A 72,089-nucleotide genomic window follows, 5' to 3' on the forward strand; every position below is an offset into this window, starting at 1 on the left:
GCCAGATGCGGTGGCAACGTCTGACCAGGGCATGTGCAGAAGGGACCAAGACCTCCTTTTCAGTCTCAGCAAACACGGGTGGTTGGTAGCCAAAGACGCACTGGAAGGGAGACCTGTGGCAGAGGTGGGAAGAGAATTGTGGGCGTACTCCACCCAGGTTAGATGCTTGCTCCACGATGAGGGATTCTGAGCCACCAAGCACCTCAGACATGTCTCCAACACTTGATTTAATCTCTCCGTTTGTCCGTTGGACTGGGGGTGATACCCAGAGGAGAGGCTAGCGGTGGCTCCAATGAGACTGCAGAACTCCTTCCAGAACTTGGAAACAAACTGTGGGCCCCGGTCTGACACAATATCCCTGGGAAATCCATGTATCCGGAACACATTGACCATCATAATTTCCGCCGTTTCCTTGGCCGAGGGTAGCTTGGTCAATGGAATAAAATGAGTCATTTTAGAAAAAGGATCTACCACTGTTAGTACAGTGGTCTTACCTTGAGACACCGGGAGTCCAGTAACAAAGTCCATGGATATGTCAGACCAGGGCCGTTGGGGAATGGGCAACAGCTGCAGCAACCCGGCCCGAGACCTGGAAGAAGTTTTGCTGCGAGCACAAACAGGACAGGCATTCACATATTCACCAACATCTTTGGCCATGGACGGCCACCAGAAATGCTGCTTAAGTGAGAACATGGTTCCTCTAACCCCAGGATGACAAGTGAGCAAGGACGTGTGAGCCCAGTGAGTGATCTTGGAGCGTAAGGGCACCGTAACAAACAGCCTATTAGGCGAACACTCACTAGGTGCTGGGCTCTCAACATTTTCTTGCTGCACCTCTTTTTCTATATAAGTTACCGCTCCTACCACACGGTTCAGTGGTAGGATGGGTTCTGGTTCCTTGGCAGCAGGCTCAGGGTCAACCAGACGGGACAAGGCATCTGGCTTGGTGTTCTGTTAGCCAGGTCTAAATGACAAGGTAAAATCAAAACGACTGAAAAAAAGTGTCCATCTAGCCTGGCGTGAATTCAGTCTCTTAGCCTTTTTTATGTATTTGAGGTTCTTATGGTCTGTCCATACCAGGAACGGCTGAGCGGCCCCCTCCAGCCAATGTCTCCACTCCTCCAAGGCTTGTTTCACTGCCAGTAGTTCACGATTGCCCACGTCGTAGTTCCTTTCCGCTGGGGACAACTTACGGGAGAGATAAGCGCAGGGATGGAGCTTATTATCCTTTGCAGCACGCTGAGAGAGAGAACTGCCCCCACACCGAGGTTAGAGGCTTCCACCTCTACCACGAACTGTCGAAGTGGATCTGGGATGGTGAGGATGGGAGCAGAGGTGAACATCTCCTTTAGAGCTTGAAAAGCGTGAACAGCTTTGGAGTTCCATTCAAAAGGGACATGAGGAGAGGGAAGTACCAGGGTTCCCGCTAGGATTTTTTCTCGCCGTCCAAATGTCCGAACAGAATTTATTTTACCGGACAAATTTGAAACTTACCGGTCATGTTTCAATAATAAGAATTGTGTAGCGGAGTTCCCTTTAGCAGGTAATTACCGGACTATGAGCGGATATGCTGATGTTTAAAACGCAGTTAGTGGGGCTCATTTTTATATTGCTTCAGTTTATAATCATAACAGATCGAAAAATTCAGATTCATTTTCAATAAATGACTCCACAAACAACAACATAATTATTACATTCAAATAAACTACTTGCAATAGATGAAGTACGTTATTCAAAAGTTTACATTAACTTTGAATAACAACACGGGAGAAACGGATCCTCTCTTTTCCCCTCTCCCTCCCTCTCTCTCCTGACAGCCCGTCAGTTTCTCATGCAGCGCTAAACAGTGGGCGGGGCTTCAGGTGATTATGCAGCAGCTGATCTGATCTCTCTCGCGTGTTCGGTTACACTTCACTCGCCGTTTATGTCCATATCGATCAGATCCAGCTCTCCTGAGTCCTGATCAGCCTTTATAGAGAGCACAGATCAAACTATTAAGATTGAATATCGGCCGATAATGATCGACGGCCAACCGATCGGAGCATCGGATATTTTGACCGGCAGGTTTTGAATTTACCGGTTTTTATTCAATTTTACCAGGTAAAAACCGGTAATTACCGGCTAACGGCAACCCTGGTAAGTACATGTAGCGGGGAAGCAATAGAACTGACATTTCTGATGAAACATCTATAAAAATGTGCAAACCCCAGGAACTGCTGTAGTTTTTTCCTGTTTTTCATGTCACTATAATGTATATGTATGTATATATATATTAGGGCTGTCAAGTTAACGCGTTAATAAAATAAAAAATAATAAAAAATTACGCCACTAATTATTTTAACGCGATTAACGCATGTGTATTTTTGTCCTCGGCCGCCCCGTAGTTTCAGAGCGCATCGAGTTTAAAATACCATCTACAAGCTGACGCTGACAGCCCCGCTCCTGCCGCCCGCTTGTGGCAGACCACACTTCCGCGCTCACCGGCAGGCACCGACTGGCCATCGGGAGGACCGGGAGGGTGTGTGTATGTGTGGCCCGAGCGAGCGAGAGAGAGACCTTACGTGCATTGTTGTTGTTAGCATCTGTTGCTAGCTAGCTGCGCTAACGGATATAAGGAGCTGTTTAAATGAAAACAGAGGAGCGACATTTCGCCACAACTGCGCCGAGCACTTGACTTGATGCAGGAAGCAGACAGCGGGACATTGTAGGAGAAGTCAGCACACTCAGCACGGATAGTGCGCAACATGATTGCAGCGTCCAGGCAGCTCCCGTTCGAGCATATGCCTTGAGTTGCACATAGCTCCAACGATCCATCACACACACACACTGATAGAAATTTGTAGGGATTACTAGTCCGCATTCCAAATCTCTGCGCGTCGCTAACAAGCTGGTTATCATACAGGAAGGAATCCAGAGCATACAATTAACCGTTTAACAATAATCTATTTAATGGTAATATAACAATGCAATACAATCAATACATTACCATACAAAACCATATCATATCATATGCATAATGTCAGGAGTAGGCCTACTCCTGGCCCTTGTTCACAGGCCACCACGACCTTCCGGTCCGAGCGGCGCGAGAAGAGAGAGAGAGAGCAAAAGGCTGAATAGCCTTTCATCCCAACAGAAACAGGAAGGGGTGGAGTTTAACTGGTCATCTTTTCCGGTCATCTCAAACAAACACCTCTGACATTCACTGTCTCCTATTTCTGCAGCCTCCACACATGCACACATCCCCCCACATTCCAGAGACCACAGTGGGGTCTTGCTCCACCTCCCCCACAGAGTAATAAAACCCTGTTTACTCTAAACAGTTCTTGTTTATAGCCATTGTAGTCCTCACATTTATGAAAGGATAAAACAGATAAATCAATATAAAACACAAACACAGGTATTGTTTGAACAGTATTCACTTAACTGCTACTATTTGATCATTACCAGAGGAACTCAAAGGACCTCTTTTAATATCTGGAAATTGCAACAAGACTTTCTGACATTTAAAATGTAACACACTTCTTAAATATCAGATGCTGTAATCCCCCTTTTGCACTCTTCTAAAAGAGTGCAACTTACACAAGGCACTTGAAACATAACTATTGTCATTCCTCTCCAATATCATCAGAAACTGAGATCCAAAGTATTTGAAATCGTGAAGGAACAGAACATCACTTCCCATGGCAGTGAAGGAACCATGAGGGGGCAGCTGAGTGCTAAGAAGTAGTCTCCTGGTGGTGAATCATCAGCCCGCCTGCCCGCCCCCCCCCAAAGGAATAGCCCACACGACAGCTGATAGGGAGGGGGAGATGCGGCTTTCCCTTCACGGGTGGAACTGATCAGAGAGAAGTAGACTCCTCTGCTGTCTCGACAAGTCCCCCAGCCCACTGCCAGCCGCTTCCAAGTCGTCTGCTGCCTGGATGTCCTCGAGGTCCTTCTCCTCCAGTCCGCTGATGACAGCATCCGTGTCGACCTCCATGACGAGACCCAGATCCGTCTTGATGTCGTCCCCTGGTCCTAGCAGGTGGTTTCCCCGCCGCACACTGGCTCCAGTGGTACCAGTTGTCCCCCTTTCCTTGTAGGCGGACGGCATGGGATGTCCTCTGGGTCACTCGGTCGGGGCCGGAGAGCCTGGGGTTGACAGTCTGCCTCCTGCGTCTCGGGTCCCCCTTTTGGCGTCAACAACCTGTGTGGAGAAATCTGATACAAATCCCTCAAGCCTACGCTCCGGGCTCTGGGGCCCTCGGCTGTTTGACCCACCAGTGCGTGGCCACTTGGAGCCTGTTGGTGGGGTGTCTTAAAACAACAGACGTCTGTGCACAGGTTTTCTAAATTAATTGTGCAGCTTCAGAATCTTAATACTTGGACTGTGCCAACTAAATAAGAACCCCAACATCTTTAGGTAAACTAAATAACATATTTCAATAGCTCTGAATTTCTGACAAGCATCTGTGTTTATTTTTAAATTAAATCCCTGAGATCCCATTAAAAATCTAAATATGATTTGAACTGCTAATGTTTCTGGTAAAGAAACACACTAATGTAAGGCAAATGTCAGCCTTATGAACGGAGGTACCGTGGGACTTGCCCTTCACATGTACGGGAGTCCGCTCAATGGAAATGCGATGTCAAGTTCCGATGTCAAGTTTCTGTCAGCGGCTAGACAGATGTTACCAGTGTTTACCAGTGTTGCCAGGGGCATGATAACATCCTCCACTGGAGGTTGGGTGGTGCTGCTGTGAATAAGGCCGACTATGGGTGCCGATGGGCGGACGGTAAAGCACCGCAAAGTAGACCCCCTTTAAGTGTAGCCAGGGGCACGAGAAAAATCCTCCATGGAGGTTGGGTGGTGCTGCTGTGAATATAACCCAACGACCTAATGACATGCTTGACTTCGACCACCACTCGCATCCCTCAGCTCCTGGATGTGATGGCCAGCAATCCGACTACCGCGACCCGGACACTGCTCTATGGGTATATGACTCTTCATTGGAGCTGCATTTACGGCCACCGTCCGGGGGTCTACTCCAACATGACCAACGCCGAGGTCCGAAAGGCGGATACAACTGGCACTGCCTTCGGCTACCTGGTTCATGTGAGTGCTATTAATCAATGCATTTATTCCGGCAGTTATATGCATGATTGACATTGTATTGACACTCTCTAACTCTGTCATAACAGGTAAGCAACCACAAGACGGCCAACTCGTTCGGGGAAGCGCAGCTGTACCTCACCGCAGAATAATTTGGATGGATGAAGAGGTGGCTGGAAATTAAGGGTACGCTGACCTGCACCCAGAGCCGTTACTTTCTATACACAGAGGGGAAGAACCCGTTCAGGAAGCTTGCCTACTCCCTGAGGATGGCATGGGCTGATGTAGGGCTCCACGGTCCCATTAACTTCACCGACCTCCGCACAGTCCACGCCGATAATGCGAAGAGGTTTCAAGACAAAGGCAACCGCCAAAGAGTGAGTGATTTCATGTGTCACAACACTGCAACTGCGGACAAATTTTACGCGAATAATCCTTCTTTGAAGGAGGCTGCGGACATTCGGTTGCTCTTCACAGAGTCACTGCAAGCAGCGGCGGCGGCATCGACAGCAGCAGCAGCAGCAGCAGCGGGAAATGAAGACACTTTTGCGGGTATTGACATCGACAGTGACAGCTCTGGAGAGGAGCACAGCCCGGCTCCCTACCAAGACTCCCTACCAAGACATGTCCCGAAGAGGGACCAGTCACTGGCCGAACACAGCCCCTCAGACATGGGTGAAGAGAGGGTGCCATACTCTGCCCCAACTTCACCCACTGTTGCCAGTGATCAACTTGTAAATATGCAGTGTGTTGTTGTAATCAGTCCCCTTGTAAATACGTTATATCCTGTGTGAATGTATTTATTACTGTCAATATTACTGTAAATAAAGTTTGTTAAAATTACTAAGTGTTCTGTTTTTAAAGCCCACTATGGGTTTTTTTCCTTTAAGATCCCCAGGGGCACGATATTCTGGTTCTGGTGGTAGCATGGAGGTGTTTAGTCCAAGTGAGGAGTGCTCAAGTGTGGGATGATTTGTAAGGTAGAAGAGGGTAAAAAAAGTTAAAGTGTGAACCTCCAGCAGGGCAGGTGGTGCTGTGAAGAGGGCCGACTATGGGTGCCGATGGGCGGACGGTAAAGCACCGCAAAGTAGACCCCCTTTAAGTGTAGCCAGGGGCACGATAAACATCCTCCATGGAGGTTGGGTGCTGCTGCTGTGAAGAAGGCCGACTATGGGTGCCTATGGGCGGACGGTAAAGCACCGCAAAGTAGACCCCCTTTAAGTGTAGCCAGGGGCACGATAAACATCCTCCATGGAGGTTGGGTGCTGCTGCTGTGAAGAAGGCCGACTATGGGTGCCTATGGGCGGACGGTAAAGCACCGCAAAGTAGACCCCCTTTAAGTGTAGCCAGGGGCACGAGAAACATCCTCCATGGAGGTTGGGTGCTGCTGCTGTGAAGAAGGCCGACTATGGGTGCCTATGGGCGGACGGTAAAGCACCGCAAAGTAGACCCCCTTTAAGTGTAGCCAGGGGCACGATAAACATCCTCCATGGAGGTTGGGTGCTGCTGCTGTGAAGAAGGCCGACTATGGGTGCCTATGGGCGGACGGTAAAGCACCGCAAAGTAGACCCCCTTTAAGTGTAGCCAGGGGCACGAGAAACATCCTCCATGGAGGTTGGGTGCTGCTGCTGTGAAGAAGGCCGACTATGGGTGCCTATGGGCGGACGGTAAAGCACCGCAAAGTAGACCCCCTTTAAGTGTAGCCAGGGGCACGAGAAACATCCTCCATGGAGGTTGGGTGCTGCTGCTGTGAAGAAGGCCGACTATGGGTGCCTATGGGCGGACGGTAAAGCACCGCAAAATACACCCCCCTTTAAGTGTAGCCAGGGGCACGAGATTCTTGAGGGTGTGATCATCTTGGTTTAGTCCGTGGGGGAGTGCTTAAGTTCGGGGGCCCGGGGACCCAAGGTGCTCGAGGTTCTGGAGGTACATGGGAGGGATCCTGGAGTTCCTCAGTCCGTGTTTTGGGGGTCTTGGAGCGGCCCCGAAGAGGTGCCTTTGTCGGTGTACCTAATGGGTAAGAAAGCCAGTCTACACAGGTCGTGAAATGTGATTGAAATGTACAGAGTGCTGTACATTTCAATCACTTTGAATGGGAGTCGTGAGGTGTAAATGAAATGGCCATATCTCCCTTAAATTCACAGCAAAGTTACCCATCTTTCACACACTATTTCATGGGTAATAAAGCCATGTGCACACTGTATTTAAAGTAATCTTAGCCAGCTTTCAGACACTAATTCGTGGGTAATAAAGGCCTGTACATCTCCCTGTTTGAAAGGGCCATATCTCCCTTAAATTCACAGCAAAGTTACCCATCTTTCACACACTAATTCATGGGTAACAGAGCCATGTGCACCATGCATTTAAAGTAATGTTAGCCAGCTTTCAGACACTAATTCGTGGGGAAGAAAGTCACCCTGGTCGGGTCGTGAAATGTGATTGAAATGTACAGAGTGCTGTACATTTCAATCACTTTGAATGGGAGTCGTGAGGTGTGGATGAAATGGCCATATCTCCCTTAAATTCACAGCAAAGTTACCCATCTTTCACACACTATTTCATGGGTAATAAAGCCATGTGCACACTGTATTTAAAGTAATCTTAGCCAGCTTTCAGACACTAATTCGTGGGTAATAAAGGCCTGTACATCTCCCTGTTTGAAAGGGCCATATCTTCCTTAAATTCACATCAAACTCACCCAGCTTTCACACACTATTTCATGGGTAATAAAGCCATGTGCACACTGTATTTAAAGTAATCTTAGCCAGCTTTCAGACACTAATTCCTGGGGAAGAAAGTCACCCTGGACGGGTCATCAAATGTGATTGAAATGGACAGATTCCTGTACATTTCAATCACTTTTAATGGGAGTCGTGAGGTGTGGATGGCCTGTTGAATCCGATTTTGAGCACTCTTTTCCCCGCATAAACTAGTTTAAATCACCGTTAAACACTTATTCTGTTGATGTCTATATAACCGACTTCCCGCTATGCATTAAGTCGGTTATATGGACCCTGTACACTAGGCATACCGCGGCCGGTAGTAAATGTCCAACCATTGTACCCTCTGGTCCCTAGAGTATGTTATGGATTCAAAAACAACCAACATCACAATACTAACAAAGTGAATGGCTTCCTGGTGATACTGCTTCTACCCGTCAGTGCTTAGATATTATCCCGCTGAAAAAATGAATACAGAATTCCAACAAACTGTCATCAAATGTCTTTCTATTATGAATTTAGATGAAATGTATATCCCCATAATGACCTAAACAATAAAGTCTATGGCTTTTACTTCTTTACCAGACTAGTTACATGATGTTGTCTGTTGAAACATTACTCACAGGTCAGCTTCTTCAGTATTCCATTCTGGACTTACATCTCTCCCAGCAGCCCCTTGGCCACTGATTCTTTATCTGTGTTACCTGCTATAACTCAATCAATATTAGAGACATGTCAACATTCATCAAACAGTATGTTATCCCCAAATATGGAGCAGGTCAATTCTAAAACTGTCAATCAATGGTCAGATTGAACAATGGAGTTGGAGCAGCCGGTTCCTTTCAGTCCCTAAAAAAAAAATGTACATTGTGAAGTTTACACTCCACCTTTTTTACACATTATCTCATGTGTAAACAAAATCCTGTATGGGAAGAAAACCTTCAGGTCATAATGGATTATAAGACAATACCAAACATTTTTCCCAAATGTACATCCATCATTTCCCACAGTAAACACCTCAGTGAAATGAAGTGTTTCTCTCCATCTTTCAGTCCTAAAAGAAACAGAATCCTCAAATGTCATAGTTTGAGCTTCACATTCTGCAAACGGCCACCTCCTGTGGGAGTGAAATATCATCAAGCAGATTAGATACGGTTTCCCCTTTTGTGCAATGTTAGGAAACCTCTCATTTCACACATTATTATCACACAAAAATAATGTGTTAGTCCAAAAACATGCTTGATTAGTCATTGTTTTAAATCATGCACTTGCACTGATCAGGTGCAGACATACACTCACTCACACTCACACTGTCAGGTTGTAAAGTCAGGTTTGGTCAGGTACACTTCAGAGTCAGTCATTGACAGTGCCTTCCCAAGTTACCCTGTCGGTCAGGGTCAAAGGTCAGTTGGTCTCAGTCTTTTTGGCCATGTGTCGTGCTCTGCAGAGACTCCGATCTTCCAGCACAGGCCAGCATCCTCCGTCTATAAAAATCTGTATATATGGAGCGCCATCATTTACTAATTCACAATTCCAACTATAATGTTCAAGATATCTCTGTTTTCCCAAATTCCCTGAAAAGTGTTAGCCAAAAAATGTCACTTCCTTATTGTACTACTACTGCAGTTCATTAACACCTAATCAATATCAACACGTCTAATAGATGTAATTCAGAAACTTGTGTACATCACTATTATCTTGTGTCAAAACATTACTAGGATCTGTAAAGCTCTGCTATGTATTCCATAACTCATTCTATTAATTTATCTTCAATTCTGGTGCACTTAAAGAACAATGTTACCCTCTTTAACAGTGCGTGGAACCCTGGGTGTCCTGAACATGTAACAATCACTCCTTCCTTTATCAAGGACCTAAAAACAGAAGTAATTTCATCAATGGTTTGTAGCTGAACTTAGGAATTATCCCTCATGGTAGGTATGTTTTTACTTTTTAACATCTCTAAATGTCAGTTAATTACTAACTAAATGAATGTACATTAGGAGGTGGTGCCGCTAGTCCTCTAAACTCATAATCTGGTGCTGTGCGCTTCCTGTGAAGCTGCAAGTACGATTTAAAAAAAAACACTGCAGGGTGGGTCGAGTGACCCCTCCTCCCTATTGGTCGTCAATAATATGCACCCTTACTGGGTGATTGAAGGCCCCACATTATTTCCCATTTCAGCATCAGCCCTCTTTACTCTAAAGTTACTTTCTAAATAGGAATATGTAGAAATGGAACAAATATTCAATCTTCAGAAAAGTTCTTAACCAATGTCTATCTGGTGACTAGCCAACATATTTTAAAATGTCAGATGTATAAAAATAAGCCTAAATACTCCCTTACCATCAAAGTCCAAATCTAGACACAAGGTGAACAGTTTTGGTAACGGACAATTCAATCTAAAAACAAAACAAAATTGGACTTGTGTCCTTGTTTTTTTGTTCTTCAAAATACATTAGCAAATACCCTGCGAAGTATTCGCAACCTAACTAACCCTCCCTAGGATATGAACTCCATTAATCCCTTTACTCATAGTTAGTTTATATGTCTAAATTATTATGTGTGACCTAATAATCAGATGTCTTGTTTGTCAACCAAGAATATTAAACTTTAATCTTTTCAGTATTCCAGACCATCGCTTAAACAATCAGCCTCCCCTCTCAAACACTAATGTTATTGTTGTACACCACCCTCTGGAAAACTCTTGCACAGTTATGCTGTCAAATCATCGCATAATTTCCTCAGAGTCTGAACCGTCTGAGACCAGCCTGTCTCAAGATCTTGTCACAATGTGAACAGTCAGTAATGCGTTGTCCTCTGCAGCTGTTTCCAATTGGATCAATGAAACTCTTGCACTGGGATGTCCTGAGGGGGAAGGCACCTCTGGATCAATGTGCTACAATCCGCAGACACACATTGTCCTCTGCACAGCAGGAATCCCCCAAAACTGTTGTTCCTCTTCCCACCACTGTTGCCTTGGCAACGAGGTACACGCAAAATGTCAAACCCTCCTCAGATGCGTTCTTTGCACAGTTCTTCTGTTTCTGTAGTGAGCAACTCTTCACCAACACACTGATTCAGAGTACAACCCAAAGGTGGCGCACAACTTTCCAGTGCCGCTGTAATCACAATAAATCAGCAACTGGAGATAAACTCAATTTAAATCTATCCCCCAAAGGGTTACAAAATAAAACGGCTGAGTGCCTATATGGTCAGGAATGCTGAAACATGTGAATGTTAAAACAAATCAATGGCAGTAGTCTACCCAGATTCTTTACTCCATTAAAAGTAGTAAAATCTCTTTTTGAAATTGTTTATCTAAGTTGTGTTACAAGCAGGTTAGATCTGTAACAAAATACAAAACTAACTGTATTTAGCGCTATACTTGAAAAACAAGTAATCTGATCATATTTAATGAATATATATGTTTGAACACTTATTATTGCCGGAAAGGTTTCCTCACAAAATGTAATCTCCATTACTAAAGCTCAAACCTAAAGAAATCATCACGGAACAGTTTTCTGTCCTTATCACTTAATTGTCTCAATACAAACTAAAACGCGTTGTGAAAACTCCCACTCTTGAGAACATCTCAACACTTTATTCCATCTGAGCACGAGTGTCTGACAGACATGCCCTATTAATCCAAAACGGTCTTTACTGGTATCAATTGTGAACTTCCTTAATATGAATTGTAAATGCAACATATGTTCTCTTTAGAACACAGATATGACAGTAGCTGCTGCAACTGGTTAATAGCAGTGTTCTGTCAACCTAGTTAAGCATGTTGTTGTTATATCTAGTAAATATATTTTTATTTCATGTTTACTCACAAAACAATATGGCATTATTTAGAATCAAGTTTTACTCTCCCTGAACTCTTCAAAACATCTACTTCTCTCGTCTCTCTCAGTTTTGCAGCTGCCGGCTTAAGTTTCCCCTCATCAATCACCTCTTTGTGTTTGTGCAACACCTCTGTCATGCGTAACCATTTAGCAGATTCATTCTGACTGACAAGCGTTCAAAAACCCTTCTGCTTATCACTTAGGCTACTACTTTTTGTTTTATTCATAACCTAAAAATACAATTGTGATGAATAGCTTGCTCTTGTACCATTACATTTACCAACATAAAACAAGGTCTTTACTAATCAACAATGACAACCTACAGACAGAACAATCAAGAAACAGATCAATACAACTCCTAAATAACATTACAATATATATTTCTCACAGTGAGTTCGTTATCTAATGTTTAACAAATTCTCATCTTTCTATGTGTAGTAAAATGATCAGTTAATGACGAATAGTATGAACTCTTAATCTGTTCCCATTGCTCCCGGTAACTCCCTGGAATTTCAGAATTTTCTTAACCATTCTGACGTTCCATATTCACTTCGCCTTTATTTATCTGACTTAATTAATATGTGTTCACTTGTATTAATCAATTGTCATCGTTAACGTGCTTCCCCCCCCTTTCAGCCACTAGATGGCAGCAGCAGAGCACAAATGAGCTTCACTCTTCTGAGTGCATTGTCTGAGTCCCACAGACAATCGCTCACACAGGTTTTTTAGGTAAAAATCACACAGATGTATTCCCCGTACAGTTTGTCCAGCTTGATAATGTGATGTGTATTTCAACAGACAAGCAAGACCGCAAATGATGAACCCAGGTCTTAGCGAGCCCTTTATCACACGTTAGCTTTTCAAATGAATTTTTACAGACAAGGGAAACGAGAGCCGGTCCCGTCACAATTTCGGTGACGTTTGCGTTCTCTCCCAGGAATTGAACATATAGCAGACCGCTGGCTCTTAGCTATTAGCCTTAGTCTGCTATTTAACCCCAGTTTTAAACGGTGACCCGATCTAAAATATCGAGTTTCCAGGTTTTGTCGTGCAGGAATATCACCTCGCAACCCACAAACTGCACCGTTTCCACGCCACTCAGGAATAAACTACCTGAGGTCCACGCCAAACTGCTCTACTTTTCGTTACGCAGGACTTTCTGTCTACCTTGCGATCAACGTTCACGTGTTTTATATAACTTTCCTAACATAGTAAAATATGCATTGTATATTCCATTTAAACTTCAAAAACACTGTGAAACGCCTACAGACAATCCCAAAGTTTGACCTTATTTGTAGTGGCAGGGCCCTGCTGATTGTCTGAGATGTCTAAAAGTGTTTGTTCCCGACCCATTCCGGTCGTCCGGATTCTTCCACAGCTCTGTTTATCAGGCACGTCGGATCACCATTTGATAGAGATTTGTAGGGATTACTAGTCCGCATTCCAAATCTCTGCGCGTCGCTAGCAAGCTGGTTATCATACAGGAAGGAATCCAGAGCATACAATTAACCGTTTAACAATAATCTATTTAATGGTAATATAACAATGCAATACATTACCATACAAAACCATATCATATCATATGCATAATGTCAGGAGTAGGCCTACTCCTGGCCCTTGTTAACAGGCCACCACGACCTTCCGGTCCGAACGGCGCGAGAAGAGAGAGAGAGAGCAAAAGGCTGAATAGCCTTTCATCCCAACAGAAACAGGAAGGGGTGGAGTTTAACTGGTCATCTTTTCCGGTCATCTCAAACAAACACCTCTGACATTCACTGTCTCCTATTTCTGCAGCCTCCACACATGCACACATCCCCCCACATTCCAGAGACCACAGTGGGGTCTTGCTCCACCTCCCCCACAGAGTAATAAAACCCTGTTTACTCTAAACAGTTCTTGTTTATAGCCATTTTAGTCCTCACATTTATGAAAGGATAAAACAGATAAATCAATATAAAACACAAATACAGGTATTGTTTGAACAGTATTCACTTAACTGCTACTATTTGATAATTACCAGAGGAACTCAAAGGACCTCTTTTAATATCTGGAAATTGCAACAAGACTTTCTGCCATTTCAAATGTAACACACTTCTTAAATATCAGATGCTGCAACACACACACACACACACACACACACACACACACACACACACACACACACACACACACACACACACACACACACACACACACACACACACACACACACCCACACACACACACACACACACACACACACACACACACACACACACACACACACACACACACACACACACACACACACACACCATTTGTATTGTATTATTGTATGAGAGAGGTTCCAGGTTGTTGTGTTTAATATGCATGAGAATATTTGTCATTGTTCAAATGATAATAAACATTAGCATAAAGCATATTTGTCCGCTCATATGTTGATAACAGTATTAAAAACTTGAAAAATATTCCTCTAAGGTACATTTAGAACAGATACAAAATGTGCGATTAATTTGCGATTAATCGCGATTAACTATTTTAATCGACTGACAGCCCTAATATATATATATATATTTATATATATATATTAGTGCTGTCAAAATGATCGCGTTAACGGCGGTAATTACTTTTTTGAATTAATTGCGTTAAAATATTTAACGCATTTAACGCATGTGCAGAATGTCCCGCCCTGGCTGGGGTAGGCTACACCCATACCAAGAAATGGCTTAGCCCCACCATGAAAAATGATGTTAAAGTAAGCAAAATAAAGTCCTGCCCAGGTGCCCAGTTTTGGCACAGTTCCGTTGTACAGACCGACGTTAACAGCAGCCCTGTATGTGCACACGGAGACCGACTCTGTCGTCCGGTGATCTAACCGCCTTCTGGAAAAGCTTCACAAGTACGTCGGTACGCAAATGCGCTTTGTGACACAAGTGACGGTACGCATTTCAGATTACGCACATAACCTGCGTACCAGTTATGTGCACCCCTGTACCAGAGCCATATTATTACTATTATATGGCTCTGCCCTGAACTACAGCAAAAGTATTCTCCGTCGGGACTTCCTGCAACAACACCACGCCTGTCCTCCCAAAGCGAGAGCTGTGTCCGGGTCCTCGGCAGGAAGTCGGACCCATTTCCGGTGAGGGTTGGCCTCCGCCAGGGCTGCGCTTTGTCACCAATCCTGTTTGTAATATACATGGATCGGATCTCGAGGCGTAGTCGTGGGGGAAGGGGGTCTGCAGTTCGGTGGACTAAGGATTGCACCACTGCTTTTTGCAGATGATGTGGTTCTAATGGCTTCATCGGTCTGCGACCTTCAGCACTCACTGGATCGGTTTGCAACCGAGTGTGAAGCGGCTGGGATGAGGATCAGCACCTCCAAATCTGAGGCCATGGTTCTCAGCAGGAAACCGATGGACTGTCCACTCCAAGTAAGGAATGAGTCCTTACCCGAAGGAGTTCAAGTATCTCGGGGTCTTGTTCTCGAGTGAGGGACAATGGAGCGTGAGATGGGCCGGAGAACCGGAGCAGCGGGAGCGGTACTGCAGTCGCTTTACCGCACCGTTGTGACGAAAAGGGAGCTGAGCCAGAAGGCAAAGCTCTCTGTCTACCTTCGCGACCCGACCACGGATAAGCGGGAGAAGATGGATGGATATATATATATATAGAACATTTTAACATTATTATATGCTTACCTTTAACCTTTGTGTGCTGTTTGGGTCTGTGGGATCCGTTTTCAGTGTTTACTAAAAGAAAATGTTGCAATTTAATTATTTTAACCTGCTTTATTTAGGAATGGATCTCAAATCCTCTAGGGGGGACCTCACCTCCTATAGGGGGGTCCGTGGGTATGCACCCCCGGGAAGATTTTTGAGTGAAATGCATCAATCTGGTGAACTTTGAGAGCAACATTAATTTATGGATACAGCTCTCAACACTCAGATGAAAGGGAGCTGTATACTTTTCAATGATCCAAACATCTTTAGAATATGATCACAACCAATAACAAATCATTTAAACTGGTGTATTCTTATCTTATGTTACCTAGTTAGCATTCTTTCTTTTTATTTATGCATATTTTACTAATCACTCTTTTTAACTGTTTTGATTTTTTACTGTCCTATAATACACATTGGAATGACTTCTTACTTTATTTTTTACAAATATATTTAATAGATAAAGGTGTTCTCTCTCTCTCTCTCTCTCTCTCTCTCTCTCTCTCTCTCTCTCTCTCTCTCTCTCTCTCTCTCTCTCTCTCTCTCTCTCTCTCTCTCTCTCTCTCTCTCTCTCTCGCTCACAGAGGCTGTGTGCTCCTCCGTGTCGATGACGGCTTGCGTTAAAAAATAATAATAAACATATTTGTAAAGAGGGGGGACACAAACGCGATTTTGAAAAGTGGGGGGTGACATGTAATATGGACAGAATCTCCTCAGGGTTAGGGACGAAACACAAAACTAGAGTAAAACATAACTAAACCTAACATATCTGTCGAGTCACAACATAAAGAAGTTATTGCAGAGTTCTGGAGAGGCAGCTGGGGGGCCTGTGTTGGTGGAGTTGAGAAGGCGGTTGATAGTGGAGAATAAGGTTCTAGAATTGTTTTTGCTGTTGTCTATTATTGACGAGTAGTATGCAGAGCGGGCGTTTTTTAGAGCAGTAGCATAGGCACTTTGGTGTTCTCTGAAGGCCAGTAGGTGGACGGCGAGAGCCTGCTTCTACCATAGTCTCTCCAACTGACGACTGCAGGTTGTCATGCGTCGGAGGTCATCCGTGAACCAGGGGGAGGACCGTTGGAAAGTAGCTTTCCTCCTTTTTTCCGGAGCAAGGATGTTGAGCGTGGTGGTCATGGTGTCGTTGTAGAGCTCAATCATGTCGTCGGGGGAAAACGAACGGAGATCAGTTGAGAGGTTTGGTGTTATGGATTTGAGAAAAAGTGGAGTGTCCAGATTATGGATGTTTCGGTACTTCATGACTCTCTCAGTGGGGGGTGGCTGGTTGGAGGATTGGATTGTCAGCGTTAGGGAGGTAGCCTTATGGTCAGTCACTCCAAGATCAGAGATGTTTAGGTCTGATGCAGGTATGTTTCTGTTGATGATGAGGTCAAGTGTGTGACCATGATTGTGGGTGGACCCATGTACATGTTGTGCCAGATCCAGGGCAAAAAAGTGATGTGCACCCCTGGTTATAACATTAACATAGATTATAATGAAGCACGTACAGACAGAGACAGCCTCTCAGTGAACATGAAGCTGTGATGCTGCTTTTATCACCAACTTTCGTCCTCCATGGAGCTCATTATACACCAACTTTACTGTGTCACATGTCAGAGCACAAATACATTCATACATTTGAATAATGTAAGAAACCTATCTTTAATTTTTTGTTCTGTTAACCCATTTTTAAAAATGTAAAGTATTTTTTATGGATTGCTGTCAGAATCCAACCAGTTTAGCTCCAACTTCACATTGGATGGCTTATCAGCTCTTAGAGGGGAATACAGCGGGACTGAGGCGCTGTTGTGTTCAAAATTCCAGGAAAGAACAACTTCTAAGTTTAACTATTTATTATAAGAGAGCAACATATATATTTTCACTTGGCCAAGGACTCCGTCCGGTCACAGAAATCACAGGCAGCAAAGGCTGTAATCTGTCTGTCTATTTCCGGAAAGAGTCCCTGAAAGTCGTGCGTCAATACATTTGATCACACAGGGCGTTGCCCGTACATTTATGATTGGTCAAGACTAGCTGAAGAGATACCGTGGTTTAGACTTGGTTCTCTTTGGTTGGTGCACAGACTTAGAAAAAAGTCTCTTGGCAACACGATCCTCCAATCAGCATTCAGCCGGCCTGTGGAAGTCCCTCCCTACTCTGTCGCCATCATACGTCATTTGTTTTCGCTAAAGCTGCTTTGCAGACAGATAGTGGAATCCTCCATTTACGCTGCTTCCTAGCTGTGCGTGGGAGTGGAGCTCACCCGAAGCTTAAGGCCGGAGCGATGTCCTGTTCTGACTGCCTCTTTCTATTCTTCCAGTGTCTCACCTGACCTTGCTACTTTAGCAGGGACGTGCACAGGTACGGGCTAATGTTGCCCGGGCAACGGCCCGTTTGCCATTTTTGTCTGACCTGCCCCTCTGGAGAGAGTGAGAGGGTTTTTTTTTCTTTTCTGTTGTGGCCCTATGGTTGTGGCCGAATAAACATGATAGGCCTATGCCCACAATTAGTATTGTAGCGTCTCGCTGAGGGAAACACACCGGAAGTCAGCGCTGTCATCTGCCCCCAGTAACGTGACTTTGTTTACAATCTAACGGCTGGAAGCAAAGGCCTCATGGTGATCAGACCAAATGCCCGCCTGGCTTTGGTGGCCAATCCCCGGGTCAATCTGTCCCCGTTTTTAAATATGATTTTAAGACCACCTCTAGTGTCGGATTTTGGAAAATTGATTTTGAGTTTTCTCATGGCAGTTAGAGTATAGGGGACCAACCAGGGGACTTTACTTCCTCTTGACACCGTCGGTTATTTACAAAAAAACACCTAAATATACTTGTTGTTGTGCTTCTGTCTTTCTGTGTCGTTTCATCTGTAAACTCCCTCACCGCTCGCTCTCTTTTCTTGATCGCCCTCTCACGGAGAACACTTCACTTTCCCGCTTCATTGTAGGATTTCTGCAATGTCTCTACTTCAGTTTGACCATCTCTGTTATTAAGTGATGGAATACTAGATAAATAAGTAATTAGATACCTTACCGTTACTGCGCACATAAAGAATGATAAGAATAATAATAATGCGTGTTGAACTGGTTTCATTAATGAAAGTAAGTGAGTTTATTTAAGGTAATTAGTTAGAAGCCCTATTTTATCAGCATGTCTGCCCAGCAGTTACAATGGTCAAACTACATTAAAACAGAATTGTCCACATTATTTCTTTAATAGTTACTAACATTAGATAATTTTAATGAGATATGGACCGCAAAACAAAAGATATCCCTGGTTTTCATTTAAAGGAGACCTATCATGCTATATTTAAATGATATAGTGTATGACCATACCTATATATGAAATATACCTATATAAGGTATATTTATACATTTTATTTTTCAAAATACCAAACAGATCATTTTTTAGACATGCCTCGTTTCGCTCATTTTCACTCTATTCCAAGCCCGTCTTTGAAAATTCTGAGCAGCAGCTGACCACGCCCCCCTGCAGCTGACCACGCCCCCCTGCAGAAGAGCAGGCATGAGCCGGCGAGAGTCACGTTACCATGCTTGCTGTGATTACGAGTGTGGAATAAACATGTCATCTCAGAGCAATGCATGTGTTCAAGCATACTATTAATTTGATCCAGAAACTGACCCTGAAGCAGCGGAGGTTTTGGTGGAGGTTCAAAAATCTCGGTTGCAGCAGGACGTTTCTGAATGGTTAGCTGACAAGCTGTTGTCCCTATTTATTTTACTCTGTTACGATGCTTGCTCCTTATTCCGTTCATATTTTGGCTAATTAGCAAGAATGCAATGTGTACAGTTTGTAACGCAAACACAGCGATATATATATTTATAAAGGGAGACATTCATATTTTCAGCATATATACAATGGCCTCATTGCGTTTATTAATAGTTTACAGTCCTTTTCTTCCAACATCCTGCAACAACCGTTGGAAAGTTCAATAACTTAGGGTGATAAAAAGTATAACTCCAACAACACCTCAGTTGTCAGCAATGTGTGTAGTTTCATGTGTTTTTAAAAGCTCAGTTATTGACTTCTTTGTGCAAATTGCGCCACGATGCCTTCTGAACGGAGAATGTGTGCTGCATGGAGATACCACAGGTAACATTTTTGATAGCTTCACTAAGTTGTCTGTTTAGAGAATACATTTTTCACATGTCATTCAATATATGTTTATCACAATGTGTCAAGACGGATGCAGTAACTTGAGGACTCTGTAACCTGTATGGTGGACCATCCTGGATTGGAGCCTGTGTGCCTAAATATGTTCTCCATCCAGAATGCGTTGAATATTTACAGAGCTGAACATGGTGGCCTACAGTTGAGGCAAATAGAGCAGTGAGTGGTTTGTTTGTTTGTTTGTTTTGACTGAAATTGTAAAACGAATGCTAATATTGTACATGGAAATAAATACTGGTGTATGGCTTTATGCAATATTTCATTCTGTCATTGTACATGTACTATTATATTATATACTACACAGCAATGGCATAACACACCCATGTGTACGACAAAAAAAGTCCACACACAACCTTATGCCTTTTGAAATCAGAATATTCTTTACCAATCCAAACATGAATAATCACGACACATTTGATATCAACTCGGAACTTTATTGTCAAAATCAACGGTTCTTTGAACCCATAAAAAAAAACTAAATGTAGCCTACTTGTATTTTGTATAAATGACACTAAATATTTTTACAGAAGCTTTGTGAGCTGGTGCTGGGGCTTCCTTGGACGCAGGATCAGAGTGGTGTTTCCGGCCTGCGTTGTCCTCAGGATACGCAGGGAGTTTCCTGATCCGTGAAATGTCGATGTTGGGTTCAGACAGCAGCCAAATTGAACCGTGTAGCATACCCGGCGATGACCTCCTCCCTGTCAGGTCGCTCATAATGGTGCAGGGTCCACAAAGACTTGGTCGAAGATGAGGTCCATCAAGTTGGCCACGTAGGGCTGTGCAATGTTAAAAAAAGCACAACAAAAAAATGTGGTTTAGATTAGTATATGCATGTAAAAAACTGAAAGTTTTTTCTAATTTTTTTATTTTATATTTGTAAATAGTTGTATAATAAATATTTTAAACACTTACGGAATGTGGGGTCAGTCTTTACTGGGTTTGCTCTGCATTCTCCCTTCCTGGCCTTTGGGAACTGCAGTTTATACAGAGGGTTTCCAGTGGATGATAGTGGCTTGTGCACGCTCAGCGTTTTCATTGTAGTGCAGGGCTGCCAGGTACAGTCTTTCATTTCCGCCATGATAAAAAAAAATGTAAATAATAGCAAAGGATGTACAAATTGTCAGTAATTAGTAAGTATGTGAGGTGCTGGCCTGTAAAGAAGAACACATAGTTAGAACAAAATCATCTCAACTTAGTATTCAGGATGAGAAAATACTATTTGGATAAATATAGTCTGAAATCCCAAAAGATGGGGCTAAAACTCTCTATTTAGCAAAGCTCTTTGCTTAGCCTTTTCCAATCTGAGTTAGTTTTGAACCGTAACGTGCATGCTGTGTTTCTGACTCAATACAGGTGATGTGTTGGAGAGGGGCTGAGCTCAGTAGACTGACTGTAATGAGTGCTAGCCACTTTTACAATTAGCCTGTTGCTAGAGGTAAGGCCTTGTCAACAACAACAGACCAACGGGGCTTTAGCTCAGTTTTACACGTGATGTGTGTGTCCCCTCGCATACATACAGTGTTGTATCCTAACACACCCCCATTTATATTCATGTGCGCAAACAAGTAAACACACAAAAGCTTTTACATATAACGCTGCAAAAAATAGCATGTCTCATTAGCGTAGCGTAGCTTAGCTTACAGATCGATGATATCTGATCGTTCTTACAGACTCCAATCACAAACGCTTTTACATATAACTCTGGAAAAAGGCACTTACATACAGAAGATTACGTTTGTTATTATAACTTACTCAATATGATTTTAGAGGATACAAAATACTAATAAATAGGAGAATAAATACTTGTGTTATCGACTAGGGCGTGGCTTTACAGCCTTCACACGGATCGCCTTTACGGCAGTATGTCTGAACATGTTAGCAAATGTCTGATAATTAAAAAAGACAAAGCAAAGACTGCGGAGCGTAAAAAATGAAATAAAATGTTACAAAAACATATAAACACCTAACAGATTACTATTTGGGTTTGAGGTGACATTGATACGGCGAAGCTACATGCTACATGCTACATATACAAGCTAGAGATAGCTTTATCAGGAAAAACACCGCTAAATAAAAACTTACAGCTTCAAAATTGGATGTGTCCTCACTGGCCTGGTCCCGGGTGGTTGGTATTGATCCCGGGTTTAGCATTACTTTGGAGGCATATCCGTGTTGGACTTGAGAGAAGTTCATAAACATGTCCGTGGTAAAATGTTTGGAACACACAAACAGAAATCTGCCCTGGTCTTCTGGCACATGTCCCTTGTAAATGAAGTCTAGCCACAGATTCATTTATTTTTCCACTGATGGCATTGCATGCAGTCCCCTGTCCCGAGTCTTGCAGCCAACAACAGCACAACGTTTAACTGGCTTAGACATCCTGGCAAGAGCAGGCAAAAATACAGATGTGACTGGGGTTGATTATTTAGCCTGCCGATAGCCTATATGCGAATGAGAGGTTTGGCAATGCACGTGGCCGTGGCTCATTCCCCTGATAGGTGGAGAGTTGACCAATAAGCGGAGCACCTCTTTGTGATGTAGAAAAGTGTTGAAATCTGGATCCGTTTTTTTCAGATCCGTTGCAGCCCCCTTTTTTAGAGATTTGGCGAAGGAGGAAAATAGAGAGGGTTGTGTTTTCTGACACTTGGTGAGTTCCCTGGAACACCGGGGACACATATTCATGTATAAAGGACGTACAAAGGTGCATTTTGCATGATAGGTCCCCTTTAATTCAAGTCACTGAATGCAAGTACTTGCCTTAGCTTATTTTGTTATGAGATGATGATGTGAATTACTGTTCAAATTAGTTAATGTAATAATCGTTTGGTTATTTTATGCATAGCCTAATGTTACATTTCTGTGCTTAAGAATGCCTTCAAGAGGAGACTGAAGCAGAGAGAGAGAGAGATCTGAAGGAGGCAGCTAAAAGGACTGCAACTTTGCAGAGCTGGATAAAAGATGCCAGCAGGGCAGCTTCAGGTGAAGCCCTGTGATTATGTCAAGCAACTACATACATTGGAGTACACTAATACAACCAATCAGTGATAAATGCAAAGCCTGTGTCTGTGCTGAGAGAAGTTCATGTTCTGTTGGGGGCTAACCCCAAGCCTCCAGTTCAGAGCACATTTGAGAGGCTGAACTGAACACAGGCTGAATAACGAATATAGCAGTTGGACATAAAAGTCAACTGAGTGTCACTTGCAATGAGTGATGTGTTCTTATTTCATTAACCTTTTACATTAACAACAAGTTCGAATTTTCAAAAGGTCTTGTGTTTTTTTTCGGGAGGGGAGGCCCTTTTTCAGTTTAGAGCAATAGCCCCTCCAAATGTCTGTGCACGTCCCTGTACTTTCGTATTGCAAGCTAAAAATGTCTATTTATCCCAAAGTCACAGCAACATAAAATGAGCACAATAAGTGTATAAGGTAATAATAAGAATCTGTCTTTCTAATGTTATATAAGAATAGCCTCCACAGCAATCAAACAGTGTTGGGGTCAGCTGTCTCTGCGACACCTCAGCAGCCTCTTCACATGCGTGAACACCTCCTTTAACTTCAGTCCGTACACCACGGGGTTCAGTACAGTGGGTACTAGCATCATCAGGATGGAGGTGATGAGGGTGGAGTCAGATTCTCTGTTACTCTGCAGGCGGCGGAGCAGCAGATCTAAGCAGACGCTGATGGAATAGTTAAAGAAGACGAGCAGGTGAGGAAGACAGGTTTGTAGAGCTTTGCTGCTGAAGCTACGTGAGCGCCGCAGACAGATGAAGAGTATCCTAGCGTAGGAGAAGAGCACGAAGGCGGCAGGCAGGAATATGATAACTGCTGTGAACAGCAGACCAAATATTCCACTCAGCTGCGCTTCAGCACCACCGCAGCTCAGGCTCACAATGCTGTAGATAATGCAGTAGACCCTGTTGATCTGCGCCCTGCAGAGCGGTAAGCGGCTCGCCAGCAGCGTTGTGACTCCCCCTCCAATGAAGGGCAGCAACCAGCAGAGAAGCAGCATCAGCACCACCTTGGCAGGAGTTACCAGCACAGCGTAGTGCATCGGGTGGCAGATAGACAGGTAGCGGTCAAAGGCCATGGCTGACAACAGCATGAAGCTAGCTCCACCAAGAGAGGAAACAAAGAAACCCTGGCACAGACACAAAGTCCGGGACACCTGCACCAAGCCGGCGCCGGACAGCAACAGGTCTGACAGAAGTTTGGGATAAGTCAGTGTGCTGACTATGAGAGAGTTCAGCAGAACTGATGCCACGAAGGCAAACATGGGCCGGTGAAGAGCTCGCTGCGAACAGATGATATAAATCACCAGAGAGTCACTGAACAACACGAAGAGGTACAGAAACAAAAACACGAAGAATAAGAGCGAGCTGTGGCCAGACAGCGAGGAGAAACCGACCAGCGTCAGGGACGAGGTCACGTTAAACCCTGCTGACGTCATGAGGAGACCCCAATAAACAACACGCTGTGACCTCAGGTCAACAACAACAACAACAACAACAACAGCAATAAGTCAGAGCTAACCAACCTGTTGATATTATTTATGAAAACATTTAAATAAAGGATATAACATTAGTTTATATCACATTGACATATACAGTAGGAAAAATGAAACTGGAATATTTAGAACACACATTTATTTAACATTCATATTTAAAATGTGTATTCATAGAATATGAATTCACAGTTAATTAATCAGATACTAAAATATCTGCTTTAACATTAATGTATAAGTAAATGATAAATATCTATCATGAATCAGAAACAGGCGAAAGCATCATCGCAATGAACACGAAACATGAGGAGAAGCAGACCTGAATCCACCTGTGTTTAACAGGTGGATTCAGGTCTGCTTCGGTCGTTATTATCGACAATTTAAAGGATATTTATATATAATTAATCATGAACACACAGAAACATCCTCACAGGGAACTTAAAGAGAAACTGACCAGAATCCACCTATTCATCAAGAAGCAGACACATCACAGCGTAAAGAACATTAATACATATGACTTCAAAATAACATTTATAAGTGAACTATTGAACTAACATCATCACAAAGAACACGAAGGAAGAAGAGAAGCTGACCTGAATGCAGCTGGTGAAACATTAATAACATTATGCATCGACACAGTGAACCATCGAATGTATGTGAACACGAAACACGAGAAACATGAGAAGAAACAGACATGAATCCACCTGTTAAAACAAAAGCATGAGCAAATAACAATTATTAAAGAGTGGTTATATGACATATATGTGAAATGAGTCATAAACCTGCAGACAATCATCACAATGAACACGAAACAAGAGGAGAAGCAGACCTGAATCCACCTGTTTAAACAATTAAGTGAATATATACACAACATTAATATTTATAACATTAATTTAAAGAATATTAAAATATAATTCATCATGAAAACAGAGAAATATCATATGAGAAGAAAAATACCAGAATCCACCTATTCATCAAGAAGCAGACACATAACAGCGTACAGAACATTAATACATATGACTTCAAATTAACATTTATAAGTGAAATATTGAACTAACATCATCACAAGGAACACGAAGGAAGAAGAGAAGCTGACCAGAATGCAGCTGGTGAAACATTAATATAACATTAATGTAGATATGATGAAGCATGTACAGACAGAGACAGCATCTCAGTGAACATGAGGAGAAGCTGACCTGCATCCAGCTGGTGAAACATTAATACAACATTAATGTAGATATGATGAAGCACGTACAGACAGAGACAGCATCTCAGTGAACAAGAGGAGAAACTGACCTGAGTCCAGCTGGTGAAACATTAATACAACATTAATGTAGATATGATGAAGCACGTACAGACAGAGACAGCATCTCAGTGAACAAGAGGAGAAACTGACCTGAATCCAGCTGGTGAAACATTAATACAACATTAATGTAGATATGATGAAGCACGTACAGACAGAGACAGCATCTCAGTGAACAAGAGGAGAAGCTGACCTGAATCCAGCTGGTGAAACATTAATATAACATTAATGTAGATATGATGAAGCACGTACAGACAGAGACAGCATCTCAGTGAACATGAAGCTGTGAAGCTGCTTTTATCACCGTCCTTCTTCCTCCGTGGAGCTCATTGTAAATTCATTAAAGGTAATCTGCCAATCACAAATATCTTGTTGTTTGGAATGGGAGTTTCTGAGAAGGCAATGTCAAGTTAATGTAAAACAGACATAATTATCTTAAAATAGTAAATATTGAAAGCGTCCCTTTGATTAATTCAGTACTTTGTTTGATGTTAGTAATATGTTCAGGTGTCAGATACACGCAGGGGTTACATTGGCCCCGGCTCATAGGACGATGCTCTGACTTCATCACCCTCACATATTTGTCATATGTTTACAAAAAACTACATATATGTTCATTTTTTTGCTGCTCCGTGCAAAGAGTCTGCAAACCACCCGTCCTGTAACACGGAGCTGTTTCTTAAACCGTGTTTGTGTGTGTGTGCGTGCGTGCGTGCGTGTGTGTGTGTGTGTGTGTGTGTGTGTGTGTGTGTGTGTTTGTGTGTGTGTGTGTGTGTGTTTGTGTGTGTGAAGAGTGAGAACCCCCCGATCCGTCCTGTAACACGGAGGCCGTTTCTTAAACCATGCTAAATGTGTGTGTGTGTGTGTGTGTGTGTGTGTGTGTGTGTTTGTGTGTGTGTGTGTGTGTGTGTTTGTGTGTGTGAAGAGTGAGAACCCCCCGATCCGTCCTGTAACACGGAGGCCGTTTCTTAAACCATGCTAAATGTGTGTGTGTGTGTGTGTGGGGGGGGGGGGCTGTGGTCTCAAGGTCTTAGGTGCCTCAAGGGGCGGTAACCCTCGAACCTCCTGGTGGACACCGGTGGTCAGGGAAGCCGTCCGACTGAAGAAGGAGTTCTTCAGGGATTTGTTATCCCGGGGGACTCCCGAGGCAGTTGTACGGTACCGACAGGCCCGAAGGGCAGCAGCCTTAGCCGTGGCAGAGGCAAAGCAGCGGGTGTGGGAAAAGTTCGGAGACGGGCGTTGAAAGGAACACTTGAGGAACTCCTGAACCCGACAACTCCGCCCTCTATTTTAGAGGCAGAGCTGGAGTATGACGGGGGATCAACACCATTCTCCCGGAGGTCACTGAGGTCGTCAAACAACTCCACAGTGGCAAAGCCCCGGGGGTGGATGAGATCCGCCCAGAAATGCTGAAGGCTCTGGGTGTTGAGGGATACGTCAACGTTGCGTGGAATTCGGAAACAGTACCGAAGGAGTGGCAGACCGGGGTGGTGGTTCCCCTTTTCAAAAAGGGGGATCAGAGGGTGTGTCCTAATCTCACTCTTCGGAGGTATCTGACGGCGGTAGAACTCCTTCCGATGATGCTGCTGCAGCTGCTGCCGCCCTGAACATGGAGCGGATCTTCAATCCCTCCTTTATTCCAGGCGTATTCGCGTAGAATCAGTCATCCTCAGTGTTGGACATGTTTGCGTACACACCCGGACGGTGTTCATAGAGGAGGCTCAAATGGAGGGTTAGATAGCCATATAGCAGGTACTCGGTGATTGAGGTCGGATTGCAAGCCATCAGGTCAAGGAGATCAGGGATGCGCTTCTCAGCGGCCGGCATGGCGGCGAGAAGCTCCGCCTGGCTCTGCAGATGATCCAGCTTGTTCCTCTTCACCTTAAACTGGTGGACAGTGACAGACTTTTTCAAGTCGTTCATGTTAGCTTTCACCTCTCTGATGATGTGGGTCATATCAGACTGGGTGAGCCTGCACCCCCGGAGCTTTGACTCAGACAAGTACTCATTCCCTACTTGGAGTGGACAGTCCATCGGTTTCCTGCTGAGAACCATGGCCTCAGATTTGGAGGTGCTGATCCTCATCCCAGCCGCTTCACACTCGGTTGCAAACCGATCCAGTGAGTGCTGAAGGTCGCAGACCGATGAAGCCATTAGAACCACATCATCTGCAAAAAGCAGTGGTGCAATCCTTAGTCCACCGAACTGCAGACCCCCTTCCCCCACGACTACGCCTCGAGATCCGATCCATGTATATTACAAACAGGATTGGTGACAAAGCGCAGCCCTGGCGGAGGCCAACCCTCACCGGAAATGGGTCCGACTTCCTGCCGAGGACCCGGACACAGCTCTCGCTTTGGGAGGACAGAGATTGGATGGCCCTGAGTAGAGACCCCCTCACCCCATACTCCCGCAGCACCTCCCACAGTAACTCCCCGGGAACCCGGTCATACGCCTTCTCCAAGTCTACAAAACACATGTAGACCGGATAAGCGTACTCCCAGGCCCCCTCCAGGATCCTTGCGAGAGTAAAAAGCTGATCCGTCGTTCCACGACCAGGACGGAATCCGCATTGTTCCTCCTCAATCTGAGGTTCGACAATCGGCCTGAGCCTCCTTTCGAGTACCTTGGAGTAAACTTTCCCGGGGAGGCTGAGTAGTGTGATGCCTGTGTAATTGGCACAAACCCTCTGATCCCCCTTTTTGAAAAGGGGAACCACCACCCCGGTCTGCCACTCCTTCGGTACTGTTTCCGACTTCCACGCAACATTGATGAGACGTGTCAACCATGACAGTCCCTCAACACCCAGAGCCTTCTGCACTTCTGGGTGGATCTCATCCACCCCCGGGGCTTTGCCACTGTGGAGTTGTTTGACGACCTCAGTGACCTCCCCCCGGGAGATTGGTGTTGATCCCCCGTCATACTCCAGCTCTGCCTCTAACATAGAGGGCGGAGTTGTTGGGTTCTGGAGTTCCTGAGGCACCTAAGACCTTGAGACCACAGCTCCCCACCGCGGCTTCGGCAATAGAGGCTTTGAACACCGACCACTCTGGTTCAATGTCCCCAACCTCCACAGGAATGCCCGAAAAGCTCCGCCGGAGGTGCGAGTTGAAGGCCTCCTGAACTTGGGCCTCCTCCAGACGTTCCCAGTTCACCCAAACTACACGTTTGGGCTTACCAGGTCTATCCAGAGGCTTCCCCTGCCACTCGACCCATCTCACCACCAGATGCTGATCAGTTGACAACTCCGCTCCTCTCTTTACCCGAGTGTCCAAAACATACGGCCTCAGGTCCAATGATACGATAACGAAATCGATCATGGACCTTCTGTTAGGATTTGTCTGTGTTAGTATTTTTCGTGTCCTTTTCTATCTTTGGGTTTCCTATTTTATTTTGTAAAGTGTTCACCCCCGTTTCCTGCCTGTTTGCTTTCTGTCGGTTTCCCTCTCTGATTACCCAATTGTGTTCACCTGGTACCTATGTGTTTTCTCCTCCCTCCTCACCTGTCTCGTGTTTATGTGATTAGTCCTGGGTGAATTTAAGTTCTGTGTTTTCTGTCTCTCTTTGTCGGGTTGTCTTGTGATTTGGCTTGTCCTCGGTGAGTGTTCTGTTCTGCCTGTATATATATATATATATATAATCTTGAAATAAAGGAATTATTTTGACTTTAATCTGCATTTGGGTCCTACCTGCTTCCTTCGCTCTACCGTAACACCTTCTGCCTAGGGTGCTCTGGTACCACGTACACTTATGAGCATCCTTTTGTTCGAACATGGTGTTTGTTATGGCCAATGCATGACTAGAACAGAAGTCCAGTAACAAACCACCACTCCGGTTCAGATCAGGGGGCCGTTCCTCCCAATCACGCCCCTCCAAGTGTCTCATCATTGCCCACATGTGCGGTGAAGTCTCCCAACAAGATTAAAGAGTCTCCTTCAGGAGCCCCATACAGGACTCTTTCCAGGGTCTCCATGAAGGCTGTATACTCTGAACTGCTGTTGGGTGCATAAGCACACACAACAGTAGGAGTTTTCCCCCCCATAACCCGCAGGCGTAGGGAGGCGACCCTCTCGTCCACTGGGGTAAACTCCAACAAAGAAGCACCCAACCGGGAGCTTGTGAGTATCCCCACACCCGCCCGGCGCCTCACACCTTGAGCAACTCCGGAGAAGAATAGAGTCCAACCCCTATCCAGAAGTAAGGTTCCAGAGCCGACGCTGTGCGTAGAGGTGAGTTCAACCAGATCCAACTGGTACCGCTCCACCTCCCGCACAAGCTCTGGCTCCTTCCCCCCCAGAGAGGTGACGTTCCACGTCCCCAAAGCCAGCTTCTGTCGCCCGGGTCTGGTCCGTCGAGACCCTCTGCTTTCACTGCCACCCTTCTGGCAGCTGTGACGACCCCTCCACACCACGTGGGGTGCCGTCTGTTTGTGTGTGGGAAGCGGGATAAAGGAGGACCCCAGCTGGTTGCGTCGCTCTCACTCCTCTGGGCACTCTCTCCGTGCCAGTCTCGGGGACCTGTGGCTGGTCCGGTTATTTAATTGTTTATAAGAAAATAAACAGTTGTTATTTTCTTACCCTTCGTCTCGCCTTCCTGTTTTTTTGTTGCAGCCCAGGAGCCGGGTTGTAACACAGCGCACCCGACCCCATCGCTGTTTCCCGTAGGTGGTGGCCCCGTAGGATGGAGAAGCGGAGGTGTTGCCCACGTTGCCTTTCTCGGGCTTCTCGATTCCTCCGGGCTGGGTATCCTCACTTCGTGTGTCGTCTTCCATGAGGTCTTTTGAACCAATCTTAGTCTGGCCCCTTGCCTGAGACCAAATTGCCATGGGAGACCCTACCAGGAACACAAGGTTCCAGACAACACAGGCCCCAGATTCACCAGGGCACACAAACCTCTCTACCACGGTAAGGTGCTGGTTCAGAGAGAGAGAGAGAGAGAGAGATATACAGTATATATATATATATATATATTAGGGCAGTCAAACGATTACAAATTTTAATCAGATTAATCACAGCTTAAAAATTAATTAATCATAATTAATCACCATTCGAAATTCAAAATATGCCATTTATTTATGTATATTGTTGTGGGAATGGAAAGATAAATGAAAGAAGGCGGATATATCCATTTAACATACAGTATCTATATTTATTATAAAAAATGTCTGCATGTCAAAATGAAAGACAACCCACACACCTATCAATCATCAAACCGTGGGGTCTTAATTCATTACGTGTTGATTTCTATCAACGGGGGAGTACTTCAGGAAAGTCGACAGAGGGGGGGGGGGCGCGCTAGTGGAGTACTTCGTTCTCCAGTGAAGGGGGGAGTCTCCCTCCGCAGCCGGTTGGCGTAGTTTTGGCACAGTTCCGTTGTACAGACCGACGTTAACAGCAGCCCTGTATGTGCACACGGAGACCGACTCTGTCGTCCGGTGATCTAACCGCCTTCTGGAAAAGCTTCACAAGTACGTCGGTACGCAAATGCGCTTTGTGACACAAGTGACGGTACGCATTTCAGATTACGCACATAACCTGCGTACCAGTTATGTGCACCCCTGTACCAGAGCCATATTATTACTATTATATGGCTCTGCCCTGAACTACAGCAAAAGTATTCTCCGTCGGGACTTCCTGCAACAACACCACGCCGTTATCAAAGATGTTCTATTGAGAAGACGATCACTACGTGACAAAAGTTTTCAAAACCGTGGCTACTGAAATCAATCTTACTAACTGCTGTCTGTCCAATTTACTCCGCGCGAGTTGGCAGACTTTATTTTGCTTACTTTAACATCATTTTTCATGGTGGGGCTAAGCCATTTCTTGGTATGGGTGTAGCCTACCCCAGCCATACCCTGGCGCTGCCACTGGGGGCACGTATGGGGCGGGACATTCTGCACATGCGTTAAATGCGTTAAATATTTTAACGCAATTAATTCAAAAAATTAATTACCGCCGTTAACGCGATCATTTTGACAGCACTAATATATATATATAAATATATATATATATATTAGGGCTGTCAGTCGATTAAAATAGTTAATCGCGATTAATCGCAAATTAATCGCACATTTTGTATCTGTTCTAAATGTACCTTAGAGGAATATTTTTCAAGTTTTTAATACTGTTATCAACATATGAGCGGACAAATATGCTTTATGCTAATGTTTATTATCATTTGAACAATGACAAATATTCTCATGCATATTAAACACAACAACCTGGAACCTCTCTCATACAATAATACAATACAAATGGTGTGTGTGTGTGTGTGTGTGTGTGTGTGTGTGTGTGTGTGTGTGTGTGTGTGTGTGTGTGTGTGTGTGTGTGTGTGTGTGTGTGTGTGTGTGTGTGTGTGTGTGTGTGTGTGTGTGTGTGTGTGTGTGTGTGTGTGTGTGTGTGTGTGTGTGTGTGTGTGTGTGTGGGGCAGCATCTGATATTTAAGAAGTGTGTTACATTTGAAATGGCAGAAAGTCTTGTTGCAATTTCCAGATATTAAAAGAGGTCCTTTGAGTTCCTCTGGTAATTATCAAATAGTAGCAGTTAAGTGAATACTGTTCAAACAATACCTGTATTTGTGTTTTATATTGATTTATCTGTTTTATCCTTTCATAAATGTGAGGACTAAAATGGCTATAAACAAGAACTGTTTAGAGTAAACAGGGTTTTATTACTCTGTGGGGGAGGTGGAGCAAGACCCCACTGTGGTCTCTGGAATGTGGGGGGATGTGTGCATGTGTGGAGGCTGCAGAAATAGGAGACAGTGAATGTCAGAGGTGTTTGTTTGAGATGACCGGAAAAGATGACCAGTTAAACTCCACCCCTTCCTGTTTCTGTTGGGATGAAAGGCTATTCAGCCTTTTGCTCTCTCTCTCTCTTCTCGCGCCGTTCGGACCGGAAGGTCGTGGTGGCCTGTGAACAAGGGCCAGGAGTAGGCCTACTCCTGACATTATGCATATGATATGATATGGTTTTGTATGGTAATGTATTGCATTGTTATATTACCATTAAATAGATTATTGTTAAACGGTTAATTGTATGCTCTGGATTCCTTCCTGTATGATAACCAGCTTGCTAGCGACGCGCAGAGATTTGGAATGCGGACTAGTAATCCCTACAAATCTCTATCAAATGGTGATCCGACGTGCCTGATAAACAGAGCTGTGGAAGAATCCGGACGACCGGAATGGGTCGGGAACAAACACTTTTAGACATCTCAGACAATCAGCAGGGCCCTGCCACTACAAATAAGGTAAAACTTTGGGATTGTCTGTAGGCGTTTCACAGTGTTTTTGAAGTTTAAATGGAATATAAGATGCATATTTTACTATGTTAGGAAAGTTATATAAAACACGTGAACGTTGATCGCAAGGTAGACAGAAAGTGCTGCGTAACGAAAAGTAGAGCAGTTTGGCGTGGACCTCAGGTAGTTTATTCCTGAGTGGCGTGGAAACGGTGCAGTTTGTGGGTTGCGAGGTGATATTCCTGCACGACAAAACCTGGAAACTCGATATTTTAGATCGGGTCACCGTTTAAAACTGGGGTTAAATAGCAGACTAAGGCTAATAGCTAAGAGCCAGCGGTCTGCTATATGTTCAATTCCTGGGAGAGAACGCAAACGTCACCGAAATTGTGACGGGACCGGCTCTCGTTTCCCTTGTCTGTAAAAATTCATTTGAAAAGCTAACGTGTGATAAAGGGCTCGCTAAGACCTGGGTTCATCATTCGCGGTCTTGCTTGTCTGTTGAAATACACATCACATTATCAAGCTGGACAAACTGTACGGGGAATACATCTGTGTGATTTTTACCTAAAAAACCTGTGTGAGCGATTGTCTGTGGGACTCAGACAATGCACTCAGAAGAGTGAAGCTCATTTGTGCTCTGCTGCTGCCATCTAGTGGCTGAAAGGGGGGGGAAGCACGTTAACGATGACAATTGATTAATACAAGTGAACACATATTAATTAAGTCAGATAAATAAAGGCGAAGTGAATATGGAACGTCAGAATGGTTAAGAAAATTCTGAAATTCCAGGGAGTTACCGGGAGCAATGGGAACAGATTAAGAGTTCATACTATTCGTCATTAACTGATCATTTTACTACACATAGAAAGATGAGAATTTGTTAAACATTAGATAACGAACTCACTGTGAGAAATATATATTGTAATGTTATTTAGGAGTTGTATTGATCTGTTTCTTGATTGTTCTGTCTGTAGGTTGTCATTGTTGATTAGTAAAGACCTTGTTTTATGTTGGTAAATGTAATGGTACAAGAGCAAGCTATTCATCACAATTGTATTTTTAGGTTATGAATAAAACAAAAAGTAGTAGCCTAAGTGATAAGCAGAAGGGTTTTTGAACGCTTGTCAGTCAGAATGAATCTGCTAAATGGTTACGCATGACAGAGGTGTTGCACAAACACAAAGAGGTGATTGATGAGGGGAAACTTAAGCCGGCAGCTGCAAAACTGAGAGAGACAAGAGAAGTAGATGTTTTGAAGAGTTCAGGGAGAGTAAAACTTGATTCTAAATAATGCCATATTGTTTTGTGAGTAAACATGAAATAAAAATATATTTACTAGATATAACAACAACATGCTTAACTAGGTTGACAGAACACTGCTATTAACCAGTTGCAGCAGCTACTGTCATATCTGTGTTCTAAAGAGAACATATGTTGCATTTACAATTCATATTAAGGAAGTTCACAATTGATACCAGTAAAGACCGTTTTGGATTAATAGGGCATGTCTGTCAGACACTCGTGCTCAGATGGAATAAAGTGTTGAGATGTTCTCAAGAGTGGGAGTTTTCACAACGCGTTTTAGTTTGTATTGAGACAATTAAGTGATAAGGACAGAAAACTGTTCCGTGATGATTTCTTTAGGTTTGAGCTTTAGTAATGGAGATTACATTTTGTGAGGAAACCTTTCCGGCAATAATAAGTGTTCAAACATATATATTCATTAAATATGATCAGATTACTTGTTTTTCAAGTATAGCGCTAAATACAGTTAGTTTTGTATTTTGTTACAGATCTAACCTGCTTGTAACACAACTTAGATAAACAATTTCAAAAAGAGATTTTACTACTTTTAATGGAGTAAAGAATCTGGGTAGACTACTGCCATTGATTTGTTTTAACATTCACATGTTTCAGCATTCCTGACCATATAGACACTCAGCCGTTTTATTTTGTAACCCTTTGGGGGATAGATTTAAATTGAGTTTATCTCCAGTTGCTGATTTATTGTGATTACAGCGGCACTGGAAAGTTGTGCGCCACCTTTGGGTTGTACTCTGAATCAGTGTGTTGGTGAAGAGTTGCTCACTACAGAAACAGAAGAACTGTGCAAAGAACGCATCTGAGGAGGGTTTGACATTTTGCGTGTACCTCGTTGCCAAGGCAACAGTGGTGGGAAGAGGAACAACAGTTTTGGGGGATTCCTGCTGTGCAGAGGACAATGTGTGTCTGCGGATTGTAGCACATTGATCCAGAGGTGCCTTCTCCCTCAGGACATCCCAGTGCAAGAGTTTCATTCATCCAATTGGAAACAGCTGCAGAGGACAACGCATTACTGACTGTTCACATTGTGACAAGATCTTGAGACAGGCTGGTCTCAGACGGTTCAGACTCTGAGGAAATTATGCGATGATTTGACAGCATAACTGTGCAAGAGTTTTCCAGAGGGTGGTGTACAACAATAACATTAGTGTTTGAGAGGGGAGGCTGATTGTTTAAGCGATGGTCTGGAATACTGAAAAGATTAAAGTTTAATATTCTTGGTTGACAAACAAGACATCTGATTATTAGGTCACACATAATAATTTAGACATATAAACTAACTATGAGTAAAGGGATTAATGGATTTCATATCCTAGGGAGGGTTAGTTAGGTTGCGAATACTTCGCAGGGTATTTGCTAATGTATTTTGAAGAACAAAAAATCAAGGACACAAGTCCAATTTTGTTTTGTTTTTAGATTGAATTGTCCGTTACCAAAACTGTTCACCTTGTGTCTAGATTTGGACTTTGATGGTAAGGGAGTATTTAGGCTTATTTTTATACATCTGACATTTTAAAATATGTTGGCTAGTCACCAGATAGACATTGGTTAAGAACTTTTCTGAAGATTGAATATTTGTTCCATTTCTACATATTCCTATTTAGAAAGTAACTTTAGAGTAAAGAGGGCTGATGCTGAAATGGGAAATAATGTGGGGCCTTCAATCACCCAGTAAGGGTGCATATTATTGACGACCAATAGGGAGGAGGGGTCACTCGACCCACCCTGCAGTGGTTTTTTTTTAAATCGTACTTGCAGCTTCACAGGAAGCGCACAGCACCAGATTATGAGTTTAGAGGACTAGCGGCACCACCTCCTAATGTACATTCATTTAGTTAGTAATTAACTGACATTTAGAGATGTTAAAAAGTAAAAACATAGCTACCATGAGGGATAATTCCTAAGTTCAGCTACAAACCATTGATGAAATTACTTCTGTTTTTAGGTCCTTGATAAAGGAAGGAGTGATTGTTACATGTTCAGGACACCCAGGGTTCCACGCACTGTTAAAGAGGGTAACATTGTTCTTTAAGTGCACCAGAATTGAAGATAAATTAATAGAATGAGTTATGGAATACATAGCAGAGCTTTACAGATCCTAGTAATGTTTTGACACAAGATAATAGTATTGTACACAAGTTTCTGAATTACATCTATTAGATGTGTTGATATTGATTAGGTGTTAATGAACTACAGTAGTAGTACAATAAGGAAGTGACATTTTTTGGCTAACACTTTTCAGGGAATTTGGGAAAACAGAGATATCTTGAACATTATAGTTAGAATTGTGAATTAGTAAATGATGGCGCTCCATATATACAGATTTTTATAGACGGAGGATGCTGGCCTGTGCTGGAAGATCGGAGTCTCTGCAGAGCACGACACATGGCCAAAAAGACTGTGACCAACTGACCTTTGACCCTGACCGACAGGGTAACTTGGGAAGGCACTGTCAATGACTGACTCTGAGGTGTACCTGACCAAACCTGACTTTACAACCTGACAGTGTGAGTGTGAGTGAGTGTATGTCTGCACCTGATCAGTGCAAGTGCATGATTTAAAACAATGACTAATCAAGCATGTTTTTGGACTAACACATTATTTTTGTGTGATAATAATGTGTGAAATGAGAGGTTTCCTAACATTGCACAAAAGGGGAAACCGTATCTAATCTGCTTGATGATATTTCACTCCCACAGGAGGTGGCCGTTTGCAGAATGTGAAGCTCAAACTATGACATTTGAGGATTCTGTTTCTTTTAGGACTGAAAGATGGAGAGAAACACTTAATTTCACTGAGGTGTTTACTGTGGGAAATGATGGATGTACATTTGGGAAAAATGTTTGGTATTGTCTTATAATCCATTATGACCTGAAGGTTTTCTTCCCATACAGGATTTTGTTTACACATGAGATAATGTGTAAAAAAGGTGGAGTGTAAACTTCACAATGTACATTTTTTTTTTAGGGACTGAAAGGAACCGGCTGCTCCAACTCCATTGTTCAATCTGACCATTGATTGACAGTTTTAGAATTGACCTGCTCCATATTTGGGGATAACATACTGTTTGATGAATGTTGACATGTCTCTAATATTGATTGAGTTATAGCAGGTAACACAGATAAAGAATCAGTGGCCAAGGGGCTGCTGGGAGAGATGTAAGTCCAGAATGGAATACTGAAGAAGCTGACCTGTGAGTAATGTTTCAACAGACAACATCATGTAACTAGTCTGGTAAAGAAGTAAAAGCCATAGACTTTATTGTTTAGGTCATTATGGGGATATACATTTAATCTAAATTCATAATAGAAAGACATTTGATGACAGTTTGTTGGAATTCTGTATTCATTTTTTCAGCGGGATAATATCTAAGCACTGACGGGTAGAAGCAGTATCACCAGGAAGCCATTCACTTTGTTAGTATTGTGATGTTGGTTGTTTTTGAATCCATAACATTAGTGTGTTTCTTTACCAGAAACATTAGCAGTTCAAATCATATTTAGATTTTTAATGGGATCTCAGGGATTTAATTTAAAAATAAACACAGATGCTTGTCAGAAATTCAGAGCTATTGAAATATGTTATTTAGTTTACCTAAAGATGTTGGGGTTCTTATTTAGTTGGCACAGTCCAAGTATTAAGATTCTGAAGCTGCACAATTAATTTAGAAAACCTGTGCACAGACGTCTGTTGTTTTAAGACACCCCACCAACAGGCTCCAAGTGGCCACGCACTGGTGGGTCAAACAGCCGAGGGCTCCAGAGCCCGGAGCGTAGGCTTGAGGGATTTGTATCAGATTTCTCCACACAGGTTGTTGACGCCAAAAGGGGGACCCGAGACGCAGGAGGCAGACTGTCAACCCCAGGCTCTCCGGCCCCGACCGAGTGACCCAGAGGACATCCCATGCCGTCCGCCTACAAGGAAAGGGGGACAACTGGTACCACTGGAGCCAGTGTGCGGCGGGGAAACCACCTGCTAGGACCAGGGGACGACATCAAGACGGATCTGGGTCTCGTCATGGAGGTCGACACGGATGCTGTCATCAGCGGACTGGAGAAGAAGGACCTCGAGGACATCCAGGCAGCAGACAACTTGGAAGCGGCTGGCAGTGGGCTGGGGGACTTGTCGAGACAGCAGAGGAGTCTACTTCTCTCTGATCAGTTCCACCCGTGAAGGGAAAGCCGCATCTCCCCCTCCCTATCAGCTGTCGTGTGGGCTATTCCTTTGGGGGGGGGCGGGCAGGCGGGCTGATGATTCACCACCAGGAGACTACTTCTTAGCACTCAGCTGCCCCCTCATGGTTCCTTCACTGCCATGGGAAGTGATGTTCTGTTCCTTCACGATTTCAAATACTTTGGATCTCAGTTTCTGATGATATTGGAGAGGAATGACAATAGTTATGTTTCAAGTGCCTTGTGTAAGTTGCACTCTTTTAGAAGAGTGCAAAAGGGGGATTACAGCATCTGATATTTAAGAAGTGTGTTACATTTTAAATGTCAGAAAGTCTTGTTGCAATTTCCAGATATTAAAAGAGGTCCTTTGAGTTCCTCTGGTAATTATCAAATAGTAGCAGTTAAGTGAATACTGTTCAAACAATACCTGTGTTTGTGTTTTATATTGATTTATCTGTTTTATCCTTTCATAAATGTGAGGACTACAATGGCTATAAACAAGAACTGTTTAGAGTAAACAGGGTTTTATTACTCTGTGGGGGAGGTGGAGCAAGACCCCACTGTGGTCTCTGGAATGTGGGGGGATGTGTGCATGTGTGGAGGCTGCAGAAATAGGAGACAGTGAATGTCAGAGGTGTTTGTTTGAGATGACCGGAAAAGATGACCAGTTAAACTCCACCCCTTCCTGTTTCTGTTGGGATGAAAGGCTATTCAGCCTTTTGCTCTCTCTCTCTCTTCTCGCGCCGCTCGGACCGGAAGGTCGTGGTGGCCTGTGAACAAGGGCCAGGAGTAGGCCTACTCCTGACATTATGCATATGATATGATATGGTTTTGTATGGTAATGTATTGATTGTATTGCATTGTTATATTACCATTAAATAGATTATTGTTAAACGGTTAATTGTATGCTCTGGATTCCTTCCTGTATGATAACCAGCTTGTTAGCGACGCGCAGAGATTTGGAATGCGGACTAGTAATCCCTACAAATTTCTATCAGTGTGTGTGTGTGATGGATCGTTGGAGCTATGTGCAACTCAAGGCATATGCTCGAACGGGAGCTGCCTGGACGCTGCAATCATGTTGCGCACTATCCGTGCTGAGTGTGCTGACTTCTCCTACAATGTCCCGCTGTCTGCTTCCTGCATCAAGTCAAGTGCTCGGCGCAGTTGTGGCGAAATGTCGCTCCTCTGTTTTCATTTAAACAGCTCCTTATATCCGTTAGCGCAGCTAGCTAGCAACAGATGCTAACAACAACAATGCACGTAAGGTCTCTCTCTCGCTCGCTCGGGCCACACATACACACACCCTCCCGGTCCTCCCGATGGCCAGTCGGTGCCTGCCGGTGAGCGCGGAAGTGTGGTCTGCCACAAGCGGGCGGCAGGAGCGGGGCTGTCAGCGTCAGCTTGTAGATGGTATTTTAAACTCGATGCGCTCTGAAACTACGGGGCGGCCGAGGACAAAAAATACACATGCGTTAATCGCGTTAAAATAATTAGTGGCGTAATTTTTTATTATTTTTTATTTTATTAACGCGTTAACTTGACAGCCCTAATATATATATACATACATATACATTATAGTGACATGAAAAACAGGAAAAAACTACAGCAGTTCCTGGGGTTTGCACATTTTTATAGATGTTTCATCAGAAATGTCAGTTCTATTGCTTCCCCGCTACATGTACTTACCAGGGTTGCCGTTAGCCGGTAATTACCGGTTTTTACCTGGTAAAATTGAATAAAAACCGGTAAATTCAAAACCTGCCGGTCAAAATATCCGATGCTCCGATCGATTGGCCGATATTCAATCTTAATAGTTTGATCTGTGCTCTCTATAAAGGCTGATCAGGACTCAGGAGAGCTGGATCTGATCGATATGGACATAAACGGCGAGTGAAGTGTAACCGAACACGCGAGAGAGATCAGATCAGCTGCTGCATAATCACCTGAAGCCCCGCCCACTGTTTAGCGCTGCATGAGAAACTGACGGGCTGTCAGGAGAGAGAGGGAGGGAGAGAGGAAAAGAGAGGATCCGTTTCTCCCGTGTTGTTATTCAAAGTTAATGTAAACTTTTGAATAACGTACTTCATCTATTGCAAGTAGTTTATTTGAATGTAATAATTATGTTGTTGTTTGTGGAGTCATTTATTGAAAATGAATCTGAATTTTTCGATCTGTTATGATTATAAACTGAAGCAATATAAAAATGAGCCCCACTAACTGCGTTTTAAACATCAGCATATCCGCTCATAGTCCGGTAATTACCTGCTAAAGGGAACTCCGCTACACAATTCTTATTATTGAAACATGACCGGTAAGTTTCAAATTTGTCCGGTAAAATAAATTCTGTTCGGACATTTGGACGGCGAGAAAAAATCCTAGCGGGAACCCTGGTACTTCCCTCTCCTCATGTCCCTTTTGAATGGAACTCCAAAGCTGTTCACGCTTTTCAAGCTCTAAAGGAGATGTTCACCTCTGCTCCCATCCTCACCATCCCAGATCCACTTCGACAGTTCGTGGTAGAGGTGGAAGCCTCTAACCTCGGTGTGGGGGCAGTTCTCTCTCTCAGCGGGCTGCAAAGGATAATAAGCTCCATCCCTGCGCTTATCTCTCCCGTAAGTTGTCCCCAGCGGAAAGGAACTACGACGTGGGCAATCGTGAACTACTGGCAGTGAAACAAGCCTTGGAGGAGTGGAGACATTGGCTGGAGGGGGCCGCTCAGCCGTTCCTGGTATGGACAGACCATAAGAACCTCAAATACATAAAAAAGGCTAAGAGACTGAATTCACGCCAGGCTAGATGGACACTTTTTTTCAGTCGTTTTGATTTTACCTTGTCATTTAGACCTGGCTAACAGAACACCAAGCCAGATGCCTTGTCCTGTCTGGTTGACCCTGAGCCTGCTGCCAAGGAACCAGAACCCATCCTACCACTGAACCGTGTGGTAGGAGCGGTAACTTATATAGAAAAAGAGGTGCAGCAAGAAAATGTTGAGAGCCCAGCACCTAGTGAGTGTTCGCCTAATAGGCTGTTTGTTACGGTGCCCTTACGCTCCAAGATCACTCACTGGGCTCACACGTCCTTGCTCACTTGTCATCCTGGGGTTAGAGGAACCATGTTCGCACTTAAGCAGCATTTCTGGTGGCCGTCCATGGCCAAAGATGTTGGTGAATATGTGAATGCCTGTCCTGTTTGTGCTCGCAGCAAAACTTCTTCCAGGTCTCGGGCCGGGTTGCTGCAGCTGTTGCCCATTCCCCAACGGCCCTGGTCTGACATATCCATGGACTTTGTTACTGGACTCCCGGTGTCTCAAGGTAAGACCACTGTACTAACAGTGGTAGATCCTTTTTCTAAAATGACTCATTTTATTCCATTGACCAAGCTACCCTCGGCCAAGGAAACGGCGGAAATTATGATGGTCAATGTGTTCCGGATACATGGATTTCCCAGGGATATTGTGTCAGACCGGGGCCCACAGTTTGTTTCCAAGTTCTGGAAGGAGTTCTGCAGTCTCATTGGAGCCACCGCTAGCCTCTCCTCTGGGTATCACCCCCAGTCCAACGGACAAACGGAGAGATTAAATCAAGTGTTGGAGACATGTCTGAGGTGCTTGGTGGCTCAGAATCCCTCATCGTGGAGCAAGCATCTAACCTGGGTGGAGTACGCCCACAATTCTCTTCCCACCTCTGCCACAGGTCTCCCTTCCAGTGCGTCTTTGGCTACCAACCACCCGTGTTTGCTGAGACTGAAAAGGAGGTCTTGGTCCCTTCTGCACATGCCCTGGTCAGACGTTGCCACCGCATCTGGGCGGCTGCCCGTCGAACCCTTCTAAGGAGTTCTTCTTCAATGAAAAGGGGGGCTGACCGACACCGCCGGCCAGCTCCAGTGTACCAGCCTGGGCAGAAGGTGTGGTTGTCCATGAAAGACCTACCCCTCCATGCCGCTTCAAGAAAATTAGCCCCCAAGTTTGTTGGTCCCTTTCCAATAACGAAGATTGTGAACCCTGTGTCGGTGCGCCTGCGACTCCCCAGGTCCCTGCGGGTCCACCCTACATTCCACGTTGGGAAGATCAAGCCTGTCAAGGAAAGCAGTTTGGTGCCCGCAACTAAACCTCCGCCACCCCCCAGAATGGTTGATGGTGGCCTTGTTTATACGGTCAAGAAACTGCTGGCAGTCCGGAGAAGGGGACGTGGCAGGCAGTTCCTCGTTGACTGGAAAGGCAATGGAGAAGAGGATAGGATGTGGATCCCTTCTCGCTATGTTGTGGATCAGGAGTTGATCAAGGATTTCTACAGGCAACATCCTAATCTGCCTGGACGTCCCTAGAGGGGGGGGGGGGGGGGGGGGGTAATGTTGTGACTCGACAGATATGTTAGGTTTAGTTATGTTTTACTCTAGTTTTGTGTTTTGATCTTGTCACTTCCTGTTTTTATTTTGAAAGTAATCTTTCCTGTCATTCCAGATCCCACATTTCCTGCCTTTGTGTGTTTCCCACCCGTGAGATTGCTTGGCCCTGCCCTGATTGTTTTCACCTGTGCCCATCCCCCTCACCTATATATAGCCCTGGTGTTTCTTTGTTCCTTTGTCAGTTCGTTATATTTCATGTCGTGAGCACCTATGCCTTTTGACTCCTGATACCTACCTTGAGATTTTGAGTTTTTTTGTTGCTATACAACTTAGTTTTGGCTGTTTAACTACTTTCTATTTTTTGAAAGTACGATTTAGTTTTTGTTATTAAAGAACATTCTATTTTTGGACAACTGTCTCCGAGTCCTGCTTTTGGGTCCTGCGTCCTGTGTCTCGGTTCATAACAAAGTTGACATTATACATTATACACACACTCCCCCTTTTTACACATGAACTCATGTGTAACAAAATCCTGTAAGGGAAGAAAACCTTCAGGTAATCATTGGATATAGGTACATACCAAACATTATTCACAATTTTACATTCATTATTTTTCCACAGTAAACACTCCAGTGAAAATAAATGTTTCTCTCTTTCAGCCCTAAAAGAAACAGAATCTTCAGATTTAGTTTGAGATTTACATTTGCAAACCGCCACCTCCCGTGGGAGTACAATAGCATCAAGTAGATTAGAAATGGGTCACATGCGCGTTTTCCATTTGTGTGGAATCTTTAGGAAACCTCTCGTTTCTCTTGGAGCTCCAGAATAATATGTCAGTCCAAAAACATGCTTGGTTAGTTATTGTTTTAGAATCATGCAGTTGCACTGATCACATGCCGGCATTCATTCACACCGTCTGGTTGTCACGTCAGGTTTGGTCATGTTCACCCCAGAGTCAGTCATTGACAGTGCTTTTGTCACACTGTCAGTCAGGGTCAAAGGTCATTTGTGACCCGCTCTATCGAAATCAGTCGGAAGTCGCAACGGCTCATTTCAGAATAAACGTGGATTTACGTAAAAAACTATTTGTTCGGGTGTTTTGTTTGATTTTAAACAAGTCTTGGCTTTCAGAATATGAAACTTTTATTTCCAAAATCACACGATAAATACATTTTTGAAGCTTGTGAAGGGACGAAGACAAGCACCTCTCACTCGCACTCTGCTCTTCCAGCTGCGCCGCCCCCCTCCCTCCGGCTGACATTATGAATGTAAGAGTAAAGTAATCATAGATAACACGGCAGGGTCCGTTACAGTTTGTTTTCATCTGATTTAAATTAAACAGAGTCTTGGCTTTCAGAATATTAAACTTGTTTCGGAAAATTCAGATGATAAATATAACTTTGAAGCTTCGGCATAATTACAAGCGGAGAACGGAGTAATTTAACGTCACAGCAGGCATAACAACAGCCGGTGTTTCTCGTGAGGGTTTTCCCCGGGAAACAAACACAATACACACAAACGCAAAAATACACAAACACACACACGTATACACACACTCGCGAGCTTCCCCTCCAAACGAAAATATCTTCCCTCCATAGTATTTTGATCATTTGCTCCACTAATAATCAATCAGATCGATGGATTCCAGAGAAGAGGAAACTTTAAAGGCCTTTTTCTCAAAATGAGGACTCGGTGACAGTCTTTATATAATGTGACATATTTCGCTTAATATTTGGAGTACAAAAACAATCCTGATATCATTAGAAAGCTATGAATATCCTCTTTCCAGCAGTGTATACAACTCAAAATGTGTCTTCGGGTCAATGCGACTGATTTCGATGGAGCAGGTCACATTTGGTCTGGGTCTTTTGGCCATGTCGTGCTCTGCAGAGTCTTTTCAGAGGTATTCCAGCATAGGCAGGGATCCAGGTCACATGTGGAGCACCATACCTTATTCATTCACGATTACAACTATCCCTTTCAAGATGGTTCCAACTTTTCATTGGGACTTCTGCCTCCCACCTTTCCTGAAACTTGGTACAAAACTCACTTCCCTATAGTACTACTACTACTGCAGTTTATTTACACCTAATTAGTATTAAAATGTCCTATAGATCTAATTCAGAAACGTGTGTACTTAACTATTTTCTTGAGGCAAACCATTACCAGGATCTGTGTAGCTCTGCTATGCATTTCATAATTCATTATACTGATTTATCTTCAATTCTGCTCTACTTAAAGAACAAGGTAAACTCTTTAGCAGTGTGTGGAACCTTGGGTGTCCGAACATGCAACGATTACTCCCTCCTTTATCAAGGATTTAAAAACAGAAGTAATTTCATCATGGCTTGAAGTTGAATTGTAGGAATTATCACTGTGGCATGTTTGTTTTGAATAAGTCACATCTCTAAATGTCCGGTCATCACTGATTAAATGGACGCCCATTGGAAGGTGGTGGCGCTTGTCTTTTAAACTCATAATCTGGTCCTGTGCGCTTCCTGTGAAGCTGCAAGTAAGATTCACCTTTACAACGAGTGATCCAAGGCCCCAAATGTTTTGTTCCCAATTCTATTGCTTTTTTCCAAAATTAAATTTGCGATCGCTTCTTGCCCAGAGTGTCATTTTAAAACTCTACATCTTGGATGACAAACAACAGTTATCTCCACATTAGAAGTTCTCCTGTGGTAATGACTATGCTCCAATGGTGAAAGCAATACTTCAGATTGAGATATTTGGCTTGGTACTAGCTGTCCCTTTAACATCCCTTTGATTTGTCTGATTGTATAGAGTGGTTGCTAAAATGTCTCCCTTTAAACCAGGGGTGGCCAACCCGCGGCCTAGTTTCATGCGGCTCTTCAGTTCATATCGAATTGTGTGAGTTTGGGGGAGAGACACTGACTCCTGACTAGTGTTGCACGGTGTACCGATACTTGAAAGGTACCGCGATACCCTGCCGTTAAAAACGGTACGATTCCTCCGTTTCATTAGTATCGGTACTTTAAGAATGACGGGGAAAGTACTCCGGTGAGAAAGCGCCGTTTTAATAAGAGCCGTGTGTGTTCAGCGCTCTGCTTCCACTCCCTACACTGCAGCCGTGCCTGCAGTCCCGCCCCGCCAACGGAGCCCCGCCCCCCCCCTGAAATTCAAGGTGTTTAAAAAATATATATAATTTTTTTTTTAAATATATATATAGCACCAAATTGCAAATAATCTGTAACTACTGTCACTTTTCACATTGAACATGTGCTCTTTTATTAAATAAACTAAACGCTTTCATTTTAAATTGTGGGTTTAGTGTTTTTGACCCTAAGAAACACTGATGCATTCATCAATAACAATAATCCACAGCTCCTCTCTCTGCTCCAGAGGATTTAAAAAATATATATCCCAATGCCACACAAACGCATCAGTGACGTTGTTGAAATCTTGTCTCCAGAAAACAAAAAACTGAAACAAGCGGTATCAGTGACGGTGTGTTTGATGTGGCTCTTTGCAGTAACATATATGTGGCTCTTAACCTCTGACTGGTTGGCCACCCCTGCTTTAAACTGTGGATCAATACTGTACCTAATTAAATCACTGCCAAATTCACACATGAATAAAAAGCTCTAAAAGAATAATTGGTCAACACGATGAAAAGATTGAAGAATGTTTTCTACTCTGTACTCCTAACTCCAAAACAACCTGATCTCACCAGAATGCGTGACTCCACCACGACTCCTTAACACCACAATGCGTGGTGGAGTCACGAACTTTGTTACGTGTCGGCACCACGCAAACAACCCCCATGTAAAGTGAATGAGGCTCCTTTGTCGTGGTGCACACACGCATTTCTACAACGTCCCGCAGTGAGCTTTTATTCTATAAAACGTTTTTTAAATCTACTTTATAGCTTGTAGTAACTCACGGGAGGCTTCTTTTATTTAATTTGTATTCATAATTATTTTTATTTTTCGTCAGAATGTAAAAATTACATTAGTTACGAATTTGTGTTCTCAAAAAACAGTGCATTGTGTGTAATGCAACTGTGATTTTTATTAAATTAGTTAGTTTTTATGGAAGGCCAGAGCTTCAGCTGTGTCAAATAGATTGTTCCCTTTAGTTAACGTTATTTAAAAGATAATGATCATGTCCCCTGTATTGTATTACGAGCGTCCATTGGATAACGGAGAACTTTACACCCGGAAGTAAGTAGCCTATTCTCCTTACTGTCGATTGATTTTACAGTGATATCTGCACTACTCATCGACTAAAAAACACCAAATTGCCCTTGTTAATTACACAACTTTGAATTGTGTACAATGCTTTTGTATTTTCCCCCTTCGATTCGGAGAAACAAATATTTTTTCGGAGTTTTAGGATAGCCGAAGACACTACACTATCCAGAATCCTCAGCTATCGTTTGGGACTACACCATGTGCTTTGCTTGACAAACCCCGTGATCAGTCCTCAACCTCTGTGATTGGATGCGCGACGTTTACACAGAGCGTCCAAAAGGACTTTGAAATGGAATGAAACCCATCGACGGCACACTATTCAAAACAGGAATCGAACGTGTCCTACCCCCTCCCCCCCTTAGGTCACAGGCTCCTCCAACAGTGCTACGCAATAAAACAGATACACAGAAAAAATAGTGAAATAGTGCAATAAGAGTCTATATACAAGTGATTGGAATATGATATTAGATAAATAATTTCTAAGTAGCAGCCAGATGAATGTTATTTCTAAGTTCAGGTGTTTAATAGTCTTCTGGCCTGTGGGATGAAGCTGTCTCTGTGTCTGGTGGTTTTAGTCTGAATGCTGTGGTACCGCCTGCCAGACTGCAGCAGACAGAACCGTTTGTGGCTGGGGTAATGGTGGTCTTTTATAATCCTGAGGGCTTTCTTTAAGGTTAACCTGGTATTTTTACTCCACTACATTTATTTTAGTTACTTTACAGATTTGGATTAATGATGTGAAATATAAACAACCCTTAAATCAGACTTTAGTTACACCTGAATGAAATTCAGTGAAGGTGATTGTCAAGTGCCAACAATCAGGCAAGATATTTGATAGTTGGTGCTTGAGAAGACTAAATATTTATCTGCAGATCCGTTTAAAGCATATTCATTACTCGTTATTCTCTAATAGTTCATTAAAGACTGTATATAATTGCTATTTTGCACATCCCTTTCAAGATTTCAAGATGTTCTAAGGTTTATTGACATATCATATACATAACAGTGTAGTTATGCAATTAATGAAAAACTTGGGTCACAGGTTCCTCAACAGTGCATTACAAGACATCTATCAATGTGTGTATACTTCCACCATTACACTGTCGTATTCTGCACATTTCTTTAAATAAAGCCTTATTAGTTTGTCTGTTTTGCACATCCTTCTATCAGGCACTAAACTGTTTTATTCTAGATATCATTTGAGTATCTTCTTGATATTTTCTATTCTATATTTATATAATTGACCTTCTACTTTCCCACTATTTTGTATGTACTCTTAATATTTAAATGTTTTCGTAAAATATAACACATTCAAAAGTGCGTTACAAAAATGAAAGACATTAAGAAAAAGGCATTTTAAACAGTCATTAAAAAGCAACACAATCTACCTGCATTGCAATTACTCTAAACGTGTAATAACGTGCTTTAACCAGTAGGTGGTTTGGGTTAAAAGCTTTATATATACAGTCTATGGTTAAAAGCATAGGTTAAAAGGCTGTCAAGTTTACAGTGTTAAATGTATTTACAAAATAAAATATACTGCTGTTTCCGGTTTAGTTTACGACGAATATTATTTTGTTATTGTTTTGATATTTGTAACACAAAAGCGATGGAAAAAACCCATAGCAACAAAAAAAAGATGGTCTTAACATGACCCAGCGGTCTAGAAGTTAATAAAAAACAATAATATCAAAACAAAATATTACTACTAACTTTATTGTGAAATTAAAACAGAACGGTAAAAGAATAGTTTCCGGTCTATTCTAAGCCCGATCTCTGTAGATAAATAAATAACTATGACAGATGTGTAATATTTAATGCAGCCAAACCATTTATTACAATGCATTCATGTGATGACTTTCAAAGAGTAAAGCAAGCACTGCTGAATAAAGTATGATCTTCTCTTTTATGAAACATTTTTTTTTATATGGAATGCAGTTGGAGGTCAACCAATCAAAGAGCTTGAGGACTGATCACGGGGTTTGTCAAGCTAAGCACATGGTGTAGTCCCAAACGATAGCTGAGGATTCTGGGTAGTGTAGTGTCTTCTGCCGTCCAAAAACTCAGAAAAAATATTTGTTTCTCCGAATCGAAGGGGGAAAATACAAAAGCATTGTGTTTTTTTAGTCGATGAGTAGTTCAGATATCACTGTAAAATCAATCGACAGTAAGGAGAATAGGCTACTTACTTCCGGGTGTAAAATTCTCCGTTATCCAATGGGAATGGACGCTCGTAATACAATACAGGGTACATGATCTTTATCTTTTAAATAACGTTAACTAAAGGGAACAATCTATTTGACACAGCTGAAGCTCTGGCCTTCCTTAAAAACTAACTAATTTAATAAAAATCACAGTTGCATTACACACAATGCACTGTTTTTTGAGAACACAAATTCGAATCGTAACTAATGTAATTTTTACATTCTGACGAAAAATAAAAATAATTATGAATACAAATAAAATAAAAGAAGCCTCCCGTGAGTTACTACAAGCTATAAAGTAGATTTTAAACACGTTTTATAGAATAAAAGCTCACTGCGGGACGTTGTAGAATGTGTGTGTGCACGACGACAAAGGAGCCTCATTCACTTTACATTGGGGTTGTTTGCGTGGTGCAGACACGTGAATGTAACAAAGTTCGTGACTCCACCACGCATTGTGGTGTAAAGGAGTCGTGGTGGAGTCACGCATTCGGGTGAGATCAGGTTGGTTCTTGTTCTCCTACATGTTCCGTCACAGCAGCTCAATCTAGCAGCTCTGAGTACGGACACATGTTGAGACGTGTTGCTGCAGCTCACCTTCAGCGCTCTGAGAGATGGCTGATGTTATTTGTGTACTTAATTATATTTAAGTACTTACAGTATGCAGAATTCTGAGTATTCTCTGAATCGGGTGCCTTTTGGGTCCTTATATCTTTGAAAAATGAAACCAAAATGTTTGGTCATAACATCAGGAAGTGGACTACATGATGATATTGGGCTCTAAATAAACATTGATTGATTGATTGATTGACACACACACACACACACACACACACACACACACACACACACACACACACACACACACAGCGGGTGTTTGTATCGGTTCTGTGGAAGTCACACACCCTGACAGTTTCATTGGAAGAACATTGAGAAATAATTGTTGTGCAAGAAGTAAAAAAAGCAGGAATGTACAACACACACAGACACACACACACACAGAGACACGGGAACCTCTCCCTTTCTCACGCTGCATGAAACAATGTATCATACCTTCTCACAGGTGCGAGCTCTGTGCCGAGAAAGAACAACCTGTCCCCTTTCTCACGCTGCATGAAACAATGTATCATACCTTCTCACAGGTGCGAGCTCTGTGCCGAGAAAGAACAACTTGTCCCCTTTCTCACGCTGCATGAAACAATGTATCATACCTTCTCACAAGTGCGAGCTCTGTGCCGAGAAAGAACAACCTCTCACTTTCTCGCAGTAAATGCCCCTCCATTACTGTCTCTCATGTAGTTATATTTGTGCCTTGCTCACATGTGACTCATTGACACAATGAGGAGGCAATTTTCTGTCAGAGAGGCTCTGGACAAATGTTTTGAACCAGATGAAGAGGAGATTGAACCAGACATAGAGGACGATGTCTCAGAAATGGAAGACAACAGCTATCCAGACTATGAGCCTGACCAACAGTCAACAGACCAGGAAGAGGCCCCTGAGGGAGAGGCCCTTGAGGGAGAGGCCCCTGAGGGAGAGGCCCCTGAGGGAGAGGCCCTTGAGGGAGAGGCCCTTGAGGGAGAGGCCCCTGAGGGAGAGGAGCCCTGAAGGAGAGGCCCCTGAGGGAGAGGCCCCTGAGGGAGAGGAGCCCTGAATATTTAATGTTGTCTAAATGTTCATTGAGGAAAACAGTATCGGTGTCTTATTTTATATGTTTATATAAAATGCAACAAGCTGCAACAATGTCAGGCATATGGTTATAACTAAGGTCAACGTAATAGCTTTAATGAACAACACCTTGGTCCAAAAGCTTTTTCAACCACCACCCTCGCAGAACAAAGTGTGTTAGAAAAGGGACTGTGTTCTACTGTAAGTTAACAACCCTGGCAGAATCCTTTCATTAACCAGTCAGTTACATTTTACAGTTCGATGTGTGTGCCACTCCATCAACCTAAAACAATAACAATGGCCGAACGTCTCATTTTAATGACGTAGCAATGCGACAACTTTGTTCAGCAGTGACATACAAGAAAGTAACTCGCAGACTTGGGTCGTGTGTGTGAACGGCGGCAACGCGGTTCTTTCCTGGGACCAGAGTGCGGTCTGAATGCGTCCAACGGGAAAACCCGGGGTGCCTGTGTGAAAGGTGTATACTATACACAGAGACGTGCACACAGACTCTAGGTAGTGCTTGTGCACCTGCCCGTTTTGTCCTCTGGACAGCAATGTGCCCTTTTGAAAGTTCGTTTTTTACAGTTTTTTATTTTATTTTTTTACAGTGTACTGTATGTGGCTCATGGTAACATCGATCAATTCTGGATTAAAAGCTTCTAATATATACAGCAATGCCCCAAATGCGCGTTGTAATGTTGTCAGACATCCCCACACGTGCCCCGCGGCACTCCCGTACGTGCCCTGGCTGCAGCCCCTCCCTTCCCTGCTCTCAACGTGAACGTGCATCGCGCAGAGTCAGTCAGACAGGCCACGGCAGGTGTGTGGTAGTGATGGGAATTCCGGCTCTTCTTGGTGAGCCGGATCATTTGGCTCGGCTCACCAAGAAGAGCCGGCTCTTTCGGCTCCCAAACGGCTCTTCAGTTTACCACACATTATACCTTTTATAATTAAATCAAATGTAGCCCTGTTTTGACTAATGATTTATATGTGTACACATATATCACTTCAATTATTCAATACATCCTTTGTACTGAAGTATTCAAAAGAAAAAATTACATGTTTAATATAAATGATTTGCTGTGGCCAATTGTTTTCATTACATTTACAGACCCGTGTAACTCTCTGATACCACCCAATGAATGCATTGACTTGCTTGTAGAACCACGCTACACAAAACAGATAGCAACACCTATAAAAACTATTTTAAAAAAGGGGCTACTGTATCGACCTATATAAAAGTATATAAATATATATATTTTTTCGAAATACCAAAAAGATCCTGCATTTTAGCCATGCCTCATTTTGCTCCATTTGCTCTTTCCAGCGCTGTTTTTGCAGGGGGCTGATTCTGTGAGCTGCAGCTGACCACGCCCCCCTGCAGGAGAGGGGAGCGTGCTCTGAGATCAGCTGCTAGGCTGCAGCGGGGAGAAGAGGGGGACAAAAAGAGATCTCCGTCCTCCGTGTTTTATTCTTAAAGAAGTAGGAAGAGAAGTAATGGGGCAGAAACCCTCCTTTTTACGTAGCGGTCCAGACATAGACATCAAACGGCGACACATATTCAGTTGGCAGTTACTTTGGCATTAGGGCAGGGATATCTAGATACTTTCCAAGGTTTGACATAATGAATTGTGCTACTTTGTGCACATTGTGCAAGCAACGATGTTTTCAAATCTGTAATCAAAAAGCTCCTCAAAAACACTATCTAAGCAGTTCCTGCCGTTGTTACGTTAGTTCAAACAGTAACAACGGACTACTTTTCTTAGCGGATGCATGTCAATTTAAATCAATACATAAAACTATTTTTAAATCAATAAAATCATTTTCTAAATCCATAAAAGCATTTCAATTAATATTGGGAGTCATGTCATTACTTTGTTGAGAATGTGGCCATGTGTAATAAGCGGGATAATGTGCACATTGCATAATGTGCCTTCATGCCGATCTAGATCCCTCCGCAAAAAAAACCGGCTCGTTCGCGGGCGAGAGCCGGCTCCCGTCGTTCACTTAAAAGAGCCGGCTCTTTGAGCCGGCTCGTTCGCGACCGACACATCACTAGTGTGTGGTGCAGCAACACGATTAAAAGTGCCCTAGTGACGACCAAGTAAGTAAGCCACCAGGTAACAAATACAACGAGTGTATTGTTTAGTCCCCTAAATCAGATGCCAAACTAAAGTATAACTTCACTTCTTTTCTTGCATCCATCCATTTAGTCTCGTTGTGCACTTTTGAAAATAGCAGATCTACACGCTCACAATGCGTCATTATGCTAAGGCTGAAGTGATTAAATGTATGTTTTGTAATAATCTTAATCAAAATCTATATAGTAACTAACTAAAGTTTTCAAATAATTGTAGTGGAGTAAAAGTAGAATATTTGCATCTGAGATGTAGTGGAGTAGAAGTAAATGTATTGAACATGGGAAATACTCAAGTAAAGTAAAAATGCCTCAAAAAGTACAATATAAGTAGTAGTAACCTTATAGGTTTACATTAATGCTGCTGTTAAATGTTTCTAGGAGATTAACCCTTAATTATCATGCACAGCAGAGCAGTACATTGATTTAGCTCATTTGAATTTACCACTTGTAGAATAATCCCAAGAAGAGACAGGATAAGAAAAGAAAAACAAAGAGACAGCAAGCAGCCCGGGGAAGCAGCTCTCTGCTCTCCTGGGTAAAGCAGCCTGAGCCTAGCAGCAAGGAAGATGAGGATGCAGATGTGCCTGATGAACCCTTACCCATCATCAATGATGAAGATGAAGAAGAAAGGTCAGAGTCATGTTAAAGGAATGGTCCACTCATTAGATAATTAATCAAAACTTCAGTATTTAGTGAAACATTATGTTTAAACCATACCCTGAAGAAATCAGCGATATTCCCCGGTAAATAATGATTTTATAGCTCTTTTTTATCAAAACCTTTATATTCCGTCTGGCCGCCGCCATTTTTGCCATTTTCAGTAGTCACGTGATGGTCGTGACATCATCCATGCGTTCACTTTGTCAACACACGGAAACATGGCGGGGTATTTGAGTTCGGACTCGTCAGCAGAGGAAGAAGTTTTGACCAATGTGAAGAGATTGGATGGGGGAATTCAGCCATACATATCAGTATGACAATACGACACCCTCTGTCCTTAGACCCTCACATCGTACAAGGAAAAACCTCCGAAGAAAACCCACAGTTTAAAGGGAACATGGGAGAAACCTCAGGGAGAGCAACAGAGGAGGGATCCCTCTCCCGGGACGGACAGACTTGCAATAGATGCCGTGTGTACATTGAAAAGATAATACATTTGCAACATAGGTAGTCCAAATGTTTGGAAATGCATGTGTGTATAATGGGAAGATGATATAAGATACTATATGTATGCATGTAGTACCACCCTTGCTAGCGATTCCCTCTCTAGTTTAGCATACTCAGCTTCGTTGTCCCTGGCCATAGAATCACGATTTTATGGGGCCGGAAAAAACTGGGGGGAAATACACACTAGCCGGTACTACGCTATATGGAAAGGCCACCAAAACCTGTCCTGGCCTGGACGCTAAAGGACGTTAAAACGGGGCTAGCCGTTGCAATGGAAATGCGCTATAACATACCTTATTCTTACTCCGAGCACTACTTCTGCTCCTCCGTCGCTTCACACTTGCAGAGGGCGATTTCTCAACTGGCCGAACTGGTGTCCTGGTCGGTGATGACACCAGAAAGACCGATGGTACTGCATCTCCATTAAGTAATGGTTGTTCCATAAATCCCATGTTATGTTTTATCATACTCTCAGAGTAGTCGTACGGAAATGTGAAATGTTCGCTGCATACATGAGCCTGTGAATCTTTCGGTTCGGGCCGGCCACATTTCGCGAGCCACTGCCTCCGAATGTACTTCTTACGCTTACCTTTTGGCAACAGATGGAACCGAGCATTCCGTGGATTGTTCCTATCAGAATTGTGGCAATATTTCGCGATACAGTGAGGCATATTTGAAGAGAGAAACTACAGTAAATAACATGGAGATCAACGTGTCTTCGAAAACCAAACGCATGGTTTACGTCACGTCCGGAAAATGGCGGCGCCCACAGTGTTGATGTTATTTCGGTATATAATCAGTTTAAAATCACTGATAATGTCATCGGATTAAAAAAAAAAAAAAAAAGACTGGCAGAGACTGGTCTGTTTTATCCGATGATAATTATTTAAAAATGAGTGTCATGAGCATACCATTCCTTTAAGGGACAAACTGTCTGTGTAGAGCCCTTTCATGCTCAGATTTGATCTGTGATAATAATAGTAGTAATCATAATAAATAATATTATTTTATTGAGAGGCCCACAATTTATTTTAACCACACTAAGTGCTTTGGTGATACTAAATCAGACATGAAGCTACTTGCCAAATGACAAAAAAAAAACAACAACTACCACATGGTAGGGTGTTGAATTTTGGCCATGACAGTTAAAGTCTGGTGAGTCTTAATGTTGTCATGCATTGCATTGCCTTACCCAAATAATTGAAATAAACATCATATTCTATATTGTCTGTATTCTAGGCAGCTACAGCAGGCTCAGGGAAGCAGCCCCCTGCTGTCCTGCAATAGTCCATCTAAGATGAGGGAGACAAATCCATAGAAAATATCTCTGAGTCAGACACAGATGAAGCAGAAATGTCAGAGTCCAGAGCAGCACCATGTTCAGAAACAGTGCTCTCTGATGATGACCAAAATGAGGGAGAGATGGAAGGAGCAACCAAAAACCGAAAAGAAACTAACAAAATCCGCCATTATCCGGCAAATGTTCGCGCACAATTTCGGCGCCCGCGCGCGAAGCGTGCGTGCGACCGCCACGACGATTTGTCTGGATTGCAAATTATTCTCATATAAAGGGTTAGGGTTACCTAACCAGATAATAATAATAATAAGGTATCTAACCAGAGTATTCTACTTGCAGGTGAACTTATTCTTTAAAATAAACAAATAAAATCATTACAAACGGAGCTGTGCTTTTTTGTCCTTTTTGAGAAGTATGAACCTTTATTTTCACATTAGAAGATTTATTTTTCTTATATTTTGTCTGGAACTTTACCCTGCCATTGTTTTGAGTATGTAATTACCGCCCCCTGGTGGTGGCACTAGGGAACTGTAGTAGGTCAGTTGATGGGTGAGAGACAGACACCACCTCTATCCCCAATGTCTCATCATTGTTGTATTGGTGTTCGAAAAGCACAAAACAGAACAAATGTGTTGGCTTAGGGCAGGGGTCTGCAACCTTTTTGACCAAAAGAGCCATTTTGCTCCTTTTTCCAAAACGTATTTTTGTCTGGAGCCGCAAAACATATTTCATAGTTTTTTATTGTTATATCAGACAAAAACTACAGTTTTTTTGCATTTATTAGGCTATTTATTACATGATATAAAACTATTAACCTCTAATAAGAAACAAATAACTCTTATAAGGAGAATTAAAAATACACAGGCCTACTTTAAAATAAATTAAACACAGCACTTGGGGAGTCCTCTGCACATTTGAAGGAAAAAAAAAAATTATTAAAATGGGCCCACTTTGAAATAAATAAAGCATATAGCTGCACCCTAAAAAGAGTTAAAGGTAGGAATGGAGAAACCAGCTCGAGTGTGCTAGAATTTGAAAGTACACAACCTGAAAAAATATGCCTCTTCCTTCAGACTTTCTTACAGAGTCCCTCCTCCAACACACACTAACGCGCACATGACCAATGAGGGCACGAGATAAGTGTGTGCCCCGATGGAAGGCTGACAGGCAGGTAGGCCAGTTATTTTAGCCGGGCCGAGGCAGATGATTGGTCGTGCTTTTTACAGCACCACGGCTTCCAGAGATTAAATATTTGTATGTATTTATTGTCAAAGCATTTAATATATTCATTGCTATCGGGACGTTAAGAGCATTCCATGGAATATAACAACAAGTGTTTTGGTTTAGGGCCTACTTTCTCAAGGCTTTAATCTCAGAGGTAATAACCTAGAGATTCTAATCAGTAAATGCAATTATGAAATAGTTTTGGCAAACGTTAGCCTAACTTGGTCAAGAGCTTACGGCTTAAAGGAATGGTCCACTCATTAGATAATTAATCAAAACTTCAGTATTTAGTGAAACATTATGTTTAAACCATACCCTGAAGAAATCAGCGATATTCCCCGTTAAATAATGATTTTATAGCTCTTTTTTTATCAAAACCTTTATATTCCGTCTGGCCGCCGCCATTTTTGCCATTTTCAGTAGTCACGTGATGGTCGTGACGTCATCCATGCGTTCACTTTGTCAACACACGGAAACATGGCGGGGTATTTGAGTTCGGACTCGTCAGCAGAGGAAGAAGTTTTGACCAATGTGAAGAGATTGTATGGGGGAATTCAGCCATACATATCAGTATGACAATACGACACCCTCTGTCCTTAGACCCTCACATCGTACAAGGAATATCTTCCGAAGAAAACCCACAGTTTAAAGGGAACATGGGAGAAACCTCAGGGAGAGCAAAAGAGGAGGGATCCCTCTCCCAGGACGGACAGACGTGCAATAGATGCCGTGTGTAAATTGAAAAGATAATACATTTGCAACATAGGTAGTCCAAATATTTGGAAATGCATATGTGTGTATAATAGGAAGATGATATAAGATACTATATGTATGCATGTAGTACCACCCTTGCTAGCGATTCCCTCTCTAGTTTAGCATACTCAGCTTCGTTGTCCCTGGCCATAGAATCACGATGTTATGGGGCCGGAAAAAACTGGGGGAAAATACACACTAGCCGGTCCTACGCTATATAGAAAGGCCACCAAAAACTGTCCTGGCCTGGACGCTAAAGGACGTTAAAACGGGGCTAGCCGCTGCAATGGAAATGCGCTATAACATACCTTATTCTTACTCCGAGCACTACTTCTGCTCCTCCGTCCCTTCACACTTGCAGAGGGCGATTTCTCAACTGGCCGAACTGGTGTCCTGGTCGGTGATGAAAGACCGATGGTACTGCATCTCCATTAAGTAATGGTTGTTCCATAAATCCCATGTTATGTTTTATCATACTCTCAGAGTAGTCGTCCGGAAACTTGAAATGTTCGCTGCATACATGAGCCTGTGAATCTCTCAGTTCGGGCCGGCCACATTTCGCTAGCCACTGCCTCCGAATGTACTTCTTACGCTTACCTTTTGGCAACAGATGGAACCGAGCATTCCGTGGATTGTTTCTATCAGAATTGTGGCAATATTTCGCGATACAGTGAGGCATATTTGAAGAGAGAAACTACAGTAAATAACATGGAGATCAACGTGTCTTCGAAAACCAAACGCATGGTTTACGTCACGTCCGGAAAATGGCGGCGCCCACAGTGTTGATGTTATTTCGGTATATAATCAGTTTAAAATCACTGATAATGTCATCGGATTAAAAAAAAAAAAGAAAGACTGGCAGAGACTGGTCTGTTTTATCGGATGATAATTATTTAAAAATGAGTGTCATGAGCATACCATTCCTTTAAGGACAATTGAATTGGCTTATGTCTAATGTCTGATAATAATAATTTCATCTCACTATTTGTATGAACTTGTGAATGACAATCGTTTTTACAGCGATATGATTGGAACAGTAGCTCCTATGGAAGCAAATAAGTGCCATCATATTTTGAATTTTAAAAGGCATTGAACACATTATATCGTAATTTATTGCAATATTTTGTTTCGAAAACCATGCATCTGAATTCATTGGTTGTGACATTACCACTTTGAAATTACTAAATGTTTTTTTTCAATGTAAGAAAATGTGGATCCAAAAATGCAAGCTTTATAAATAAAAAAAAAGCTATATTCAGGTTGCTCAAATTCGATCACTGACATTCGGATCCAAAATATTCGGTATAAAAAAATTCCAACAGTGAAATTCAGATCCAAAGATTCAAGTAAAAAAAATTCAGATAGCAATATCCGGGACACCGAGGATAGGATAAGCAATCGAGGAGGAATGCAATTGAACCAACTGCAGACAAAAACATGGTGGCGCAACCCGGGCATACCGGTTGGTAGAAATACTAAGCGCTATGATATATAGCCTACACTGTTCACAGTTTCCACCATGGCACAGGTACAAGTAACAATAAAGTGTTTATGTCATCGATTGGTTTATTTGTATTGAATAGTTTGCCTTACTTTAATTATTATCCATCTGGAGTCACATTTTAGCATGGTAGTCAGAAAAAAAGACTTGTGAACATCTCTGCCGCTGGTGAACAGCTGTTAGAACGGGGCGTTCAGGTGTTCAGAGCAGAGCTCCCTGTCGGAGCGCAGAGTGTGATGTGCACTGACATGTTTTTCTGTCGCAATATTATTTAATGAATCGTTGAGCGAGCTAGCTGGCATCCATTATCACTATCTGCTAACGTTAGCTTTAGCCTTCGTTTTCTAATAGTTTTTTTCATAGACTATAAACGGAGGTGGTATAAGTATAGATCTTGTACTTGAGTAAAAGTAGAAGCACTCAGATATTGTAATTGAGTAAAAGTAAAAGTACTCAGATCTTGTGCTTGAGTAAAAGTAGAAGTACACAGATATTGTACTTGAGTAAAAGTAGAAGTACTCAGATATTGTGCTTGAGTAAAAGTAGAAGTACACAGATCTTGTACTTGAGTGAAAGTAGAAGTACTCAGATATTGTACTTGAGTAAAAGTAGAAGTACCATAGTGTAGGAATACTCTGTTACAGTGAAAGTCCTGCATTCAAAATGTTCCTCAAGTGAAAGTAGAAAAGTAGTCGTTGTGCAGATTGGTCCATTTCAGAATAATATATATGATATGTTTTATAATGATTGATCATGAAAGTGTTCTCAAAGCTGGTGAAGGTGCAGCTAGTCTGAAGTACTTTGTAGACTGCAGGGTAGCTGGTGGATTTACTCCAGGTGGAACTAAAGTCTGATTCAACACTTGATTAGATTTACCATCATTCATCCACATCTGTGAAGTAACTGAAGGGATTAAATACATGTAGAGGAGGAAAGTACACCATGTACCTCTGAACTGTAGTGGAGTAGAAGTACACAGTAGCTTAACATTGAAGTATCCCAACATTGTACCCAAGTATAGTACTTGTTGAGTTGATGAACTTAGTTACTTCACACCAGTGGCTTTACAGACAGAAAGACTCAGCCTTGCAGAGGCATGAAAATACATTTTCAAAATGCTCAACAGCCAAAATGATAAACTGACTGCTACACAATTAAAATAAATGCTTTTATATATTTCTATTAGATGTGACTCTTTGGCGTTTCTGTTATTATTAACGGCTGCTTTAGTTGCTCTGACGGCTAACATCCTGTTATTCCTCATTTTAAAGCCGATATTCCGTGGGGTCGGGGGGATCGGATTCTTGTCACCTTTTTCATACCTGATGAGTTTGCATCCCTGTTCATACTTTGCAAGTTTAACGGGCCCACTAGGTGGCAGTGTCGCATTCAGTAATCCAGAATGTAGCCTCCAGAAAACCGTAGAAAAAGCACAGGCACGGAAACTACCCTTTATGTTCCGCGAAAGTAAAAACAGAGAGATGAAGGTTGCTCCTATGCTTTTCATATGTTCTTATATCAAATAAAGTTTATTTATAGAGCACGTTTAAAACAAGCAGAGTTGAGTACATTCCCATACATACAGTGTATCAAACAATACAGAAAACAGTTGTAACATGTACAGCCTTAGCACAATTATAAGGTGTCGAAGTTTTATGGATAATCATAGCCTAAACCGAAGAAGAGTAATCAAGTTAGTTGTTGTTATTGTCAATATAGAAATACACAGGGTTCGTACGGGTGCTTGAAATCCTTGAAAATGCTTGAAATTTGACGTGGTGTTTTCAAGGTTGGGAAAGTGCTTGAATTTTGGGAATGGTGCTTGAAATTGAGATAAAGTGCTTGAAAATGTAAATGCTTTACTTTTACAATAAATTGCTGTCTGACTGAATAGTTCGCTTTTTAGATTAAAAGAAAAGCATTGCTTCGCTTCTCCATAAAACAGCTCCGCTCCGACCTTCCCGCGCTATGCGCGCGACCTGCAGGTGTTTGTGTTACGTGTGACCTGGGCATTCTGATGAGAGTGATAGATGACTGTGTGCCAGGAGGTTGCCGTTTCAACGAGCGTTGGCTAGCAGAAGACAAATACAAGCCATGGCTAAGACGAGGGTCAAGCCCACGAGTAGCCTCCTGCAAAGTTTGCAAAAATAACGATGCGAGAGTCTGCGCTGACGAGCAACATGAAAGGTACGCCGTAGTAGAGCATTTTAGATTAGGCTAACGTTGCATGTTACGTTTGTTTAAGCTAACGTTAGCAAGCTGAATAGCGAACTCGATTGAGGGATAATAATAATTGCAGGGGACAAACATTTCAGAGGAGCGTACCTATATTAATATGTGCGTTACAGTCGCCATCGTGTGGTGTTCAGAGGATGAAGCTCTCACGGCATTTCATGTTCTTGTCACGAAATATAATCTATTGATTCGACACAGAGCGATTTTGAAAGCAATGTATTTCTACTGGTAGTATGTTTCGTGCCTAAACCAAATGTGACTTGATCTATCGAAATCAGTCACATTGACCCGAAGACACATTTTCGTTTGTATTACTGGTCTGGGGGAAGCTCGCGAGTGTGTTTGTGTATTTTTGCGTTTGTGTACCGGGGAAACACTCACAAGAAACACCGGCTGTTGTTATGCCTGCTGTGACGTTACATTAGTCCGTTCTCTGCTTGTAATTATGCCGAAGCTTCAAAGTTGTATTTATCATCTGAATTTGCCGAAACAAGTTTAATATTCTGAAAGCCAATACTTTGTTGATTTGAAAACAGATGAAAACAAACTGTCTTTTATATAAAATTGAAGTATTATACAAGTAAAACAACATTTTGCTTTAATCCCATGTACTTGTAGAATGAACACAGTCTTCCTTTGAAGATGTATAAGTCAGGTGTCTTGAGTAGTCAGCATTACCTAAAATCATTGTACACATTTGTAAATATTATTTTCCACTTGTTACCATTGTGAGTCTATTTGTATGCAGCTCTGCGTGATTTTGTGGCTACAATTCAGACTAATACACTACCAGAGGTGGAATAAGTACTCAGATATTGTAGTGAAATTATAAGTACTCATATCTTGTACTTGAGTAAAAGTAGAAGTACCAGAGTGTAATACTCTGTCACAGTAAAAGTCCTGCATTCAAAATGTTCCTCAAGTAAAAGTATTCTCATCAAAATATAGTTAAAGACAGTAAAAGTAGTCGTTGTGCAGATTGGTCCATTTCAGAATAATATATATGATATTTTTATAATGATTGATCATGAAAGTGTTCTCAAAGCTGGTGAAGGTGCAGCTAGTCTGAAATACTTTGTAGACTGCAGGGTAGCTGGTGGATTTACTCCAGGTGGAACTAAAGTCTGATTCAACACTTGATTAGATTTCACATCATTCATCCACATCTGTGAAGTAACTAAAGGGATTAAATACATGTAGTGGAGGAAAAGTACACCATTTACCTCTGACTTGTGTTTACTGCCAACCTAAAAGTACCTCAAAAATAGTAATCAATAATGTATTGAAAAGGCTGATTGTTTTTGGCTGATTGTTTTGTATTGGCTCAGGGGAGGCCCAGTCTACGTACAGATCACTAATTTTGAAATATTAAACTTAGTTTTCTTTTCTTTAATTTTTCATCCTCATGTAGAATGCTATCATGAAACACACATGTGGTTGTTTATAGCATAAAGAACATCTGATTTAATGTGAGGTAGGGAAATAATCATTTGAGTATGTGTATATAAATATGTAATTTACAACAGCTGTAAGATGCTTGAAAAGCTGGAAAATGCACCTTGAAAATGCTTGAAAAGTGCTTGAATTTGACTTTGGAAAAGGTGTAAGAACCCTGAATACAGTTTAAATGTTTGGCGGGGCACTCTCTTCCCACTGTAACAAATGAAAACGTTTCCTCATGTTCATTGAGACTAAGCATTGTAAAGCGTACACATATACATTTTATAGGGGGGAAACAAATGAATGAGCAAGCATTCTGCGTTAAATGTGTTCATGCTGTTTGAAATAATGACTGTCGGCAGTGTAAACATCTTTGTTACTTCTCTTGTCAAATGGATGTGTGATCTGCAGACTGGTGGCCATTGAGAGTTTGTTTCTGTAGCTTTAAAAACACTTTACAGATGTTACATATTTGGCACTGGTTTTAAATCTGCAAAGGTCTCTAACTTCGATGCGATGGCAGCATGTATCAGCTGTGTCCCCGTGTCCCATGGTAATATGGCTAATGTGTTTATTTATTATTTGTGGGGCAATTTAAATGTGTTTTTTATCTTTTTTTTCAAGATTGAAATGAAGCTCAGCGCAAGTTCTTTCAGAAAGACTGGGTGTGTATACATTCACTCCGCAGCTGCATATAATCAGCTCATCACAGGCGTTCTCTTTAACATATCACATGTCACCTCATTCTCCAGCAGCCAATCAGCGAGCTGCAGCCAAACTATGAAATGGTTCTCCTCTCTCCTGCAGTCAGCTGTGATGTCAGGTGTTCATGCACCTTATCATATGGCATGTGTCAATAAATGTTCCAACTAAATGAAGTCTCTCCTGATTGAAACATCATGTGTTGAAATAAACAACTGCAGTTCAAAATAAAAAGTGAATTGCCTAATATTTTTGTTGTGGAATCAATTAATTTCTTTCTTTAAAGGCAAAAACATGAAAAAGCTAAGAAAAAAACTATTGAATACAATATATTTGGAACAACTTAATTTATAAATGGTTGTCAACTTAAAATCGTGTGTTCACAATGATGGTAATTAAGTACATACAACTTAAAATTCCTTTTAAATCATGTGGTAAAACTAGCCGGAACAACTTAATCTTTTGAGTACTCAACTTCAAAACTTGTGTTTATGCTCCAATTATGAAGTAAGTGGTAATTAAACACACATCGGTATCGAAGGTACTGCACTCAGGTGGCTCCAGTCATATCTCTCCGACAGATCCCACTTCATCTCCCTCAACAACCACTCCTCTGCCACCGCTACAGTCACCCAAGGTGTTCCCCAAGGCTCAGTACTCGGCCCCCTCCTCTTCATCATCTACATCCTCCCCCTTGGTCAGATTCTCCGCTACTACAACCTGGACTTCCACTGCTACGCCGATGACACTCAAATCTACCTCAGCACCAAATCCCTCCATAACCCCCCCATCACCCACATTGAATCCTGTCTGACTGACTTGAAATCCTGGATGCAAAAAAACTTTCTTAAACTCAACAGCAATAAAACTGAACTCCTCCTCATCGGCTCCAAATCCACCCTCAGTAAAACCCCCAACTTCACACTGACCATCGATGGCACCCCTGTTTCCCCCTCAACCCAGGGGTTATATTCGATCCCACCCTCTCCCTTGACTCCCACATCCGCCAAGTTGTCAAAATCTCATTTTTCCATCTCCGCAACATTGCCAAAATCCGTCCCTATCTCACCCGCCCCGCAGCTGAGCGACTCATTCACGCCTTCATCTCCTCCCGCCTCGACTACTGTAACTCCCTCCTATACGGCATCAGCTCCACCTCCCTCAGTAGACTCCAGCGTGTTCAGAACGCAGCCGCCAGACTTCTCACCCACACTAAATCATGGCACCATATCACCCCGGTCCTCAAAGAACTACACTGGCTTCCCGTTACTCACCGCATCAACTACAAACTCCTGGTCCTTACCTATAAAGCCCTCCACCATCTGGCCCCCCCCGTACCTCACTGACCTTCTCATCCCCTACCATCCTCCCCGGACCCTCAGATCCACCTCGGCCGGCCTGCTTTCCACCCCCACTGCCAATCTCCGGAGCTTTGGAGACAGAGCCTTCTCTGTGGCCGCCCCAAAACTCTGGAACTCCCTCCCCCAAGACCTCCGTGAGTCCGAGTCCCTCACTCTGTTCCAGTCCCGCCTCAAAACCCATCTTTTCACCTCTCTCTATCCGTAAAACACCCCCCCTTGTTGAGCCAAGGCATTTGTTTTCAGAGTGCAGTGCTTCCACCACACAACAGTTATTCATACGCTTTCTTTGCTTTAGTTTTCTGTGAAATCATTGGGGTGAACAGAATAGAAAAGACTATGTCAATGACAATGTCAAATGTATTGATGAAGCACATTTTAAAACAGTTGACCAAAGTGCTGTACAATTTATATAGTAAAAGTAAATGCAATAAAACACACACAAATAGAATATAATACTTTAGATTGCAGTTTGTTTTAATAGATGATGTGATACCCTTTGTTTCTGTTTCTGTGGCCTCATAAACCTAGGGTCTACGCCTGCTCTTGCAATGGCACGTTATTCAGTTTTTGACATGACCCCTGTCATTCTCCAGACCACGGTTTTAAATGTCCACTCTCCTCGTGTCACAGAGTGGTCTGGGGCATCCATTCTGCTCCACTACTCCCAAACTCTATAATTAAGCTCTGGTCTCTGGAAAGCGGTCACTTTCAATACAAGTCACGGTTTACTGAAGAAATCGGAGAACCTGTGTTTTACTTGTGTGTCTTATAACTTTTTTATCCTGAGGTTCTCTTGCTAAAACCAGTTAATGTGGAGCCTCTATAGACGTGTTTAGTTTTTAGCATTGTTTATAAGTGTGGCATAGTTGAACCTAACATTTTGCATAGACTGACATATTTCCAGAACATGCACATACGTAGGTGAATGTTGTTAGTAAATTACTTGAATGCAGAGCTGGTTCTTGTAAATATGTTATTGTGTAGCATTTTGAAAAAAGAATTGCGGCGCTGTTGGGTTCAGAATTCCAGAAAAGACAGACAACTTCTAAGTTGAACAATTTATTGTAAAGAGAGCAAAAGATATATATCACTTGGCCAAGGACTCGTCACGTCTCCGGGAATCACAGGCAGCAAAGCTGTAATCTGTAACCACCAAGTCCGTCAAGAGCCTCGAACCTCGTGCGACAATACATTTTATGACACAGGGCGTTGCCCGTACATTTATGATTGGTCAAGACTAGCTGAAGAGATACCGTGGTTTAGACTTGGTTCTCTTTGGTTGGTGCACAGACTCAGATAGAGTCTCTTGGCAACACGATCCTCCAATCAGCATTCGGCCGGCCTGTGGAAGTCCCTCCCTACTCTGGCACCATCATACTCATTTGTTTTCTCTAACGTTTCTTCAGATATAGCGGGAAACCATAATGTTGCTTCCTAGCTCTGCGGGGAGCGCGGCTCCCATACAAAGTGAAGGCCGGTGCGATGTGCTGTTCTGACTACCTCTTTGTGTTCCCTCCGTCTCTGCACTCAACCTTGCTACCTTCAATATTGCAAATTAAACACTTTCTCATGTGACTTTTCCCTTCGTTCCTGTCCACCCCATCAAAACTTGGGGGGGGGGGGGTGATTGGGTCCATTTATGCCTAAGTCACAGCACATACAATGAGCACAATAAGCAATTGTAATAATATGATATTAAATGATGATATTAAATGATTAAATGATATTAAAATCTGTAAAAAAATCTCATTGCTGCTAAGAACGTGTACAACAGACATTTTATTTAAGGGCAAGTTCTTAAAACAACAAGTCATTAACTAACCAATAAGTAACTTAAAGTACAAATGCAGTGATAAAGTCAAATGTATTTGATGTTCCTAACAGTGAAGTAAAATAATCATGGTACAGTAAAAAGCAAAGGCAATCAGGCATGTACATGTACATTGCTTTCGTTGTTTGTTCTACACTTCTGTAAGAATTTGTTTGACTTCGGTGTAGGTAAGACCTTTGTATTCACCACTGGTGTCATACTGAAGCACGCTGCCATTATTGCAGGTTATTTTCACAGTGCCAGTGTAAGGCAGGTTAATCGTGGCTCGACCGATTGTAATTTCAGCTTTCACCTTCTTTCCTGCAGGAACACATATGGTAAAGCTTACCGTCTCCGTTCTCTCGTCAGTGTTTTCCAGATGGTAAGAGCTCTCTGTTCCCACGGTCATGCTGAATCCAGTTGTAACCTCCATTACCTCTGGAATTCCTGCACTCACTTCTACACTCAAAGTTGCCTCCATGCGGTTGGTCACAGTCCAAGAGGACATCTTTGTAATCTTCTTGGAGGATTCAATCTTGTTTTCTTGGTCGGCTGAGGTGTTGTTGGTGTAGACGATGGATTTGATTTCTTCTACAGTCACCTGCGGTACAACTTGGCTCAGTGTTGGGTAGTTGACGTCCATCAAAACGGTTTTCTTGACAGCATTGAGGAACATGAAGCCCATGTTGTCAACGTCACCGCCACACATTCCAGCAACCCCGAAGCAGATTCCAGAGCCAACATCTATGGGGTATTCTGTCTTCAATCCCCAGCTGGTCATTTTGGCAAAGAACTCTCCGGAACGATTTGTCTTGAATTTTAAGGCCCCTAGACGAGTACCTGCTCCATTCCCCCACAGCGACAGAGAGGTGAAACACTCCCCAGGCTCAAATATATACTCTTGACTAGAACCAGATCGTTTCCCAAAAAGTCCATCCCTTCCATCTGTGAGGAAGATTTGGACAGCCTTCACCGTCGATTCTCCTACCCACACATTAATCTGCTTTAGCGTGGCTCCAGTACTCTCTCCAGTCAAGGAAAACGAGCTACCACCGTTGCCACCGACTGTATGCACGGTTGTTGGATAAGCCATCTTGCAGGTTTTAGATAAGATCTGAAATGGAAATGTTCAGTTAAATACCACTGCTTTAAATATTTAACTAATGTGTTTAAAATGTCAAGAAAATTTGATTTTCAGCATGGAATTGCACGCAATTTCATTGTTACATCAGATATTGGAGAAACACTTTAAAGACGATTTTTGATCTTTTTATTTTTCTGAGTCAGGATAGTAATTGTTTATTGAATATTTATCAATTTATTGCAATTAAGCATTCCAATATGCCTTGGCCTTATAAGCTCTGCTCCTTCCAGTCTTCCTGCCTGTGATACCGGATGGCTCACGGCTTCACATCCCATGCACGAGGAAGGAGTGCTACTTATTTTGGAAACCCCCCATATAGGGTGTATACTGGGCTGGCCTAAACTAGAACTGTAGGCTGGAGTGGACAACGTAGCTTTTTAGAGTGTCAAATTAGTTGAGAAATTGTCTTGCTAATGCGTGATTGAAAACATTTTCAGAATTGTTTAAACTGCAGCTTTTTCTAGCCTGCGGGAAAAGCCTTTTTGGTTCTGAATTTGGTTTGCGCAATGATCTATAGGCATTACGGTACACAGTGAATAAACAATGCAAATGGTCCAAAAATGACGGGAAGTTCACTTGATACTACTACCCAAACTTGTTGTCCATATACTTACTTAATTTAGCATAAACAACTACATATATTGTTTTAGCAGCTCATACCCCTTTTCCACCAAAGCAGTTCCAGGGTTAGTTTGGAGCCTAATCTCAAACCTGTTCATTGCTTTTCCACCGCCAAAGAACCGGCTCTCGGCCGGGAAAACGGGTTCCATGGTGGCCCCAATTCTTTGCTGGTTTAAGACCAAGCACCGCTTCAGAGTCATGTTACAATGCGAAACACATATTGTAGTTAGTTATTTGAATGAGCAATGATAGAAACAAATTTGTAGAGTAGCTGTATTTGACAACTACTCATGATCTACCACATGCTTCTCTCTGTTCGACATAAAGCTAGTCCCCCCACCTTCTTCCTTACATTAGCTAGGAAGATGAGTCACACACAATTTAAAAAAGAGCAGCATTTTTTAAATAACTTTATTGAAAAATATTAAATATACAATTTATTCCAAAGGTAATGTTTTAATATTAGTATTTTAAACTTTGATTGGACGGCCGGCATTGCGATTGGTAAGCACTGCAATTGGGCAACATTTCAACTATTCCACTATTTCACTGCCAAAAATGGAAAAATGCAAGGGGGGTGCTGCTTTGGAAGAAGAGCATGCAAGCACATCTTTGAATAAGTACAAAATGGGTAAGAGGCACTAGAAGTTAAAAAAGCAGGTTCAGTTAAAACGGGGCTAGAGCCACTTCATTAAGTCATAGAAGGGTCGCTACTTGAACCAAGATAAACAGGCTCTAGCACTGAACTGGCTCTAGGTTCTTGTTGGTGGAAAAGGGGGAGCTAACTGTCCCTTGAATAATGTAATTTGGGTATCTCAATGTACTGTAGAAACTGCTAAATGTGGCACCGGCATTGCTATAATTCTGGCCAGTAGGGGACTAGCCATACATTGCCCAATGGACGCATTTGAACACCGTTTCTTCAGTTTGTTCTGAAGAAAAGCACAATCCTTTAATTCTATTTATTCTAATTCTATTCCATTTGTGGCTAAGCCGGCATTGCTGTAAAAGTATGTCGGCCGAATAAATCGTAGCATTAAGTGGCAGAATAAGCCCAACCAAGGGGATCTTAACACATGATGCATAATTCCTAGGCTGGCAATTATTTAAGGGGTGACCCTTTGAACTGGCTAGCAGTGATCTAAACAATAACATAACGTGCTTTGTATTTATGTAAAGGATTTTGAGTAGTCAGCACAGGGTATTCTATTACAAACAAATATTGAATTATGGCTCACCTTATTTGATATTTGAGTGTTGGTGAAGATAATCTGAAAGCGATTATTTTAGCAGCAGCATCAATTAATACGTTTAGGATACGGTTTAATGAAATATGTGAATTACAAGCAAGTAGTTTCAACAAGTCTGTATATGAATGTTTATAATCAAAGACGATGCTCTAATATTTATGCTTCAGGCAGGCTCCACCCATAATACTGAGGGTTCTTGTCATTGGTTAATACATTTCACAGGCTTTGTTGTTTTTATCCTACAGTTGACGGTAACTCGCACAATTTGAGTTGTGCTTTTTATAACCTTCTAAAATACTTGGAAAGTAGTTGCTCACCTGACCCGCGCTTTCCCAAACGTGCCTTGCTGTATAAATGGTATGCATCTCCTACACTGTGATGTCCTTCTAACTTTGTATCCTGTGGTTTTAGACTGATTATGCTGGCTGTCTTAAGTACGCACGCAATTTCAATGTTACATCAGATATTGGAGATACACTTTAATTGAAAAGCTGGTTTTGATCAGTCAACTGAGACACACCATACAAATCAGAGTGGGAAGGAACGGTAATACACATTTATTTGCTAGTTTGTACATAATACAATAATGCAAATCATAATGATAATAATTTGTATTATAACTACTATGATTGATCCTCACCTTGTTTGAAGAGCTGGGAAATGTGGGAATGGTGATGATCCCAGATGATGCTCAAACATTTATACTTTTATCAGAACACACCCATGATTTTGACGCTTCTTGCCATTGGTTAGTGGAAAAGAAAGGCTTTGTTTATTGGAGTAGCAAGTGTGGGGCAATGCAGAGTAAACATTCTTCATCATGGTGTTGCTTGTCTTGAATATGATGGCTAGGATTGTTGGGATCCGTCCTAATTTTCTCAAGAGATGAATAGTTGGTTAACAGGTTTTGCGCTTCCTGGCAAATGTCTAATGTATTATAGGGATGTGTAGATTAAGTAACGTAGGTTATGATGGGTCCAGGTGCCTCTCTTTGTGAATATATTACATATTTTAGTGAGTTCCCCAAAAATATTATTCTGAACGAGGAGCACATTTCGTCAGTCCCTTTAATCAGTTTGTCAAAGTGTCAGTAGCGGTGACGTGCGCTGAGGTAAGTGGCAGGGGAGGCAGCCGGCATCTCAAGATATTTACTATATTATTATATATAGCTAAACAATAAGCCAGAAAAAGATTAGGCGTATCCCAAAACCATGTCAAAAGCAGTATGGCAAAAATGCATGCAACATACTTTGCAAGTGCAGCTGAAGTAGGTACCTACTACAACTACAAAAAGTAATATGCAATTTGAGACAGCGTTAGCAAAGAACTTAGATGTTCTTCTATACTCTGGCATCAGTCGGCCAACCAACCCATGGCCATCATTCATTATCATCAGCTGGGGCTGCTTCGGATCGAATCTGCTGGGGTCTCTGGTCTTTTGTTTTTTATTATAAACCCAAGTTCTGATATCCATACTTATTCTTGAGCTGTTTTTTGGTTAAGCCAAACTGCTACCTAATGCAATGGCGAAAGTTTAACTAATCATTTAGAAAGAAAACTATACCGTTGTTTGCCCTGAGGTTCAAGTCTATAATAAGTTACTATTTAAATATTTCTCCTTTAAAAACGATAATACATAATAATAATACAATACAATACGTAATACAATACAGGGTAGTGCTGCACGATTAATCGAAAAAAGATCGTGATCTCGATTCAGACACCTTTACGGCGATCCTATGACGTCAGCTGATTTTTTTTTTTAATTATTTTGCTTCTGAATAATACCAACTTGCAATGTCAATCATACTTAAACGATGTAAAGCAAATATACTGATACATTTAACATTAAAGTACCATGATCGCATGCAAATGGTAGTGTTCTGTCTGTCTCTCCTCCTCTCATGCAGTGTTAACACTACAGCCACTCGTGTTGCCAGTTTTTGTGGAAGGAATAAGCAACCAGGTCTATGAAAACAAGCGCAAAAGAACATGAACACTTTAAACCAATATATGTCGGGTCGGCTATTTGAAAATAACCTATCTACAAGCACACAACTGCAACAACCATTATTACTTACTACCAAGCAACTTTACAGAAAGATAAGCCCAATGTGGCTTATAATAAGTATACCTGGCAACACTCACTGACTGCAGCACGTGAGGGCAGGAGCCGGCAGTATGTTTACAGAAGCGTTAGCATTAGCACTGATTAGCAAAGAGTGACGAGAGCGACTAGTAGTACAAGAAAAACAGAAATGAGTGACACAGAAATGATTGATGAGGAGGTCGAGGACAATGACAACAACACCGATGAAAAAAAAAGGTGTGACTGTTTTGTTTTTATATTCAGCACTGTGGTGAGGTATTTTGAGTAACTGAAGTGCATTCCTCCCTGTAACAAACAGGTTGATGTTGTTGTACAGTAGTTGGGTGTCCTGTCACTGTGGACAGGTGCTACTGCAAAGTTTACATTTTGTTATTATAAAGCTGCAACAATTCTATTTTTTATGTTCAGCACTCAGGCAGCAGCAATATCTTTATTTTAGTTACTGTATGTTTTGTTACCAGAGAGACTTGAGTTTAAGTCAAGCACTTTGTTTAAAGCCACAGTAGTTGGCTGTCAAATTCATTTTAGTTACTCTATGTTTTTGCTACAAGAAACTGAGACTTGGATTTAAGTCAAGCACTTTGATGGTGTCTGTTAAGCCACAATAGTTGGCTCCAGGTTCCACATTTTGAATGTAGTAATGTTTGTTCAGTATTCAGCGACTAAAGACAAAGTTTTTGTTACAAGAGAGACAAATGTTGTCTGTTTAAATTCATTGTACTCTCGTGACGTCTAAGAGTAAGAGTGCAATAAATATTTTCTTTGAAACGATGAGAATCGTGTGAGAATCGTGATCTCAATTCTTATAGA

General features: G+C 42.4%; 2 protein-coding genes across 2 annotated transcripts; both read right to left on the reverse strand.

The window, feature by feature from the left end:
* Positions 1–23,034: 23,034 nt before the first annotated feature.
* On the reverse strand, positions 23,035–23,985 carry LOC117443063 (olfactory receptor 6N2-like). The gene has a single exon (XM_034079000.1). The coding sequence runs from the start codon at positions 23,983–23,985 to the stop codon at positions 23,035–23,037; it is 951 nt and encodes a 316-aa protein (XP_033934891.1).
* Positions 23,986–66,049: 42,064 nt separating this feature from the next.
* On the reverse strand, positions 66,050–69,826 carry LOC117443064 (aerolysin-like protein). Its single transcript, XM_034079001.2, has 2 exons — positions 69,810–69,826; positions 66,050–67,268 (listed from the first exon to the last, which is right to left on the reverse strand). The coding sequence occupies exon 2, from the start codon at positions 67,245–67,247 to the stop codon at positions 66,306–66,308; it is 942 nt and encodes a 313-aa protein (XP_033934892.1). The 5' UTR covers positions 67,248–67,268; positions 69,810–69,826; the 3' UTR covers positions 66,050–66,305.
* Between the last annotated feature and the right edge of the window lie 2,263 nt (positions 69,827–72,089).

The sequence above is a fragment of the Pseudochaenichthys georgianus genome, unplaced genomic scaffold, assembly GCF_902827115.2.
Source record: "Pseudochaenichthys georgianus unplaced genomic scaffold, fPseGeo1.2 scaffold_529_arrow_ctg1, whole genome shotgun sequence".
Taxonomy (NCBI): Eukaryota; Metazoa; Chordata; class Actinopteri; order Perciformes; family Channichthyidae; genus Pseudochaenichthys; species Pseudochaenichthys georgianus.

Bases quoted from the DNA above. Each gene is read 5' to 3' on its own strand.
- LOC117443063 (XM_034079000.1), bottom strand. From the start codon at position 23,985: ATGACGTCAGCAGGGTTTAACGTGACCTCGTCCCTGACGCTGGTCGGT.
- LOC117443064 (XM_034079001.2), bottom strand. From the start codon at position 67,247: ATGGCTTATCCAACAACCGTGCATACAGTCGGTGGCAACGGTGGTAGC.